The 57,059-nt window shown below is 39.8% G+C and overlaps 5 protein-coding genes across 5 annotated transcripts in view; 1 reads left to right on the top strand and 4 right to left on the bottom strand.

Moving 5' to 3' along the window:
- Nucleotides 1–13,078: 13,078 nt before the first annotated feature.
- On the bottom strand, nucleotides 13,079–16,661 carry drd5a (dopamine receptor D5a). Its single transcript, XM_050038215.1, has one exon. It carries the CDS (start codon nucleotides 16,470–16,472, stop codon nucleotides 15,024–15,026), a length of 1,449 nt encoding a protein of 482 aa, XP_049894172.1. The 5' UTR covers nucleotides 16,473–16,661; the 3' UTR covers nucleotides 13,079–15,023.
- A 1,685-nt stretch (nucleotides 16,662–18,346) lies between these two features.
- Nucleotides 18,347–27,938, bottom strand: otop1 (otopetrin 1). The gene is made up of 6 exons (XM_050038007.1): nucleotides 26,929–27,938; nucleotides 26,592–26,728; nucleotides 25,824–25,882; nucleotides 25,532–25,662; nucleotides 21,326–22,233; nucleotides 18,347–20,377 (listed from the first exon to the last, which is right to left on the bottom strand). The coding sequence occupies exons 1-6, from the start codon at nucleotides 27,311–27,313 to the stop codon at nucleotides 20,207–20,209; spliced, it is 1,791 nt and encodes a 596-aa protein (XP_049893964.1). The 5' UTR covers nucleotides 27,314–27,938; the 3' UTR covers nucleotides 18,347–20,206.
- Nucleotides 27,939–29,182: 1,244 nt separating this feature from the next.
- On the bottom strand, nucleotides 29,183–44,839 carry tmem128 (transmembrane protein 128). The gene is made up of 4 exons (XM_050038008.1): nucleotides 44,668–44,839; nucleotides 43,265–43,397; nucleotides 42,653–42,814; nucleotides 29,183–32,106 (listed from the first exon to the last, which is right to left on the bottom strand). Exons 1-4 carry the CDS (start codon nucleotides 44,765–44,767, stop codon nucleotides 32,007–32,009), a joined length of 495 nt encoding a protein of 164 aa, XP_049893965.1. The 5' UTR covers nucleotides 44,768–44,839; the 3' UTR covers nucleotides 29,183–32,006.
- Nucleotides 44,840–47,798: 2,959 nt separating this feature from the next.
- Nucleotides 47,799–51,641, bottom strand: lyar (Ly1 antibody reactive homolog (mouse)). Its single transcript, XM_050037927.1, has 8 exons — nucleotides 51,181–51,641; nucleotides 50,962–51,076; nucleotides 50,758–50,865; nucleotides 50,576–50,656; nucleotides 49,920–50,229; nucleotides 49,494–49,556; nucleotides 49,234–49,319; nucleotides 47,799–48,072 (listed from the first exon to the last, which is right to left on the bottom strand). The coding sequence occupies exons 1-8, from the start codon at nucleotides 51,300–51,302 to the stop codon at nucleotides 47,935–47,937; spliced, it is 1,023 nt and encodes a 340-aa protein (XP_049893884.1). The 5' UTR covers nucleotides 51,303–51,641; the 3' UTR covers nucleotides 47,799–47,934.
- A 156-nt stretch (nucleotides 51,642–51,797) lies between these two features.
- Nucleotides 51,798–57,059, top strand: part of zbtb49 (zinc finger and BTB domain containing 49) — a 7,629-nt gene continuing 2,367 nt past the window's right edge. Inside the window, exons 1-7 of the mRNA XM_050037884.1 lie at nucleotides 51,798–51,919; nucleotides 52,284–52,483; nucleotides 52,773–53,899; nucleotides 54,004–54,050; nucleotides 54,141–54,214; nucleotides 55,430–55,512; nucleotides 55,740–55,901. Coding sequence (XP_049893841.1) covers nucleotides 52,332–52,483; nucleotides 52,773–53,899; nucleotides 54,004–54,050; nucleotides 54,141–54,214; nucleotides 55,430–55,512; nucleotides 55,740–55,901 — 1,645 coding nt within the window. The 5' untranslated portion in view covers nucleotides 51,798–51,919; nucleotides 52,284–52,331. The remainder of the gene's footprint in view (nucleotides 51,920–52,283; nucleotides 52,484–52,772; nucleotides 53,900–54,003; nucleotides 54,051–54,140; nucleotides 54,215–55,429; nucleotides 55,513–55,739; nucleotides 55,902–57,059) is intronic.

Below are 57,059 nucleotides of genomic sequence, written 5' to 3'. Positions count from 1 at the left end.
TATGTAGCGTGTGAAATAGAGTATGGTGAATGTGCTAGGAAAGGTAGTATCAGCATTGCTTCTGTCTGGAGCTCGCATGTACGGAGCCTGGGCTTGGTTGAAGGTGGCAGTGCTGTTTGGGCTGAGAAAGCCATGTGTAAGTAAGATAAAGGAGGTTATTGGTTGGTGTGGAGAGCAGTGAGACCTGGCATTAGGGGAGTGTCTCTGGGACGCCAGAGATCACTGTCTAGCCTCCTGGAGGTGTCGTGGGACCAACTAGACGAAACACTGGAAACGAAACAAGGAGGTTCCCACACGATGACCCCAAAGACATGTTAGTTATCACTGCTCATTGGTTTGTATAGTTAAGCNGGGATGCCAGAGATCACTGTCTAGCCTCCTGGAGGTGTCGTGGGACCAACTAGACGAAACACTGGAAACGAAACAAGGAGGTTCCCACACGATGACCCCAAAGACATGTTAGTTATCACTGCTCATTGGTTTGTATAGTTAAGCCTTGCCATATTAGCTTATCAAGGTTTTTCACTGAGTGTTGATCCTTTTTGAGAGCACAAACTTCTTGTGTTTATTTGAATAAAGTTAGTTGATTATTAATTAAATGTAAAGCGACAGCAAGTTATTATATTAGAGCAGTTACAGAGGTTGAACACTTCATCACACTAACATGCAGAAATATCCTTCAGGTATATTATTTGAACTTCAATTATTGATCAGGCTAAATGTCCATTAAAATTAATTCAATTTGTACTCCTCAGAAGAAAGGACAGATGCTCTTTGCAGGCACTAACAGTATAACATTCAGAGGGATGGACTGTTGTGGTGGGAGGAAATATTGATGGTTAACTTTGTCAGAAGCAAGGGTCGACTTATTAGGAACACCAGTGGGATCAGACTTTCACTCTTCTGTCATTGAAAATACCTGCACACAGATTTAAAGAGGGGAGAGTTTCCCTTCCCAGCTGGCACCAGATGTCAGTGTGACATCAAAAGGACAGTCAGACAGTCATTAAATTTTGGTTGGGATGAAAATCCAGTTGACGATATTTTCTAATATCGTCTAATGACATTAGAATTTTATGTTGTATGGACATTCACATTATGTTGTTTTGCAGATGCTGGGTTTTGTTCTTCATATCTTGTGACTAAATGTTATGTTACACCAAAATGATGTTGGCATAAGACATTTGGAAAACACTGGATTTTGGTTACTTAACAACAAAGTATAAAAACAACAAAATATTAAAGTCATGTCTCACCAATATTCTACAACACATGACCTTGAATTTTGGTCACTCGCCAAATATCAACATATAATGGTGGTGGCCAGCTGGGTTATAGCAGCAGCAGAATTAATATTTACAGAGCATTTTCAGTTTTCTAAATCCATGAGGATCGCACACTGAAATGAGCAATGCCACAGCTAGAAACAGCATAATGTCAGTGGCAAAAAAGACTATACACATGATAAGGCGTCACTTAAAAAAAACATTAGATTGAACAAATTCATAGTAACATATGATTTGTTTGAATCGATTAAATCATAACTTATGCCGCTTAAACTAAACTACGCTGCTGATGTTGATGTTTTGTTCCTTCGAGGATCCTTGGCTGTTGCAGTTAACTGACAATCTAAAGTTTCTGTAAAGCAGTTAAGCTTTATATCGACAAAAATTTTTCCATCCAGTGTTGAATCCATAATGGTTACACACTGTGTAGAGTGGAACAGCATGAGTCATAAAACCCAGAGTTGAGTTAGCATTTTTGCACTTCTGGTTACCTTGTCAAGAAGTCATTGTTTTTTTAATGGGTTTTTGGTTAGACACCTGAAAAAAGGTCTGTGGTTAACACAAGCTTAAGAGACTTTCACATTTTGTTCTACGACATAAAATACATCAGTGAATACCCCATTCATGAATTTTGAAAAGGAGGTCGCTAAGAAGTGGCAAAATGAGACTACAGAACATTATCACTCCAAACACAGCTTTAAGCCTCAGTGTGGTGGTGAAGTTGAAGTCATGTGACTGTGATGTAGTTTGTTTATATCCTAACATTAGCTTTTTACTTCTAGAGATTGCATTTACATGTACTGACTCTCACCCTGGAGACTGGTGTTCGCTTCCTGTTTGAATATAAATCCAAACCCAGATCTTTTTTCCTAAACCCAACCACGTGCGTGTGTAACCATGTAAACATGTAACTATGTGCGTTTGTTGATGAAGGAAAAAAATCGTCTAATTGCGGTGTTGTACTGACAAAGTACATTTATTTTGAAAGAGACTGTATGCAAACTGTATATTTCCTGTGAAAACAGACGTGTACTTCGAAAACGGACAATGCATGTAACAGGCAAAATTTGACACGGCGTCCCTGAATGTCACCCAGGGTACCTTGCGCCTCACATGTCGACATAGAAAGTCCATGACCAAACATCAATATGTCACAAGGTCGGAGTGAGAATGTGTTGCCAGTGAATTAGCCTCAAGATTTTTAGCCATGATGCTAGTTGCATGATTCTAGGAATGGCTCTGTCTGTCTGTAGGTCAGTTCACCACTTTGGTCCACACTGAAATCGAGAACTATTGAATCAGTTGATACAGACATTCATGATTCCAAGAAGAAGATGATTACCCCATCAGCTATACTTTATGTTCAATGCAAATTATTAAATGTTAGCATGCTAACGTGTTAAACGACATTGGTGACTATAAGAGCAAGAGTAAGCATCTCTGCTCTGCAGACTCTTGTTCATCTGTAAATGTGGTCTACATTTAGATTATAATGCAGATTTAACAGAGACTAATCTGCTGTTGCATTTTGTGGAAACAGATTGTAGCACAGTACATGATCAAGTCTGATCACAGTTAATGTGAGTCCTTCTCCCCAGGTTCCTCCTTCACACATAGATTCCCCAAACACTAATAAAAGAACGCTAAAATATTCAGAAGCTGTCTGCCGCAGCCAGGATGGATGTTGCTTAAGAAAAACTGATTGACTGAGTGCATGTAGCGGAAGTTAAATCAGAAGTCACTTTGTGAACTACCATTAATATAAATGCCAAAATACTAATTTATTAACTTCAGCCAAGCATAAAATTATTCTGAAATATGTCATAATGTTTACAAAGTCATTTTCCTTCACACACTCAGCGGAGCAGCTCAGTTTGGTCTTTTCAAAGCAGCTGTAACAAAGTCTCAGTCCTCTGCTCATAAATCAACTCTGTCCATCATCTCAGGGTGAAATCACACCAGTGAGAGACAATGACTCATACAGGTCGGCTCCGAAATAATGGCTTTAATGAGTCATTGCAGTAATTGCTGTCACATTTGTCACTGTCTTATTTCCGGAGCGCACAGGAGCACTGTGTTTGTGTGCTCTTGGATGACCTGTCTGACAACAAGTCATTTCCTTAGACCTTACAGCAAGTTCTTTGTTGTTTGTTGTTGTTGTTCGATGTTTCTACTTTCCCAAAACACAACTGGAGAAGACAATGTACCAATGTGATAGATCAAAGATAAGACAAAATTAAATTATTGATGAATAGCATTTTCACATCACATCATGTTATGAGAGCATCGACTGTATTAAATAATGGATGTAGCCCCCGTGACGTTACCCATTGGTTTCTTTACTCACACTTCAAGTTTGGCATTTTGGCCATTGTCATCTTAGATTTTTTGGACCCAGGAGTGACCATATTTGGACAAGAGGATGGAGCTGTGGAGGAGTGAGTCTGACTCATACACCTCACAGACAGCCTGTCAGAGTGTCCCCGCCCTTAATCATGTTTAACTTTGAAGGTTTTGTATGCAACATTCAGAGCATAAATATACCAGCAAACTAGTGGAATAAGTGTGTGTGTGTGTGTGTGTGTGTGTGTGTGTGTGTGTGTGTGTGTGTGTGTGTGTGTGTTGTAATCTAAGCATTTCTGTGGTTTGTTGCACTGAGTCCAGCTGTGTGTGCATGTGTGTATCCCACTGGCTAGTTCATTGCCACCACTTTGCACTGCTCTTATATGAAGGATAACCACTGATATCAGGACAATGGCATCACAAAAGTGCGCGCCCACCATACAACTGTAGCTCTTATTAACTGCTTTTTATGGCGTTAGCCCCATTAGCTGCCAGCCGCTGGCTCAGCCACACCCATGTTGGGAACCATGAGCAGACAACTTATATGCTCTGAATTTTGCACAGAACCCCTTTAAACCTTAATAAGAATATAAACTGTAAATCTTTAAAATGGGGGTCTATGGGGAATGACTCACTTTTGGAGCCAGTCTCAAGTGGCCATCAGAGGAACTGCAGTTTTTGGCACTTCCCTGTTGGCTTACTTTTTCAGCCCCTGAGGCTACCGCTTGTATGAGTGACACAGTATTTAAATAAGTTCAAAACAAATTAAATCACATTAACTGAGTTACTAAGTACCAGTCAGTCTTGGCTGACCGACGGGCATCTTGCTGTTCAGCTCCTAAGTGCCACAAATGTGCACATAACCCCCCTTCATGATCTCTAAGTCCCTGCGGAGCAGCGATCAATTGTGACTGTCCAACAGATGACAGTGAGGAAATGCCAGTGGGTGCTGAGTCACTGAAGATCCCCAGATGATTGATTTACAACCACAGTAAGGGTTTAAGTTGGTAAAGTGCAGCTTTTTGTACCTACAAATATTCAGACCCTCTCTCTCTTTTCAAGCTTTCATTGGTCAGCGGGGAGTGTTTTATACCGCATACACTAAGTGTTTTCATCCTTCCCATAAAACGATATAACTCTTGCCTCATTGCCCTCGCTGTCACATTGAGTTAGTGCAGGTAATTTGCCCAGTGGTGCCTTTGATGAAGCAATCCACTGACAAGCTATCAAGGCCTGGGTACACAATTTCCAGCCTTGGCTTTGTTCACCATTACCTAGGTCATTACTTGATGTCTGATAGAATAGAACTGAATGCCACACAAAAGCACATTGCATCATCGGAAAAAAAAAACATGTCAGAGTCCCTTTCTTTAAATTGTGACTTTAGTACCGTGAATTGGTACCACACTATTTCCTGCCAGGCATCTCATAATTACATAAAAACTATCCCACAATTTGATACCATAATTATGTAAATGCTATCTTGTAATTATGAGTAGATTATCTGTCAGTGTTTATTACTATCTGAACAGTTAGTTTTGCTGCTGACAAAGGGAGGAGCATCTTAACGTAGATCAGAAGATACTTTTGACCTGAACAATCCCAGTGATTAAAGATCTCTGCACAACATGAATGTTAACCTTAACATCCCGTCCATAGGTTTTATCTGATGATTATGATATGTAAACAGCTACTGTATTTGCTGTGTTTAAGTGGTTTGCTCATATGACCTACTGTTTGAAAGCTACATTCATTGTGGTTTGCCTGATGCAGACCATTTCAAGATACAGCCATCACAGCAGGTTCAATAAATACTTCTGTCAGGCAAAAAAAACCAAACACTTATAAACTCACTTACAAGCGTTATTTTAATCCACAGATTGATTATTTTCCAACAAAAACAGCCCTCATACACTCCCAAAGGTCCAGACTACCTAAATCTATCAAAAATATTTAGTTCAAACACATGATTACATCCACAGATATCCACAAACTGCTGTTACATCATTTCAAATGTTCATATTTCTCGACATATTGTCCTAATAACTCCAGTTTGCATGTATGCCGATTCATCGCTATCAAAATGTGGGTTGACCTCTGATTCTGCAATTTACATTGTAGAATCTGTTGACAGCCCTGTGTGAAAGACGACTAGAGAGGGGTGGAGGGCGGGGCTTTGAGTTTGAACGATGCTGCGCTTTAGCCAGTCACAGTGGAGGGGGTGTGGCCAAGACGTGCAGGTGTCCCCAGGAAATGTGTACCTACAGAAACAGCAAGCTCCGCGTCCATAGCAACCGCTCCACCCAAAACGCCGTCTCGTCAATGTGAAAAAAAATATTTTTTCCAGCGGATGTCTAAGTTACAACATGATTGAGCTAACTGGAGTAGTTTCATGTCGTATCCAACAACGGGAAGCTTTTAACAGATGACGTCCTGATGTTAGCTTTGCTAACTGTCCCTGTCAGCTGCAGCCACTGATGCTTTCTAGACATTGTGATTTCCCATAACTGAATAAGTACCACACATAGCAACACAAAACTGTTTTGCTAGCTCAATCATGTTGTAACTAAGATATCCACTGGAAAAAAATATTTTATTCACAGACCGTTTATTGAGTTTTTACCTTATTTTTATACAGTCTATGGTTATTACAGACACCGCTAACGGCTAACGTTAACAGCTAATGGTTAGCCCAGCTAATCTACGATAACCATGTTATTAATTACAAAACGTGCACACAGAAATAGTAACGTTTGTTCAATCATTGTGTTTATAGACTTAACAAACATCAGATTAGTCTACACAGTGATAGAGTGACGTGAAAAATGTGATATATAGCTAAACTCTGCTGGTTTTCTACCCGAAGTGTTTGTAAACAACATGGCGATTCCCTGGAGGCACCGCCGGAAGTGAAGGGCGTGATCGATCACCGAGGCCCCTGCACTCCCGCTAGTCGAAAAACTCCGGACTGTGCCTCCAGAGGTAAAGGAAGAAAAAAAAAAAAGTGTTTTTTTTATTTTTGTTTTTTGTTTTTACCGATGGATTTCCAGATTGAGTTCAAATAAACACAAGAAGTTTGTGCTCTAGAAAAGGATCAGCACTCAGTGAATAACCTCCTAAGCCCTTTCATAAGCTTTTATGGCAAGGCTTAACTACGCTATACAGACCAGTAAGCAGTGATAACTAACATGTCTTTGGTGTCATCAGGTGGGAACCTCCTTTCACCAGTGTTTCGTCTAGTTGGTCCCACGACACCTCCAGGAGGTTAGACAGTGATATTCTGGCGTCCCAGAGACACTCCCCTAATGCCAGCTCTCACTGCTCCCCGCACCGACCCAACAACCTTTTTCACCTTACTTGCACATGGCTTTCTCAGCCCAAACAGCACTGCCACCTTCAGCAAACCCAGGCTCCGTTTATGCGAGCTCCAGGTAGTGACTGTGTTGATACTGCCTTTCCTAGCACATTCACCATACCCTATTTCACATGCTACATATCATAACTCCAGTATAAGCTAAAGTTAAAGGAGATAGAGAAGATAAACTCACAGGCTTTCTCAGCCCAAACAACACTGCCACCTTCAACAAACCCAGTAATAAACAAATTGTTCCTCTGTTGTTTTAAGGGAAAAAGCAATCTTTCTTATCAATTTAGGCTTTCTAGAGATGTTTGTATGTACAGTAAGCTCATAGATAGACATTTCTGTCTGTGTGTACCTGTTTTTCACACATAATTACACATTCAGTACATTGTTTTACCCTCTTTTTCCAGCCCAGTTCTAGTCATGTACAGTACCAAATATTCAGGCAAAGACAAAAAACAAAACAAAACTTTTATTTCAGTGTGTTGAAACTGATAGAACTCAATGCCAGAGGCACTCCCAGTGAATCTGACTGTCAGAGAAAGAACTTCATAGTGTTACCTTTCAATTGAGATCATGCATGTACCTGTACTAAAAATGAAACAGCAATGAGTTTCCTTTCGGTATGCCTTAGATAGGTGTTTCAGGTGAAGTGAAGGTGAATTTACAGGAATGGTATGAGGTTTTTAAATGATTAATAAATAATCCCCAAGCATGTTATTTTTCTCCAAACTTTAGCTTAGATTCTTACATGTTTAGTCATGAATATATAGGAAAAAAGTGCTGAAATAAAGGGACATAAAGTCAGAAAATGAAATTGTATCAGTTATTTTCATTATCACATTTTTTTTCTCTTAATTTGCATAATATATTTTAATTTCAAATGGTTTTGATATGGCTTTTAGAATTATAAGATACAAAAATATGAGAGAACCTCTGATATCTTTTTAGTTCTTTGCTTAAAGGAATATGCTTCCCTAATTACAGTATATAAGTCGATACATTTCATTTTGCTTTACAGTTTACATGTGCATTTTGGGCTTTCAAATAATTCCAGTCAAAATTGCAATAATATTGCATTATCACCCTTAAAACTGTATGCTCATGCCTTGTACAAAAATATATTTAAGTATATACATGCATTATGAAATAGCCCATGGGGAAAAGAAACAGAGAAGATATCAGAAAGGAGATGTATCAGAGCAACAGATCCTCCAAACATTGTCTTTGTATATTTGGGCATCCTGTATCAGCAGGGCGAGCAGAAGGTTTACTTCTGCCATGGGGCTAACATACGGAGTGGACGGGTTGCCTGTGGGGAAGGAGACACCAGTCTTTCTCTCCGTTCAAGCTCAATGAAAGTAACTCAACACTGCAGACTGCGTCAGAGATAGGAAGCGGATGGGATGGCAGTGAGAGGTGAAAGAAGGAGTTTCAAAGCAAAATGTCTGATCTTCAAAGCAGACCTGTTCTTATCCAGTTATGCAACAATGGCATGGTGATCAAAATGAAGTCTATCATTTAACGATGCAGGTCCAAAGACAAAGCCTCAGTGAGACAGTTCCTTTTATCATGAGAGGCAAACATGCAATCATTAAAATTAAGACAAAGTTTGAAAAGGAACTTCGGAGTGTGGGTGTATGAGGAGGAGGTGGGACACTAATATTGCCAAAGTTATTCCCAGATAAGTTATGAGCTATCTGATGTAACAGGTCAAACTAAATTAAAAGTGATTAAGTGGTACCTTTACTAAGCACTCGTGCAGCCACAATAAGCTCAAAGTGGCGTCTCTCACAGTGTTCACCCTGCTCTTCTGAGAGGTGACGGAGACGGGGAGCTAAACTGCCTCGCTGCTTTCCCTTAGATGATTGAAATCATTTGAAGATACGGAAGGAAGGAGGCATGCTGAGAACAGAGAGGTGAACAAAGACAAAAAATGTGTGTGTGTGTGTGTGAGAGAGATAGAGAGAGAGAGAGAGAGAGAAAATCTCCTCTAACAGTAGTGCATATCCATGTGTTTTGAATGTGTGTGTTGTATGTGCATGTGTGTGGACATGTATGTGTGCAGGAAGGGAAGAGAGTGATTTTGATGAATGTGTCCTGACGGATGGTGTAACCCCCCTAAGCCTGCCTCCACTTCCTCTCCAGCTCTCCTGTCACAGCTGCATATCGAGGTCAAACCACCTTTCATATCTGTTCCACACTGCAAGGACAAAACACAGAGCACGAGTAAACACCTCATCCCCCGGTAATGCTGCTGCTGTCTTATTTTGCACTCATTTAGTCAGTGAATGCTCAAAAAATACCTCGGCGCATGATGGTATGTTTGAATGAAATAGTACTTAGTATCATCACTCCGGTTTCAGCTGCAGAAGTTGAAATTTAACCCCTTTTCAATTAAACACTTTTTAAAATGCAGTGTCAAAGTGCATCACTCTTCCAGATTTGATCAAAACTGCACCAGCACCTTCTGTGACCTTGAGTTTAATCACAGCTCAACGAGGTATTGCCGAGATATCACTTACGTTTCAGGTGTGACTGACACAGCCCGATCCACAGATCCTCTCATCCTCTCCCATCTTTCATCATGCAGGAGAGAAAAACTGATCAGCAACAGGATGGAGGTGGGAGGTGAACAACACTGAGGCACTGCCTCGGGGTTTCAGTTAACGGGCTTTTGTCTCAATGTCATTTAATCTAATTCCCCTGGCAGCTGTGTGAATTTTGCCTCTGATGAGGGGGAAAAAACAGATTGTCTTAATTTCTTGAAAATGTGCTGAGAGAGAAACTCCACAGGAGAACAGAGGTGTCATTTAGAGTTATGGCTCATTTGCATGTCTACGTCTAGATTACATTTCCCTCACTCAGTTGCAGATGCAGTTGTATCACACCTATATCATACGGTTTTCTACACATTATCAGAATAGAGTCAAATACTTGTACTGTATTTTACATTCAGAAAAAATGACAGGACTTGAATATGATGATTAACTTTGCTAGGAGACACACTGAGGCATTATTTCCTGGGTGATTTGTCCCCATGTTCAGGGCTGAAAACTAATGAAGTACATATTCAAGAGTTGTAGCCTGCAATTCTTGAGGTATTTTACTTGACTATTACCATGTCACGTGAATTTATACTTCTGCTCCCCTACATTTTAGAGGGAAATATTGTACTTTTTTATTCCACCACATTGAACAGGCATCAAATTAGTGGTTACTTTGCTATTTTTACATATAAAACGTATAATTAACCCATAACCCAGATGCAATACTATAAATTATAGAGCCTGACAGTATATAAAGTGGTTCAATTTTATAACACTTCAGTCAGCTTCAAGATTAAAAGGCTGGAAAAAATGCTTCAGTCGATGATCATAATCCAACAATATAAAACATACATAGCCTACAATTTAGAGGTATTTCAATCAGGAGAGACACGTTTTTATGTTAAAAGAATATTTATTAACATGTGAACGAATGAATAAGAATGTGGAAAGATTAGACCCCGTAGAGATGGTCTGATTTAAGGAGAGTGATGAATCCATAGTGGAATAGGGAACCCCCCGGGGTCTAGAGCTGGTGGTGGTGGAGATGAGAGGAAGATGGAGAAGTGCCAATGATCTGGATGAGTAGAGGAATGAGCCTTTGAGAGCCTTGTCCTGGACTCTGGATACAATGGCTGGAGGTGAACAGGGTGGAGGAGGGAGGTGCGAAGATGATGGCTGACAGCGGCAGAAGAGAGAGCAGATTTAGAATTTTGCAGTGGCATCCTGATTGGCTGAGAGATTGTGGCAGGATAACTAGAGGAGTGAACACCCATAGTCAGCTGATTAGAGGGAGTAGTGGAGAGTGGTATGGAGAAAATGTGAAAGGGTGAGCATGAGAAAGGTCTTCCTGATTGAACTTTCGCTGAGCTTCATTTGTACCTTACTTGAATATTTCCATTTTATGCTACATTATACTTTAGTTCATTGTGTCACAGAGGAAAATACTGCTTTTTTACTTTACTGCATTCATTTATTATTTATTTACACATATTTTAGAGAGATTTAAACATATTAATTTATCAAATCCAAAGCGCTATTGTAGATTAAATGTCCTAACAGTATATGATGTCACAAACTGGCTCAAAAATGTGACAATGAAGGAGTCCACGCAAGAGATTCACTTCAAATAAATGTCATTTATTCAAACTAAGTGTAAACACAAATAGACAAAGACAGATAGTGTTGGAATGTATGGATGTGTGCTGTGGAAGTGCTGACGTTGCAAACTAATAGAAGACACTGTAGATGGGTGTCAGCTTTAGGAAGAGGGGCTTCACAATAAAGTGACTTGCTTCAACCAGCTACATAAACTGCTGCTTACAGTACCCATGGATGCTTCGTTATTAACTAATGTAATATGTGATATCGCTGGCAGGAGGCAATTTCTGCAGAATAGGTTATTTTACTTTGCTTGTAATACTTCTATTTTTTTATTTTGAATGCAGGACTTTTACTTGTAATGGAGTATTTTTCTACCTTTACATACAGTCAAGGAATGCTCCACCTATTTAGCATCAGACTCCTACAACAATGTATAAGGATGGCAGTTAAATTCGATGCTGCAGAACTGTAGATATTGCTTTTTCTTATTTCACACATTCTGCCTCCTTGTTAAAACTTGGCCCCTACTTTACCCACAATGCAACTCAGTCACCAACAGTTCCATCATCAGTTTGGGTGTATTATGCTTGTATTGACTAATGTAGCCCCCAGGCGATAGGCTCAAGCTTAGCTGAGGAGCGGCCTGCAGAAGTCTGGTAAAGTAAATTCTTTCCACACCACACACCCACTTCTTTTTTTCATTTTGAAACTTCTTGTACCCAAGTGACAAAAGACTTTATACAAAGTTCCCCTATAACTCAAGGCTCTCAATTCTTCTTTCACCACTGCCTGTGTATGTCCTGTGAATGACAGTGAATGCAGCACAAGTAATGCATGGGCTAACATGAAAACTTGGGTTCAGAGAAAGTACACATAACATTTTAAAAATGCAAATTGAGTTATATTGTTTAGGATCATTTTTTGTCTTTCATGCTGCACATTAACATACTGCAGCAGATGGCTTCCTTATACAGACGTAATGTAGACCAGAGTGAGATAAATAGTTTGCACAGACTATTTTTCTTTATTTTTTACAGATGCAGTTAGCATCTTTTGGCCCTCAGAAAAAGAAGTGAATTGTTAATCCTGCTATCAGTTTGCCTTGTCACCCATTTGTAACTTTAAGAAAAGCTTTGAGCCTGATGTCAAAGAAGCCAGTGTTCACAATAAAAGGCCGTGTAACATCTGATAATGTATTAATTTTCTGAAAATGTAGCCTAATAACATTTGCACTTAACTTGATTGAAAATATAATAAAACCTAATGATGTAATAAAGTCCTGTGTATTTGCAATAACATTTTTGCCAGTAATGTGATACTGTTTCAGGTGGGTCTCTTTTTTGTGTGTTTGTTTTATTTTTTGTAACAATTTTGATGAAAAATGTACCCGGCTATTTTGCCTTAATTGCTCGCTTGTGTAATGTTAGCCATCCTCTGCAGCTTTTGTCAGCTTCTAATGATGCCTAATCAAAGATCCTCTCTGTTCTAAAGGACGATCCTTGCAGAACAACCAATCAGCAGGGGTATGATCAGATTAATTGCCCATTGATAGGGACTTACATCTGTTGTAAATTTGAGTTGAGTTAACACATGAAATCAGTGTCAAATGTTAGCGTCTACAGAAAGGCTAACATAACACTAGCCATATTGTAAACTTGGTATATTTGCACACTTTAAATTTCTGAAAAAACATATATATATTTTTTTTACATTATTACAAAATCCGTCAAACTTATTACATTATTAGTTTGGGAGAAAAAAAGACCATCTGGGAAGGTATTACATTACAGGTAAATATGTTGTTACAATATCTACTGGGACATTCTATTACATTAATGAGTTATCTCACTTTTCAATCAGGATAAGTGCAAATTTTATTACATTTTTTTTCAGGAAATTATGACATTATTAGGTGCTGCAGTCCATTTTAGGAACACATTTATTCACATATAAAAAGCTGCATATTTTGTCTGTTAACCCATGTGTGCCAAGACCTACATAAGATGGACAGTGAAGGGATTTGTACACAGTGGGTTTAGGTTTTTGCAGACAGATGCTGCTGGCAGTTCAACAAAGAGTAGTTTCTGATGTATTGTTCTCCTCATCTTTCTAGATAAAAGTATTGATATTGGTTCAAAGAAAATGAAGCTGTGAGTACTGGCCAAGACACCACCATGAGGTGCAGAGCTGCTTCTGTGCTCTTTTTATCACTTACATACACAACTGTCTCTTATCAGCAGGACTGAAGCCTATCTGCCCCTGCCAGAAGACGTACATCAGTTGTCTGAACCTGCAGAGGACAGGTCACTCCAAGGAAGTGTCCCGGACGACCACATAAACATAATGTCACCAGTCTGAGTCTGTTAGGGACCTCTGTTGCATATCATCCCTCTCTGTTACTCTGCCAACATTTCCTCTCTCTGCTGTCAAACTGTCAAAAGAAGGCAAACTGCCAAAAAAAAAAAAGTTAAAAGAGAATAAAGGTTAAAGATGGATGTGCATGAGAGTAAAGTCACCGCTGAGTATGGGTAACAATGAAAGTCAAACTAAAGGTGAAAATCCTCCAACCTTGCAAAGCCTGTCCATTTGTGAAACCCCACAAACTCTAATGTCACCTTCAGGAAGATACCAGAGCACTGTTCCTCTCAGCATGACAGCATTTTATTAGACAAATGATGACACACGTCACTGTTTAAAGGACAGTAGAATACATTCAGATCAGGTCATCTATACAGTACAAAGATAGAGAGAGGTGTTGGAGAGGTGATGTATGACATCCAGGTGTGTTGGCCCAGTGGCCTCTTGTGTTTTTGTGCAACAATTCCTCTAGCTGACAAAACACTGTGGCCTTATTGTGTCGGAGTTATTGATCTACTCCTTGAAATCTTTGGTCATTCAGGACAGCCTTGATTCCTTCTTTTCTTTTCTTTTGTTAGCTCAGTAGGAGCTGACTGTGGCTGATAAAGACGAACCATTCAGTAGTTTTGGCCTCAATGAGAAGTGAAAGGTCACACAAAAAAGTCACAGTTGAAATGACTGCTGGTTCTAGTCAAAATTATTCAATTTGGATTAGTGATTCTAGTGTAAACAGGCTTCTACACGATTATTGGTTTTGTGCCTTTTACATCATGTTTTTGCTCCATCAAAGCCTCGGCCATCTGAGCCTCCATCAAACTGCATAATAGTCCATATGGTGCAGAGAAAGGTGTGCTGAGGGAGTCACTGGGGTGGGTGCAGCGGGTAAACACTTTAATACTGCATTTTGGCATCATGTAACTTCATACAAACACATTCCTGTCATGTCTCTAAACACTTCCTTAAATAAGATAAGGCGCTGAAATGACTGCATTTGAGTAGAACTATCTTGGATGCACCGTCTGTAAGGCTTCCCTCAGTTTTCATATTCAGTGGAAAGGCGGGCACTGGATACACGAGGTTTTTTTTAAGCAGCATAAGGTTTTTCCATCATCTTCAAGGGAGTTTTTACAAACATTTTTTCTCTCTCTCCAAGTGGATGGACGTGAGACACAGACGCTCCGAGTAAAGCCTTCAAGTAAACAACATCTTCAACTACACTGAACCAAATGAACACAGACTTCACTTGTCATGTAAATAAACACCTATACATCACTTTTTTTTAAAACAGGACGACAACATCACATCTCGTATATGACGCAAAGCGACGGCAGGGTGGCCTGGTTGCTACAGAGACATGCGCCCTGCTGAAGTGTCCATGAGCAAGTCTCCGGCGCTGTTCAGTAGTAGATCCTGACCTGTGGGCTCCCCGTGGAGAGGAGCTTCTGGGACAACGGAGCTGAATGAACGATGACATTATTATCAATACATCCAAATACGCACGGGGGGAGGGGGGACACAGAGGAGTCAGTGTAATCCATTGGGTGTGAACGGTGACATCCTGTCAAGACTGATATCTGCCTGGCAGTCCTCTAAGTCACAAACCGAGTCGGTGGCGTTGTCATTATTGTGAGAAAACTGTGAAATCCTGTCAAAAGTCTCTTCATGCTCAATACATTCAACCACGTTGGGGATCATGTTGACATACGCGTTGGCGATTTCTTTGTGAATGAGGGTGTCTTGATTATATGAGACCAGCTCGTTGCTGATGTTGACAGTCTCCACCGGGGTGCTGGAGCAGAAGTTGCGACAGCCCAACAGGCTGGCGAAGGCCTTCCTGAACTCGGCGTTGAAGGCGTAAATGATGGGGTTCAGGGAGGAGTTGGTCCAGCCGAACCACACGAAGACGTCAAAAGTCGTCTCGCTGACGCACGGCAGACCCGCGTCCCGGTCTGTTGCCGGTCTGTCGCAGAACGGAACCATACAGTTGAGGACGAAGAAAGGTAACCAGCAACACACGAAGACACCCATGATCACCGAAAGAGTTTTGAACACTTTGGTTTCCCGTTTAATCGACGTTTTCAAGGTGTTGTGGTGTTGGCACTCTATTCTATTTGTCCTGCAACTTTGCGCGTGCTCTGCCGCTCTCTCCAGGGAGGCTATTCTTCTAATTTGTATTTGTGCAATCCGGTATATTCTGGTGTAAGTCACAATCATAATCGCCACGGGGATATAGAAACTTATCAAAGAGGAGGAAATGGCATACTCTCTGCTCAGACTGGAGTCGCAGTTTTCCTCTATCTGTCGACTTGTGGAATAGTTGTGCGTCCCAGCCATGTCGTCACCGCTGGCTTTGTGCCAGTTGAGCTGGACCGGTATGAATGAAATGAGCACAGACAACGTCCAAGTGATGCTAATCATAACAAAGGCAACACGCTGGGTCATCTTCCTCTCGTAGCGGAAGGGACTCGAGATGGCCCAGTATCTATCCACGCTGATGATGCAGAGGTTGAGGATGGAGGCGGTGGAGCACATAATGTCAAACGCCACCCAGACGTTACAGAAAGTGCCAAACGGCCAGTACCCCGCCACCTCTGCCACAGCTTTCCAGGGCATCACCAGAACGGCCACAAATAAATCCGATAGAGCCAGGGAGACGATGAAAATGTTGGTGACTTTGGTCCGCAGGTGGCGAAAGCGCAGCACCGCGGAGCACACCAGGATGTTCCCAAGCAGGGTCCATAGGATGAGTAGGGACAGCAGACAGCCCGTCACAGTGCGCACCACCATGTCCTTCCTCCGGTCCTTAGTCGACTCCGTTTCGGTGCTGTTCCACATAATCTCTCCGAGGGGAGCCGGCACAGAGTCAATCCCCTGCACCGACGAGAGATACTTGGCTGGGTTCTCCATGTGGCTCTTTAAGTAAAACTGCAGTCCATTGCTCCGTGCGCGGGGACGGGCGCAGTTATCAGCCATTCACCGTATTGTCCCCACTGACCTGCTCGGCTGCCAGCATGATGTGGAGTGCAAAACAGAGGGAAAGAGAGAAGTGAGCGCGCTAAAACTGAGCCGTGCGACGTGCCAGGTGCGCTGAGGGTCTGAAACGCAGCACGCAGTGGCGAGCGCATGTTGCAGCCTTGCCGGTCGTCTGACCTGGCTACTTCTGTGAATCACTCAGTCCAAGGTATCCTGCGCGCGGTGTGGGCGAGGAGGGAGTCCTTACAGCCTGACGCGCACTAACCCAACCTGGGCTGGGCGCATAGAGCATCACGCCTCCTTTGCGCGTGGTGTTACGCCCAGCATGCGTTAAAACAGGGGTGTGAAGAAGCCCTAAACATTTTGAAGGACTCTAAAGTGCGTTATTACAAACCCTACATAAGTGGAGAGTTGTGCTCCAAGTACGGATTGTTTATCCTCTCCATGCGCATTGTCTGTGTGTGGCATCACACAATACTGCAGTGACAGGAGTAACAATAGGGAGTGTTTCTGTGCAGGATCAAACTGTATGCGAAGTACATAAATAAAACTATTAATAAAAAGCTTCTGGGTGCATTTAAATATATTTTATGTGCTGTAAAGACTGCAGACACAGCCAACTAACACTGACGGAGCTGTCCGTGGTGCTGAAAAAGCAAACGCATTGAAAGTCTCCTCAGCAAGCAGTGATCCCACACGCCTATCTATCTATCTATCTATGCTCCTACATGATCTTAATGCTGCCTTGCCTTTTGTTTTTTACCGGCACCATAATCTGCTTTAGCCTCCCCTGTAGCTCAAAGTAGGACTCCAGTGCAAAGTAAAGCCACCACAGCCAATTTTAACACATGTTCAGTCTGATATGAAGAGCTCTCACTTTAGTCTTAATAACATTTTTATTTGACCTCAATAAAAAAAGGTCTTTTTAAATATGGACAAATCAATCTTTATGTGACTATTACTAAATACTGGTGGTCGTTTGCCCTCTGATGACCTCCGTCTGGATGGAGGTCATACCACCCCCACTTTTCAGCGTTACCCCGACCAGGTGAGTCACATTCACACTCTGAGCAGACATGTGGAGCCACGAGCTCCGAGCGCGCTCCGTTCCGTCCGTGTGTCTGCAGCAGCAGCAGCAGCAGCAGCGCCGTTTCCGGCTTTGAAACGTCACGGGTATTTTTAGACGTGTCTGCGTGCCTGTCAAATCGTTGTGACACTACGTCAAAAATAATCCCCCCGACGCCCAATGCCAAATTCTCTGGAGTAACCTATAATCTCGGGATGTCAGGAGGCAACTTGTGCCCGGCGCAACGTTTAATTCTTCACATACAAACAAGATGTTACCACAGCTATGGAAGTGTTATGGTGGAGAAGTGAGATGCACATGGACATGTTGTCTGACCATGGCCTCAGAGAATAATGTCTGTCTAATACCGTTTATGTGGGATATTATTGCTGTATTTAAGAAAAATTACAGACTAATATGAATCATTGTGTGTCAATATTTATATTCTTGAAAGTTGCAGGAACATTAGAAATGCATTTTAAGTCAGAAGTATGTCCGTGGGTGTTTCTGTTAGTTATTATCCTGTATACTTGTGTTTTTTCAACTAAATTTATCTGTGTCTTCATATATTTGATTAAGAGTTTCATGGGAAGCAGGCCCCTTAATGAAGAAGTGATGGCGCAATAATCTGCGCTGCTATAATGCAGGAGCTTCTGTCCCATCAAACTCCTGGAAAATATAAATACGTGGCGCCACCCTGTGGTGCAAATGTGCACTACAGCTGCTGCTTATTCAGAAATACAGTGAAAACTTAAAAACATTGAGCAGAGATCCTCAGTGTGAAGAAGAACAGATCAGAAATGTGCTGTATATGAAAAAAGAAAACTATTCTTTATTTCAGAAGATATACATTCATCATTATTGTACACATAATTTCATATGAGCACCATGTCATTAGAATTTCACAAAATCGTATCACAGTGTCTGAATGATGATTTTGATCAGCACGACAGTTTTTTTTTTTTTTTACAAAGATTATATAATATTGCAGTTTGCACCTAAAAACAAACAAGGCTTTTACCACAAGTTGGCACATAGTGAGAAGACATGCAGCGGATAGCACCAGGTTGAGAACTTGCTGGACGTCTGACTGAAATGACACATTGATTTCATATTATATTGTACAGTACAAGTATACAGTCTGTTTACATGATAAAGAAACAAGTAATGTCACAGACTGGGCTGTTTTTTTATTGCTGATTTTTTCAGGTATAAACATGCAATCTCTAGTCTGGTGTCGCAGCTGTCATCACGGCAACATCTCTTTTATATTGGTGTATCTATGGGTGGATTATAGGACAGTGGGCCCCACCACCTCTCCTACATGGGGGCAGGACACAAACTTTGTGGTGGCTTTACCTCTTTTTAGTTGTTTTGTCTCTTTGTAATACTTTTGTTGATAGTCATTTTGTGTCTCTTTGAGGTCATCCTGTGTTACTTTTGTCATCTTTTTGTAATGATTTTGTTTCTTTTTTTGGTCATTATGTGTCCCTTTGTGGTTGGGTTCCCCCTTTTGTATTTACTTTGCATCTCTTTGTGGTCATTTTGAGTCTCTTCCTGGCTGGTATATGTTATTTGAGTGACATTTTGTAGGTGAAGAGTAGCGGGGCCCTTACACATCAGGCCCTAGGGCCTGTGCCTAGTAGGCCTGTTCAGTAATCCATCTATGGGGGTAATAATCCTGGAGATACTGTGATAGAAGATTCACCACTCTTAAATTTTAGATACACCTAATGTGAACTGTGTTAAACCTTTTCATTACATGAATTCATTCTTATCAGGGTAAAGAAGAAAAACAAATTTTCAAATCTCACCTAGCACTTCTCAATATAGTGTGGATACAGATCACAGGACTCCAGTATAATCAAAACAATGCTACCTAGTAACATAATTTTAAACATACCATTCAACTTGAGAGAACAGAGAATCATTATACAAACAGACATTGATGAACCTTAATAAATGACTGAGAGAGGCAGAGAACTATAGTCCAACTCATAATGATTATTCAAAAATATAGTGCTAAGATTGTCACTATCATTTAATTCAAGTGTTGCATACTGTTCATTTAACTTGAACTACTAACAGACGTGTATGAGAACCATATCCATATCCAGTATGAACATTTCACATGCAGATAAAATACGGGTCAAGTGGTACAGCAATGCACTTGTGGCTCTGTTGAATACAGTACTAATACCTTATTAGATGTTTGAGACAAACAGCTGTTTCAGTGGCTTACTGTAGTATTTTGTGAGAAATCTATCATTTACTTTCAGCTACTAATAACATATGAGTGTCAGATCCAGCATATACATTTTAAATGATGAACCAGTAAAGTAAACCTACTGAAATCTGACTACAGAACAAAAAGTACAAAGGGTCCTTTTTAAATGCGTGAAACCAAAGGTCCTTTTCATAAACATTTTTAATCAGCCTTGTATTATACAAGGTAATTCTTCAAGGAACGTTGGTTCATCTTCCTCTGTAATCCCCACAGTGAGGGATCTACGGTTTGTTTGTCTCCACGGCTTGTTTCAAGTCTGCTGGAGTGTGACCCAGACTGCCTCCTGAACGGCTGACCTGCACTGTGAGACACTCTCGGGAGCCGGTGGTGACAAGTGTTCTTGTGCATGTTATCTGGCGTCGTCAGTCATCTGCTCCTCTGTCAGACCCGGCGGAACACCTCGAAGAGGGAGGCGACTGAGTGCATGCGGTAGAAAAGGTTCAAAGGAATGGCGAAATTGAGAACTGTGGTCCATATGCTAAAGCCAAATGTCTCCTGTTCCAACCCGTTGTCATACTGTGGCCGGCAGCCAAAGGCAGGAAGGATCCACAGCTGAAAGAACAAATTATATTAATTTAGTTAAACCTGCAGTCATTTACCTTTTTGGCCACTAGAGGGCTGCGCAACAGCCTTACCTCACAACATTGACATATTATCACCTACTGAATGTCTTAACAGAAAGTTGCCTGTTAACACATCTAGCAGAAGCAGTATTTCTAGGAACTTTCACTCTTTCTTAACTCTGCTTTGGCTTCCACCAGTTTTAAAGGGACAGTTCACCCTCCAAATCAAAAATACATATTTTTTTTACATTATTTTTTCCTCTTATCTGTAATTATAAATCTAGATTGTTGTGGCATGAGTTGCAGAGTGTATCAGAAATATTGGCCGTAAAGATGTCTGCCTTGTCTCAAATATAATGGAATTAGATGGCACTCAGCTTGCAGTGCTCCAAAGCGCCAAAAAAAACCTTTGAAAATCTCAACAGCAATGTCTCTTTCCAGAAATCATGACCCAGTTACTCAAGATAATCCACAGACCTTGTTGTGAGCAGTTTCATGTATGAACTATTTTTACTCTCTACCGAACTATACCTGGCAACTGCATTACCGTGCAGAAGAACGTGTGCGTCTACTGCTAGCTCTCCTGGCACCATTGAGCTAGCCAACATTACAGCTCAGCCGAGCATTACTGTTTACATCTTGCACTGTCACAAGCACGAGCCTCTTGTCCATGAGCAGATGCACGCTTCTGGGCAGTGATACGCTTTGAAGGTGTAGTTTGGTAGAAAGAAAATAGTTCCTACATTAAACTGCTCAGTCTTTGTCTTCCTGCTGGGCAGTTAACATACAATTCTTTTTTTAATGTTTTTTTCTATTTTCTAAAAACAGCTGCCAGCCATGTTAAAGTGGTGAAAGTGAAAACAAAAACAATGAGCTATGACAATGGAACAAACAATGAACAGCTCTATGTTCAATTATCAGGTTGCCAAATGCTTACCGAAATGTTGCACATTATCTGGAAGACAGCGATGTTCTTCAGGATTTGCCTTTTTCTATTTGGGGGCTCCTTTACATTGTTTCCCACAGGCAGCGGCACCTCAGAAGGTTTCCTTGGACATCTGTACACCCGCCCGCTCTCCTCCTGCTCGTTCTCCATGGTGGCACAGTTTCTGTCTGGAGTCTCGTAGGCTCGGTTGATGATGCCGTTGAACGGTGGGGCCAAAGAGGATGTCACTGAGAAGATTTCTGGGGCAGCTGGTAACTCGGGGTCCTCCCTCTCTCCATCCTCTTGCTGGCGATACAGGGATTCTACAATGAAGAGGTTTTGGATGTACTTCTCCAGCACAAGAAGCAGAGAGAAGATGAGGTTGGTCCAGCGGTAAGGAGGATTGCTTGTGGCACCTAATGCAGCCACTACGCTGCACCAGGACATGAGCCAGGAGCCAATAGAGGACCCAAACAGCAGTTCTGTGTCCAGTTGTCTCGACGGGTTCTTGGAGGTGTCCAGCGGCACGTGGTCCGCTCGGTATATGAGCAGACCTGAACCACCAGCAGAGCACATGAACACTAGCATGACAATGCCATAAATGTAGAACATGGAAATGGCTGACTGACGCATTCGGAGGGATTCCTCAACATGGGTAACGTAGACCACCAGGATCCCAATAGTGCTGGCCAGTGCAAGTAGACCCAAAATGGGGCCCACAGTCAGGCCCTCGGTTTTGGTAGCTAGCCTCTTCCGGTTTGAGGAAAGGTCAATGGTCCGTCCGATGTTCTTCCACATGACGAAGAGCATGGCAGAGACAAAGATGTGGTACTCGACATTAAAGGGGTAGAGATAGAAGAGGCTGCTGGAGAACATGGAGCAAGTGCTGGTGGTGCAGTTACAGTGAGGCTCTGAGTGCACTGCAAAACAAATAAAAACAGATGCAAATTAATGAGAAATACAGATATTTTTGTGCTGCCTTTAATTAACACAGTTTGTCTGATATTTTAAAACAACATTAACAAAACCACACCCATCACATAATAGTGCCAGAAAACCAAAAACATCAATATTAGAATAAGCGTAAGTACAAAACAGAATAAATTAATAATGAATATTTAGTAGACTAACAATGATGCTTTAGTTCTCTTTTTGCCATCTTTTTCACTGGGGATAAAAAATAACTAAATCTTGGCTCAAACCACTACCACTTATTTTTGGAGACTCCTCTTTGTGTTGCCATTATGTCAAGTTTTTGTTTGTTTAACAAACTATGAATAATTCTTTCTTTTCTATCTCCTGCCAAAGAAGCTTTGCATAATTCAAATGTGAATAAACATTTTGTTCAAAAAAAGTTGCTTCTATACTGTAGCATCTGTTCAGTGTTGTGACAGCTTGTTCACTGAGTGATGGCTGCTAACACAAAACTGTTTTTATTGTACTTTGCTCAACATCCTGGGACCGTAAAGCTCCATTGAGAAGGAAGAGGCTGTGACATTCACTGTGCAAAGGGTCTGAGTCATCATTTAAAATCAAGCCTGTTATTCACTGTAGCTGTCTGGTGCACAGGGAGACTGGGTCAAGCTGTGACTCACCAATCGGCCGACTTTAACAATTTGACTCAGAGAGTTTCTGTTCTTTAAAGAGAGGCTTCCAAACCATGACACCAAAGAAAATGATAAGATTGCTTAAATTATCAATGAGGAAATAGAACAGTTTCCTTGCACAAAACAAACGTTGAGGCCCCTTTTTGCACACGTCCTCACAATTTGCTTCAAAGTTCAGTTCGGAGTCAGTTGTCCCCAGACATCTGTAAGACTGCACACACTCCATTGTCTGACTCTTAGTGAATGTGACTTCCTGTGAGACGGAATCTCTTCAAAAATCAATTATCATATCTTTGGTTTTAGATATGATTAACTGAAGATAGGACTCCAGCCACCACCTGTTGTCAATGACTGGGTCGCGGCTGGTCTTATTGGTCTGGAGCCTGCTAACATTAACAGAGTCCTCTGCATACATTAGGATGTCAAAGGTTTGTTGACATCCTTCTGGTTCAGTACAATCTTTTTTTTCACAGTTATGTTCTGTCTGCTCTGGGATCTGCCTTAGAGAGAGCATCAGAAGCTTACACATCTATACACTGTGTAGTGTATAGTTTCCCTGCCTTTCTGGCTTTTAACAAAGCACTGTATACTTGTCAGTGAATACTGTATATTTTACAAGTTGTGGCCAGTTCAACCACAAAGTGACTGTTTTCCCTAGTAGTGTCTGCATCATTTTCAGAGGCAAGTTTAAATTATCAGCAATTCACAAGAGAAAAAGAGAAAAAATTATATTAGGTCTGAACATTTTGGAAAAGTATCTAACTGTGACTATTTTCTCTGATATTGAAATTGGGAGATGATTTACAATATTAGAGGTGATGATCATTTTACATTATTCTCATTTCAGTGAAAAACATATTAAAATGATTATGGTGTGGTTTTTGCAGGGATCGTGCCAAACATCTATTTTTTTTGGTCTGTAAGACATTTCGGCAGCATGACAATATTCAATTTAAAACGGTATTTTGACACACATTTTCCATTTTAAATATATTGTGCCTGCTGCAATTTGAAAATGGCAGAAGGTCATATTGCGATTCTGATAAAATTATGATTATTTGTTCAACCCTGGATAAAATGATGGTCTGACAAAAAATAAACACAACCTTGCATATCGCACCAATAGCCTTCTATCCCCTCAGACCCATTGTGGGTCACTGCTGTGGTGGCAATGCTGTGGTGCTCTACACAAATACCACCCTAATAACTTGGATCACTACAACAATGAAGCCACAGAGCACTGTATGTATCTCTAAGCTCACGCTAAATTCAAAGCAAAATAAGGTCTTTTAAAGGTCTAGTGTGAAGGATTTAGTGACATCTAGTGGTGAGGCTGCAAAACTGAAACTTCTCCTGTGTGCCAAGCATGTTGGAGAACTAAAATGGGCAGTATGGTAACACAAATGGCCCTATCTTGAGTCAGTGTTTAGTTTGTTTGTTTTAGGCTACTGTAGAAACATGGCGGACTCCATGGTAGCAGACCCGCTCAATATGTAGATATAAACGGCTCATTGTAAGGTAACAAAAACACAGCCATTGTTATTTCAGGTGATTGTAAACTAATGAAAACATAGTTATGAATATTATATACCACTTCTGCCAGCAGATGCCCCTAATCCTACACACTGGTCCCTTAAATTGCTTCTTTTAAGATTATTAATGGTATTTATCGTTTGCAGGCTGGCCCTTTGTAGCCACTTCTTGACTGAATTTTTTTGTTGCATTTAGATTTGTGATGAAACTTAAACTTGAAATAACTGTAAAAGACAGTATTTTAGTTTTTACTGTACTGTGACTTTAAGTACTTTTGATGGTAGTGGCCTATAAAATCAGAGTTTCAATCATGTTTGTTTTTTAAAACAAGTATGGACTATCTTTTAAAAAGCTCCATTTAAAATCCTACCGTACCTCTTGATGGTCAATATTCATTAACCATGTTCTGCTGATGTTACTTGGAAATTTCAGTCACCAGCTGAATGTCTGAGCATCTCAGATGGTGATGACAATCCACTTTTTATACTAACTCACTCCTTGTCAAGCCAGCCGCAGCACCCTATGGTAATACTAAAGCTCTCTAGAGATCATATAAACAAAACCCTGCCATGTGCCCCCTCATCCCCTCATCTCATCCTACCACAAACCCCCCCAAAAGGCCACCACTACGGTACTGCAGCCTTTAATTAAAAAAGGAACAACAGTCAGGGTGCAGCCAGCCTCATAGTCAGCCGGATATGAGGAGGAGCAGTCGAACCCCCCAACCCTAGGCTTAGATGTATCAGTTACTGTAATTGCAGCACCCTTGGGAGTAAGCAGCCTGAGGACAAAGCCGTCTGAGGTCAAGCGGGGGGTTGCCAAGGAGGGTGGTGGTGGCTGAAGTGTGGGGAAAGGGCATGGGAGGGGGCCTCAGCACTAGCAACGCTATGTGTCTCCTGAAACCTAATAGAGAGACGTTCGACACAAACAAGACCCACTGGGCTGCCGAGCTAACCTCCCTTCCCCTCACAAACCCTCCTCTCCTTCCTTTTTCTTTCATCCATTGAAGTGAGCTCTCAAGTGGACTATTGTACTTGTCTTCTAGGTACAAGCCAGCAATCAACCCCTTGGCCCTTACCTATGGTGAGGTTTCCGTAGCCCAGGGCAGTGAGTCTTCTCTTATGGTTGTTCAAGAAGTGCTCGGCCTCTGACATCACGCCGTTGCACCACAGGAGGAGGTTGGTAAAGACTGCATGCATTACACCAAATCTGAAGAAACAAACAGTTGAAAATGAGCAGTCAATCTAACAGCATGTGGCGGTGTTATGATGCAGGCTGTCATCATCCATATGTAGTCCCTGGTGAGATGTTTCATGATTGTGACAGCGACTAAAGTCTTGTTAAATTATAATATGAGATATTTGACATACCTCTCAAATGTTTCAAAGCTCTTGATGACATCCTTAATGTGAAACCAGAGAAAATGTACCTAAACAAAACACCAAGACACAAATAATAATAATGGTTAAAATAAATCCTTAATTCATGCAGTTGTATATGAAAACATTCTGGTTCTATAACACCCTAAAATTAATGTTTATATAAATGGAGTCTGGTGGGTTTGGTGATGGTGAATGCAGGGCTGTTTCTAGGTAAACAAAAGGGATATTACTCTTTAAAAAAAGGTCTGTCTCTGTAGGGATCCTTTCCATGATGTTGTCAAACACTTATAACAACAATCTGAGCCTGTCAGTAGCAAAAATTAGAACTTTTAATGGCCGGATATTGATGGTGCACAATTTCCAAATTTTACATTGCAGTCTGTTTCAATACTGGATCAATTTCAAAAACTGTTGCTCCAATTAGTCACTTAGACACAAAGACATGGGAAAATACTGTCCAGGTTAAAAAAAAAAAAATACATGTTACCCTTTAAACATATTTTATAGACAGCAAAATGACTTCAGAATTATATAAGTCCATTTACCAGAAGGATTTCCCTTGTCAGTTACACTCCAATAACATGGACAATGACAGGATTATATTGTTGCAGCAACTCTGTACTGGCCTCAACACAACAAAGAGCACATTATTCAAAGACCAACCCGGTTAAGTGGTGCGCAGAAAAAAAGACACAGTGTCTAACACTGCTGAAAGATTATCACTTTATTGAAATGAAAGTGGGGTTGTAAACTTACCTGTGCTATGGTGTGAGTTGCATGGATGACAGGATATACCCCGAGCACAGCCGACACACAAGACTGATAGCCAACATAATACCCAATTCGGAAAGCGTCCATGATCAGTGAAAGGAGTGCAAGGAGAGTCAAACCACCTACCGAGAATAAGAAAAAAAGGTTATTAGTGGCACACTTTGATTGTATGGCAAAACTATTCATTTTTCAGGTTTGCTTTAAGCTGTCAAACACAATCCACATAGCCTATGTAATCTTCAAATACATGGAAAAAGGAAACATCAGTTTGCTATTTTACGCATTTACTGCTGTGATCCTGTGCGTAATCTTACGAACTCACCTCTTATCCAGCATGTGGTGGCGTGGACATCTTTCTCGGTGAGCGTGTTCTTCTGTCTGTCCCGCACCAGGATGTACCACATCATCCAGATCAGCTGGAGGATCATGAGGCAGCTGACAAAGGACAGCAGGTGCTCTTCCTTGACAGAGGGGCCGTGGTGCGCGATAGCCAGCATCAGCGCCATCCCGATCAGCAGCAGATTGGTCCCGTACTGCCCGCTGAGGAACTCTGCATTCTTCCTCGGGTACTCCCCTGACAGACGGAGTTTTAGTTTGGTGAACATCTTCTTGTCCTGCTCGGAGCTGGACGACGAGGAAGAACTGTGACAGTACTTATTCAGACACATGATATCCAGGCCGCTGTGCTCCATCATGGTGAGAGACATGTAGAAATATCAGAAAGAAGAAGGGTAAAGTCAAAGCCGCGCGCTATAAGAGCATCTGAGGGAGGCCAGGTGCCTAACCTGTTGCTACAAGGTGGGGATTCAGACGAATAGGTACCGTGCCAAACATGCTCATTCAATCTTCAAGGTCCGGCTCAGTGGTCACGCATAGTTTAAAAGTCCAGCCTCGCCGAGGATGGACTTGATAGATGCATTGTCATCTTGTAACCCTGAAACTTGAAAGATCTGGACGTGCAACAGGCGCGCTGAGTCACTGAAAATGGTAGATTACGTTTCAGTCCTTGGTGATCCCAGACCCCCGTCCTCTTGAGACTCCCATATGTTTCAGAGAAATCACTGGGCTTGCCGTGCCAACCATTCACTGCCCAAAGAAGCAAAAAAACACTAAGCACGGAATTATCCACAATAACAGGGGAAAAAACGAGCTTCGCCCAAATCCACCTCTTCCGAGCAGCTGCCAGGCAGTCTCTCCAAGTCTGCTGAAATCCTCTCAGGGTGGCTATCGGGTGTTAAGCATATGAGATGAAAAGGAAGATGGCATTTCACAAACCTGCGAGTTTTACAGGCTGGAGGCACGTGATGTGTCCTGACAGCGCTTCAGCGCAACAATGCAGGTTTGCATACAGAGCGTTAACCTATCGCAAAGAGTACGGAACAGTGGCGTCACGGAGATCGCAGAGATGATCACACTTTGTTCCAACAGGACATCAGAGGCCGGGTATCGACTTTTTAATCACTGAGTATCAGCCCGACACAGAAAAAGAGTTGCCCAAGATCTGTTCATTAACAGGGCGTTTAATGGGCCATTGACTCAGTCTAGACGTTTTGATTTAATCTGTAAGTGTTTGCATTAGCGCATTTTATTTATGTCATGGTATCATTACCATTTTAGGTAAATATATGAATATTTCAACCACTACTGGCCATAAGTACACTGGTGAATGTTGAAAATCTTTTACCAACACCATGGAGAAATTAGAACTTTGTGACAAAAAGGGCTTTAATGTCAGTAAATAGGGTTCCCAAAGTTCAGATAATATTATTAGGGTTGCAACAGTATACCGGTTAAAAGGTATACAGTGATATTAAAATTGGTAACGGTTATCCGTGTACATTTGGTCACTAGTTCAAGTCCCCATCCAGACCTAATATGGAGTGTGGACTGGCAGCTGGAGAGGTGCTCTTAAGCAAGGTACCAAGCCCCCAACTGCTCAGGGCGCCTGTCCATGGGCAGCCCCCTCGACATCTCTCCATTTAATGCCAATATAGGTCCTGTTTGTGCATGTGTGTGTATTTCAGGCTTGTGTGTGTGTATATGACAACAGAACGAAAAAAATGAATTTACCCTTGGGGATTACTTAAGTAGATCTTCTTTTTCTTCTTCTTTTTCTTTATTTTAGTTATTTTCAAAGGGAGACTTTTTACACATCCTTTCATTACATAAAATGTTTCAAGCTTTAATTACATTGATAAAACGTTTAACCAAAAATAACCTTTTTGTTTTAATGCCTTTAAGGGTAATACTGATACCGTGAAACCGCAATAATTTCTGAGATGGTTATTGTACCATTAAAATCTCCTACCATTGCAAAAATTTTTATATAACTCACCCATTCACATTTTATTACTGTTATGTATAATTAAGTGCGGGCGCTTTGAGTGACAGGCTGACAGTGTCCTCAGGCAGCCTCTCACCCAAATATGGTCACTTACATGATGGCGAAATGCCAAACTCCAGACTTCAAAATGGGAGTCCACAAACCGACGGGTGACATCACGGTAGCCATGCCCATTTATTTTATAGTCTATGGATTTGTCAAGGAATAACAACAATTTGCGTGAGCACTGAAATAAGTTATAAAAGTTTATTAAAGAAAAAAACATTTTACAGAATGTAAGTCTTCACATTCTTCACCACAAACTGAGAAAAATCAAAATAATTTTAAAAAATTGTTGGCTTTATCATCAGTTAGAAATGGTGACACACTTGTTCCTCCATTGCTTACAGGCATTTTTCTACATAAAAAATATGGACATTTTAACACGTGACTGTAGGAAAAGCACAGGTGAAATTAAAAAGAAAAAACAATGGCTGAATGGCATTTAGCTGCTTCAATTTCAGGGTCCTGGTAATGTAAATTGTGGCTCACAGTCTTAGTTTACTGAAACATACTTAAACACAAGAGAACCATCATTAATACAATTAACACCTGTTATAAATGAACATCTTTTTCTACTGCAACAAGCCAAAATGTCTGCTGTGAGAAAAGATATATTCTCAAAACATTCATCACACTCATAAGTGCTGTTTACCACATAGTCAAAGCAACAAATTACATTTTGATACAGTTGCCATGGTTTCTTAAGCAAAACAAATCATAAACTGAGATGGTTAAAGACAGCAGCTGTGTTGGTTCAGTAGAAACATCCACAGATGGGACAAAACAAAGGAAAAACCTGATTCAAGATGGAAACATGCCAAATGCAGATGCTTCTGTGCACGAGGGTTCACTAAATGGTTTGCTGAAATATGAAAATGGCGTGACTAAAATGCTACGGCCTTCGCAGTCACCAGATTTTAACCCAGTTGAACACCTATGGAAGATTTTGGACCCACATGTAAGACAATGCTCTTCGCCATCATCTCCATTAGACCAAACAATATAAAGTTTATCTTCAAATCTATTTAGTGATGTCTGTGATTTTCTGAAGCTATATGTCCTTTTTTTATGTTCAACTATGTTTATTTTTCTTTGTATTTGCTGTGCTCAGGTCCCTCTTGCCAGACAGATGAGATTCCCTGACTAAATAAAGGTTGTGTATATAAATAAGGGAATACCGTCTGGAAGAATGGAATGGAGGAATGATCAGCAAGGAACACTGAGGCTGACTCCACACTAAGACACTTCATGCTTTTCCTTTAATTTGTCACCCATCTGTAGAACAATCTGCTGCAGGTGTAGGTCTACAGTGTCAGTGTGTGTTAGGTGTGAGAGACAGAGAGTGTAGAGAAAGGCAGGGGCAGAGGAGCATAAGCAATGTGGCAGATGGGAAGGGAAAACACTTTCACCATAATGATGTAACATTGTGTAATAACGCAACATGTCCAGTCACAGTTTACAAAAATCTCACATCGGCACAAAAGTAAGTCCAAGTAACTGTGATACTGGTCAGTTTTATGTGTGTTGCATAAATGACATTTATAGGTTTAATGTATTGTGATAGTGTATGTTTTCTGTGAGTCTTTACTATATGCAGTGAACACTTGACTTTGAGGTAGATGAAGAACAGCTTGAGTTAATCTATGTGGATGAGCCAGGCTTCTGAGGAGGTGACGGGAAGGAGGAGTTTTAAAGAGACGGTTCACCACCAAATCAAAATGACCTATTTTTCCTCTTACCTGTAGTGCCATTTATCAATTTAAATTGTTTTGGTGTGAGTTGCAGAGTGTTGGCGATATCAGTCATAGAGATATCTGCCTTATCTCCAATATAATGAGACTGGATGGCACTGGGATTGTGATGCGCAAAGCACAAAAAAAAAGTGAAAAAATCAACAGCAATGTCTCTTTCAGAAATCAAGACTTGGTTATTCAAGATAATCCAGAGACTTTGTCGTCAGCATTCTCATGTAAGAGCTATTTTCTTTCCTCTGAACTACATCCGCCAACTGCATCAGAAGGAAGCGCACATCTACTCATAGACGAGAGGTTTGTGCTTGTGACAGTGTGAGCGCAATGGTGTCCTCCATAGATAAGCTGTTAACATTAGCTAGCTAAGTGGGGCTAGGTGAGCTAGCAGTGGATGCATGCTTCTTTCTACTTGGTGATACAGTTGCTGGGTGTAGTTTAGCAAAGGAAAATACATCCTACATTAAACTGCTCACAACAAGGTCTGTGGATTATCTTGAGTAACTGGATCATGATTTCTAGAAAGAGAGAGATTGTTGTTGAGTTTTTCAAACGTATTTTTGTGTTGCGTTGAGGGTGCAATCTAGTTCCATTATATTTAAGAGAAGGCAGACATCTCTGAAAAAAATATGTATTTTTGATTTGGGGGTGAACTGTCCCTTTAAAGGAATCATCTGGCTCACGAGTTGAGTGCTCCGCAATGTTCATGTTCAAGCTAAAAAAAAAAAAGCAGCTGACAGCCATGTTAATGAGAGCAGTGGGAGTGTTGGGGGCTGTTTCTGTGAATGTGTTGCTAGATATATTTGAAAATGGAGAGCGGTGTGAGTGGACAAATGGTTATAATGTCATAATGCCAATGCCATAATGGTTAGTGTGTATGTTTGATTTTGGTGTTGGAGTGTCTAAGGTTTTTGGAAGGTATGTTTTCTATATTGATACCAGGGCATTTAAGTTTGATGATGCAGTTGTAAATATTAACCTTTTTTAAAAAAAAAAATATGTGCAAATAATGGAGGAAAATTATTAAGAGAGAACTCCAAACTGTGGTTAACAAGATGATGTAAAATCCAAATTATTTAAGTATGAAGCACTGTATTAATACATTTCTAATGACAAGTTTTAATGACACAAGGTTTCACTCCATAAAATTTTTTTAACAATTTAAGGCCAAATAAAATGTTATTTATTCCATAAAAAAGGACATTTTGTGAAAATCTAAAATACAGAGCTTAAAAAAAACAAAAAAAACATCCTCAGCCATCACATTTATCCAAGCAAAGAGATGAGCATGACCACACCCATGAACTGTGTGAAGAGGATGAGTGGAGTGAAAAAGGACCACACAGGCCACAGAGCCATGTTGAAGCTGCAAAGAAAGTACAATGACACTTACAAATATGCATAACAGATTGATCAGTATTGATCAATAAACCAATACAATATTTATTGTATACAGGCGTCTCATACACTGTCACGTTGTCACAATCTCTGCAGAGGAAGAATATGGGACGCTGTAAAATCTGGATCTGTAGCTGAAGCTGAACATTTCAGTTCTCTTTCTCTCTCTGCCACTGTTCTGCCTACTGTGTTCAATGGGGCTAGAGTTGTTCCAATACTGATACCAGTGTCAGTATAAAAAAAACAATCTCGGATTGGGTATCAGCAAGTATGCAATCTATGCACCATTCTGATACCATGTAATTCATTAAAAAACTTAACAGTAGTGTCAAATCCAGATAAAACAGCAGTTTTCCTGTAAATCAATTCTTCTCTGCCACTCAGCAGCCTACACAGGAAGTTGCACAGTGCAGACACTGGAACCTACTGTTTTAGAGTGGTAAAGAATTGATTTCCAATAAAAGAGGAAGTTAGCAAACTGTTTTAAAAAAGGTTTAATGTGTGAAATGTCATACAACGATGACAGTAATCATTTCACATCCATACAGGGTTAGCAGCTGTATACAGCAGTTAACTTTTCTTCGTTTTTAAAGCAAAGGTATTGGATTGTTACACGGTACCCACCAAAACGCAAGTTTCTGGTATTGGAACTGGTATCAGTAGGGGAAAAATTCATAATGGAACATCTCTACTTGGCGCAAAGGCAACATTTATACTTTGCCACATTGATAGCTGCAATCAGATACAAGAATTGTACTCTCTAACTTTATGGGTGTATTTGCTCTGTAATATCATTAGTGCAATATGTTTTGTGAATCTGACCTTCAGAGAGGGCAGATAGCTGTTGCAAGTGATGCACAATTCATGGTGCTCTCAGTTCAAGCTCATCATAGGCAGCATCCAAATTTACTAGTTTTGCATTTCAAAGCTTCCCACGTTCTTCTAATCAGTAGCTCCCATCAGCCGTATAAGTGACACACATTCATATTAAAATTGATTCACGATTTTAAACATGGTGGATTAGCTAATCACATGATGAGGAAAGCTAAGTGGCCAATCAATTAAAGAAACTGTTGAGAGACTCTCTGAGATGTCCCAGATCAATTAACTAGCATTAACTAGGTGTAAAGCATTAATGTACAAACTAACAGGGCAATTACAATTCACTTATAATCACTTAATCTATTGGATTATTGCCCTACTGAAGCCCTCAACGTCTACACCCAGTGCCATAGGGATAAAATGAATAGGTGTTGCTAAAAATATGCAGTGTAAAGGTGCCACTTCACTATGAGAGGCCCTTTGAGACATAATTCATACTTGGTTTCACATGTAACATCATACTCTCATACATACACCACTATACTCTTACACAAACACTACTATACCCTCTTACATGCACAATCATACTCTCATACATACACCGCTATACTCTCACACAAACACTACTATACCCTCTTACATGCACAATCATACTCTTATACATACACCACTATACTCTTACACAAACACTACTATACTCTCTTTTATTTATCATCATGTTTTCTTTTATTTACTGTATTACTCTTAGTGTAACAGAGGATAATATTATATGTATGTAAGTATGATAGTATGAACATGAAAATAACAGTATATGTAAAACAAAGTTCTAATATATGTATGAGAGAATAATATTATATTTGAAACAGAATCATAGCATATGTAAGAGAAATTAGTTGTACATGTGAAGGCAAATAATCATGTGTAAGGAACAAAATGACAGTGAATGTAAGACAGAATGATAGGGTATGTGAATGAGAATAGTTGTTTGTGTGAGAGAGTTTGATTGAAACGGAAGGGAGTTCGATTGAAAAGGAAATAGTGTTTAATTCTCAGTTCCTGATTGGTTATTTTTGATGAAGCGAGAAGAAGGCCCGCCTTCCCAATCATAATATGAGAAGATGGCGGACCGGGAATGACAGTGAAGCTAGAGAACCATACATCTTCTCGTAAGGACTATACATTTTTGTACAATTAACTGTTGCGAAATTGCAAAGAGTCACAAAGAAAAAATACAAATAAAACAAAAACAAGACTGGGGTTTTTAAATGGTGCAAGTAAAAAAAAAAAAACAGTAGCACATCATTTTATAGGTCACCAGGCATACAATTAAAGTAACAAAGACCCTAGGTAGGAGCAGAGTCTTAGGCATAAATCAAATAAGCAAGAAACTAGATATATCTCCACAGATCTTTCTGGCTATTTTGCTGGAGTACAATTTCTTAAGAGATAGGAAAAATAATTTGAAATCATGTATAAACCAGTCAAAGGAGGGTTTGCTATGTCTCCACTTACTGCAATGAATATGATATTTACCCATTAGAATAATCATATTTATCATATCAGAGATATTAGATTTCAAATTATCTATGTAAAAGAATATATGAGAAATATCAAAACCTGGAATGTCATTTATTTTAAGTAATAACCAATTTCTTATTTCTGACCAAAATTTCCTGGACACAGGGCATGAGAAAAACATATGTTCCAGTGTTTCATCTGCTGCTTTATAGAGTATCTTAAAATGAGTTTCTTTAATCTTTGGGGAAATAGGCCATTTAATATATTTAGAGTGTGCTTTTTCCATCATAGATACAGTTACCTTATCAGTCACTTGTTCTTTAAATCCTCTGTTGTAATCATAAAATACTATCAATTTCAAAGCAGCGCTAATCAATTTGTTGTTACATTTGTTATCATTTAAGTTACAATCATTAATCATCACTTTTGGTAGTACGAATTTAACATTCGAATATAATAGGGTATTCTGGATTAATTGAATCAGTGGTAAGGGGATTGCTTTACAAATCCTATTATACTCTCTCTGAGAACAATGTATTTCATATGTTTCTAATCAAGTCCTGTAGTCCAAAAAACCTCCATCAGAATCCATTACATCCTTTACTAACAAAATGCCTTTCTCATACCAATCTCTTCTGAAAATCGATTTCCTGTTTACTGTGAACACTCTGTTATTCCATAAAATAGATTCATGAGGGGAGAAATTATGAGTAAATATCATTTTCCAGTATTGAAGAATCTGCTTGTGGAAATTAGATAGCTTAACAGGAACCTTATGCACCTCAAAATCACATTTTAAAAGGAATTCAAGCCCTCCCCTCAAAATCACATTTTAAAAGGAATTCAAGCCCTCCTGTTTTTTTAAACAAGGATCTCGGAATATGAAACCACATGGACTCTGGCTGTGACAAATATGTTTTCAGCCATTTAGTCTTGAGAGTTCCAAGCACTGAATCAAATTCTAAAGCTTTAATACCCCCATTCTCATATTCTTTAACTAACTGTGATCTTTTAATATAATGGGTTTTATTTTTCCATAAAAACTGAAAAATAATAGAATTGGCTTTCTTAATATTATTTGAAGAGACATACAGGGAGTGACATGGATAAATTAATTTTGAGATACCTTCTGCTTTTGATAAAATTACTCTACCAAAGATTGTAAGATCTCTGGTAAGCCAGCGACTTAGAGATCTCTTCATATCTGTTAAGCGATTAGCTATATTCTGATAACATTTTTAGATATCATTATTCCAAGATATTTTACTTCAGATGCAACTTTAATTGAAGCAATACTGGGATCTGTACATGTATGAATGGGAAGTAATTCACATTTCTTGATATTTAAGGATAGCCCTGAAGCTTTGGAGAATATAGAAATATTATTAAGAGCTTTCTCAACCACATATTTATTTTTTAAAAAGATGGCTGTGTCATCCGCAAACTGACTTATTTTAAATTCCTTATCGAATACTGTAATACCTTCTATTTCCGGATTGTTCTTAATGAGCATTGTTAACAGATGAGTGGTCAAAATAAACAATTTCGGGGAGATTGGGCAGCCTTGACAAATACCACGTAGCACCTTGAACCTCGGGGTCATTCCAGGGTTCAATGAAACAGAACTATAAATGTTGGTATAAAACATCTTAATAATATTACAAAAATTTTTACCAAAACCTATGAAGTGCAATGCTTCTAATAAAAAACAATGTTCCACGGTGTCAAAAGCCTTATAAAAATCAAGAAATAACACTAAACTATCAGTATCAATAAGGTCTTTATAATCAAGCATATCTAATATCAACCTGGTATGATTGTGTATACTTTTACCTTTCATAAAGGCTGACTGACATTCATCTATTATTTGCTTTAAACCCTCATTTAATCGGTGTGCATAAACATGTGCCAATAATTTGTAATCGTTACACAATAAGGTTATCGGTCTCCAATTATCCAATAAAAGTACATCTTTGTTTGGATTTGGGATTAGAGAGATAAGACCCTGTTTCATTGTGGGAGAAAGATTGTTGGATTGAAATACATTCTATGTAGGCCTTATAGAGCAACTCTCTAATATCTTTCCAAAAAAATTTAAAGAACTCGACAGTTAGACCATCTAGTCCTGGTGACTTCCCATTAGCCATCTGCATAACTGCTCTGTCTAGCTCTTCAATTTCAAGCTCATCCTCCATATATTTTTTGAAATCATCATCCATATTCTTATTTTGTTCTCTAATTTTATTTAAAAACTGAAGACAGTTTTCCTTAGAAAAAGTGGATTTATACAAATTGCTATAAAAAAAACTTTAATTTCCTCATTTACTTGGTCCTGATCTTCATTAATAACATCATTAATAAGCAACCTATGAATTTTCTTTTTTGTCTGTCTCTGTTTTTCCAAATTAAAAAAATAGGATGAATTTTTTTCCCCTTCCTCGATCCAAAGAGCTCTTGAACGAATAAATGCTCCCTTCGCCTTATCCAGATACATATTATCTAGTTGAGATTGAAGACTGTTCAATTTAACATGTTCCTCCATTGTTAAATCTGTTCTACAACATAATTTGTTAATTTATTTTGTAATATTTTGCTGTTTCTGTTTTTTAATTTTAGAGGACACTTTACTTATCTTAACTGCAGCCTGTCTAATTTTACATTTAAACCATTCCCACTTACTCGAGGCTGACATTTCCAGTGCAACAATTTCTTCAATGAGCTGTTTGACCTCTTTGCAAAAATCTGTATTTTCCAAAAGAATATTATTGAATTTCCAGATAGAATTGTGAATAGACACATTTTTCGATAAAGAGAGACACAGCAGGGTGAAGGTGATGCTAAGATTTCACATTTGGAGACATCATTAACTAAATTAACTGAGATTAACCAATAATCTATTCTTGAGCATTGGCCATTATTTGATGCATGAAACCAAGTATATTGTGTAGTAATAGGATTTTTCATTCTCCAGTAATCAGTCAAGTTGGTTTTTGTAACAGAATCAATTATAGTATCATTATAATTATGAAACTGACCCTTTGACGGAAGACGATCCAACCAGAGATCTGGTGCCAAATTAAAATCTCCAACTATTATTTTATCAGTTGTATATGACACTTTCCATTCTTCTATCAGTTTGCTCAGAGCCAAAAATAATTTTTTGTTCTGCACAATTTGGTTATACCCATATACACATACCAAAACATAATTTATGCCATTTATCTCTAAAGCCACCATTAGCCAGTGCCCCTTTAAATCACTTCTGTGGTCTATTACCTTTCCAGAGAATCTGTTGAAGAAAATCATAACTCCAGCAGAGTGTGATGTTCCATATCTACAGAAAATAGAGTCTCCCCATTGCAGTTTCCAAAATTTCGTGTCTGCCTCAACTGAATGGGTTTCTTGCAAAAAAATACAATTAGCCTTTTGCTCCTTACAGAAAAGAAAAATAGCCTTACGTTTCATATTTTCTCTCAACCCCCTAGCATTTAAAGATAGAAAAGAAAACATACAAGACTAGTAAATAACCTCTGAAAAAATGCGCAATATCCTAGTGATGCGCAGGAATGAGTAAACAAAAAACCTTAACCTTCACATAAAGTGCAATAACCCTTTAAAGCTTATACAAAAAAAAAAAGTAAAACTAAAACCACTTCAAGATACCTGCTTGGAGCACAGAAGCCTTGACAACATGTTTACTCAGGGTCCACTCTTTTGTTGTCAATTAACGCGTATCCTTCCTTCAGGAAAGCTCTCTTTCCCCGTCTTCTGGCATCCTGTACCAGCGGCCACAGTTTGTTGTGAGCCTCCCAGTCCTCTTTGGAAAAATCTTCACGGAAGCGTATGTGCATTTCGCTGCAGACCCTCGCATCTCTCGACCTTTTCCAGACTTCATCCCGAACAGTTCTCATCCCAAATTTGATTATGATTGCCCGATGAGTACCGTTGGAGGCAGCAGGATTGTCGTTTCTTCCTAGGCGATGGACAGTATCCACGGACTGCCGCAGCCACTCCACCGACAGCGGTACAACTCTCGTAAGTATCCCAATAACCATCTCTCTGGTATCTTCTCCCTCCTTTTCTGGAAGACCAGTCAACCTCAAGTTCCATCTTCGTTTGTAGCGGGCTTGCTCCGCACATGCATTTTTCAGCTGGTTGTTTTCTTTCTGGAGATCACTTACTTTTTTTTGAAGCACAACGATCTCCTCTTTGTTTTCCCTTGTTGCCGTTGTATTGGCTTCGATGCGCCTGTCAAAACTTTTTTAAAAGTTCAGTCTGTTCATCCATCTTTTGGTGCTTTCTTCCTCCCTTTCTTTATGCGGTTTCATCTTCTTGGGGTTCAGGCCTTTTATTGGCGTGTGGGTCAAATTTATTCTCTGTTCCTTGGGAGTCGCTTGATCCACTTCAATTTCTTCGATGTCACTGTCATCACACGCCTCACGGAGAGCCCTCAGGTCGTAATCGTGGTCAGTCATTTTGCCAGCAGGTCGTCTCAAATGTACCAAGATTTAACTGTTTTTTTGTTGTTTTTTATCGATGTACTTAGGTACTATGTGTTCTGCCTTTGAATTTGTCGGGTTATTGCAAACTTAGTTCACAATTCAAGGACGTAAACAAAACTTTTTACCAGAGCCTGCATGGTGCTGCCACTCACTCCGCCATCTTGGATCCTCCCAACAGTGTTGGCCTCATGGTTGGCCTCCACACAGGCCGCTGAGCAGAGCGGAGCGCCCGCGGAGGCTCGCGCACTGCAGCGCTTCACGGCCTGGACACACCGGACGCAGAACCAAAGCGCAGCGCCCAGTAGTGGAGGCAGTTATCAATCGGCGCCCTTGACTGTCCACACACTGAATGAATAGGGCATATTGTTCTGACCATTTTATTTATGTAGTTATGTCTGTAGGCTCGTTGACACAAAATTAAAATTGTAATGAAGTGATTAGGGTATTAAAAAATATGTTCGGTTATGCATTATTGTGTTATTTTAAATTATAAACACGGTATTTTCTCCTCACGTTCCACAGTGCGTGCTTTTGTTTTTTTATTTTGAAAACTGGCCAGATTCTCTCGTCTTTTCTGTGTCCGACTTCCTGTTTGGTACGATCCGCTCTATCCAGCTTGACAGAAGCGCTCGCGGCTTGCGTGAAAAATAGACCAGACGGCGAACTGAAGCGCTGCAGTGCGTGAGCCTCTGCGGGCGCTCCGCTCTGCTCAGTGGCCTGTGTGGACAGTCAGAGGCCAACAGCTTCACTGAGTCACTCCCGGCATAGACATATATACATATATACATATATACGTACATATGTCTATGGCTCCCGGTCCGCCATCTTCTCATATTATGATTGGGAAGGCGGGCCTTCTTCTCGCTTCATCAAAAATAACCAATCAGGAACTGAGAATTCAGTACTATTTCCGTTTCAATCAAACTCTCTCACACAAACAACTATTCTCATTCACATACCCTATCATTCTGTCTTACATTCACTGTCATTTTGTTCCTTACACATGATTATTTGCATTCACATGTACGACTAATTTCTAGGGTTGGGAACGATTAACCGATACGACCGGATATCCGGTTTGACAAGCGAGAGATACGGCTACGTCGGTAGCAGCCTCCTCAATCGATACGAATCAGCCATGAATCCTTAGATGAATCGATTGTAGAGACATGGATTCGGGTATCGCGAGACTAGCAATCGGTTGACTGGCTTTAACAGTTTGCATCTTGGGGCGTCAGTGGCTTAGTGGTAGAGCAGGCGCCCCATATAGAGAAGAAAACATGATGATAAATATAAGAGAGTATAGTAGTGTTTGTGTAAGAGTATAGCGGTGTATTTATGAGAGTATGATTGTGCATGTAAGAGGGTATAGTAGTGTTTGTGTGAGAGTATAGCGGTGTATGTACGAGAGTATGATTGTGCATGTAAGAGGGTATAGTAGTGTTTGTGTGAGAGTATAGCGGTGTATGTACGAGAGTATGATTGTGCATATAAGAGAGTATAGTAGTGTTTGTGTGAGAGTATAGTGGTGTATGTATGAGAGTATGATTGTGCATGTAAGAGGGTATAGTAGTGTTTGTGTGAGAGTATAGTGCTGTATGTATGAGAGTATGACGTTACATGTGAAAAAAGTATGAAATATGTCTCAGGGGGCCTCTCATACTTCACACTGCATTAAGATGGAGACCTACAGAGATCACTCTTAACCTCATCAGTCTTTCCTGATCTTCACCGACATACAGAGGGTGGATAAATTTGCACAAGTATGAGTAGAGTGCTTTGTTGGTTGTAGATATCAGACCAGCAAATATTCCAAATACTGTACACTGTCAATGACTTGTCAAGCAAGTGCATCTTTTTAATGCCTCAGATCATCAAAATACAAGTATTTTGGCAGTTTTTTTTTTACAACCCATTGTACCAAGAACATGGGTAATATTACTGAGCATTTCTTAAGTGATTCAACGTGTTAAAGGCCATAAACACCCACACAGGTGTGTTCAATATTTTGGCTTGTAAACAGGAAAGTGACACAAATTTCAATCGAGCACAGTCTGTATATGACCAAAGTCCCAAAAGGAGGTCTGATCAGGGAAACTGAGTGAAACACCTGTGAGGGTATACAATGGTTACAGACTATAAAGCTGTTTATAATATCTACAATTAAAGCTACAGTTGGTAATTTTTTTGTAAAAAACCCTTTTGCCATATTTGCTGAAACGGTCACTGCATCCTAACAGTCGTACACAAGACAGGTTATGTCATGTTCCTCTGCCTCCTCCTTGTGCTTCTAATATCATTGGCCAGATCCACAGCGGCCGAAGGAAAACAACCTATCAGAGGTGTGGAGCCTCTAAGGCAGCTGTTAATCATGTCAATCACTGCTCTTGAACTGCAGTCAAACTGTCTGTCAAACTACCCATGCTGGACACAGTTGTGCAAAAATGAAGCACAGCCCAACAGCCGGACCAACTTTCTCATTTTACAGCTAAACAGTACACTAAAATATGTTTGTGAAAACATCTGAGGTGAGAAATAGGCAATGCAGTGACAGAATTTTGATTTATATTTGATCGACGCCGCCTAGTTTGACAGTTTGGCTTGACAGCTTTGTTAGAGACTCCTCTGCTCTGATTGGTTGTTTCCATTCAGCTGCAGTGGATTCTTGCAAATGCCATTAGGAGCACTAGAAGGGGGAAAATGATTTTTTTTTTTTTTTAAGATATGGTGACAGTTTGATCAAATATGACAAAAAGTTATTTTTATAAAAGTTACCAACACCAGATTTAATGGTTACCTAACTGGTTTCTAGTATCGCCAACTGAGAATCAAAATCAGCAGATTTCAGCAAAGAGCTACTTGTCCAGCACAAAGGAGCAGAGATCACTGCTACTATAGTACATTTGTTAATAACCCAGAAATACCCTACACCCCTGCCGACATACTTTTGCTCTCACCCTGTTTTTCACAGTTTAAGAAAGGCTCCTTAGGTCATTTTTATTAGTGTTACTGCAAAAACCGATATATTAGATAACAGTGTGCTTCCAATTTTGTAGCAACAGTTTTATGATGGCCCTTTTGTGTTTCAACATGATAGCTTTTTATTTTTGAGACTGATACCAAAATCCATATTTGAGATTTTATAATTTTATACACACATATATATATATATACATATATACATACATATATATNATATATACCTAAAACAATTTTTGAAAATGTGAAAATTCCTTATATTCGTTTTTAAAATAATTGTGACCAAGATATGTTCTGAGAGGGACAGTGGAAAAAACCATGAATTGGCATCACTGTTTATAAACTTCCTTGATCATACCTTGATTGTAATTTATGTGCTTAAATTTTTTGTCCAAATTTGGACAAATCACATATATGTTCAATGAGCTTATATCGTTTCACCTCTCATCCTGTGCCCAAAGAACTTGAAATTGTTCATTTGAGCACATTTAAATAGGAGAGGTACAGTGTGTCGGGTGTTCTAATAAACTTCTAAAGTTTTTACATATTTAATCCAATGCTGTTCTACTTTCTTTGTTATCTAAATGAATGCCCTGTAGTTTATCTGTTCTTGTGTAATTGGAGGATTACAGCACATTTAAGCAGTTTGAAGTTTATTAATATTTAATTAATTCATTTGTTTTGCTGTTTTACCTGCAAGATGCTGCAATAAATGCTGCAGTGGTGATGGGAGGAATGGCAGGATATTCTTGGTCGTAGTGCCGGATGCCTTTGAACCACTCCAGGTACACAATGCAAAACATGGCCAGAGACAGGCAGATCCCAAGGAGTATCAGACCCACATTGAACCACCAACTGGAAAAACACGGGTTGAAAAGACAAAAATTAATGAAGGCTTACTGTGTGTATAGATAACTTAAAGAAAATATACAAAAAAAAAATATGGCGGCGCTATTCTCCTGACACGACGCGGTGTATGCATTTCAGTTATTTGTTTTAAATGTGTCTTAAATATGAATCATGTGTATTGTTGAGCCTTGTCAAAGGAAAATTTCTGTCACTGTTGGGACAAACAATAAAGTTTATCTATCTATCCATCTATCTATCTATCTATCTATCTATCTAATACTGGTCTCTCATTACTGGATACTAAAAAAACATCACAGTGGAATAATGATCTCATACTTTTGTAACATTCTACCTGCTTTACCATACACAACACAACCTGCCGTATAATATAGGGAATAGAGATAAGTGAACGAGATCTGCACATGAGTTTTGGGGTCTTTGTCATAACTCAGTCACCTTTTGATATCGTCATTCTCCATGATGTTACGGAGGAAATCAACATAGTAGGTCACACCTATAGATGCCATGATCCAGAAAACGGAGTGTCTGTTAATGCGAGGAAGAGGTTTAGCATCTTTTTCCTCCTGACCTGAAAGGTAATAAACAAAAAAAAAGAGTTTTGATTCATGGTCTACTTTAAGAACTTGCTTCATTCCAGATATATATATATAAAAAAAAAAAACTAGAGGTCTAAGTGCAGATTATATCACAAATGTATAGCACATTAAACTTGATAATTACTCACAAAAGTTTGGCTACAGTCAAAACCATCAGTTAGATGTGGTAACATTCAACACTAACACTGCATGATTTAAAGAAAAACTAAATACTAAGATACACTGAAAGAGTTACAGTATGGTATGGAATTCACTACCAAATATGAGATTTGTCTTGCCTCAACAGAGAATGTGCTAAATCCCCACCTCCCAGGGTTAAGGAGCTTTTGAGGTGAAACCGATAGCTTTCTTTGAGATAATCTTACTTCTCCGAGAGGTATTAATCTCTATAATTTACTGGTTGATTAAACGTATCAGAGCCTGTAGTTGGCTGCTGAAGTGCTTCAGCATGTTGGTGCAGAGTTCACAATGAACTCAATGCCCTAGACAAGCTGGCCTACATCTTTAATCAAAGTTATGCCTGGTGGTCCGCTTCGGATACAACATAATACAATACCAAGTCAGCTTGCCAGAGGGACCACTGACAGTATGTAAACTGGAATAAAAGCAGCCATGAGTAAAAAGGGATAACCACTTGACAAATGTTTTGTCTGTTACTTATATTACAGTTATTAGTTTACACCATAGACTACAGTCATTTCTTACAGTGGCAGTGAGCTGACCCTTACATTGAAGACGGTGTACGAGTAGGGTATCTCTGTATTAAGTTACTGAGCTGACACTTGCTCAGTCAAAACAATCAAGAATTGCTGAATGTCTGCCAGTCTGGGCCTCGAAGCTGGACAATTGTCCACCATACAACATCCCCTTTGACTAAATATGTCGCAGTCAGAAAAAGCACATAGCTTTCTGCTACATACCTGCTTTAGTTTGTGAAATAAAATGCTTTAAAGTTGTTTAAAGACTAGCTGTCAAGTGGACTACAAACTGGCCATTCAACAGATTTAATCATACAGGTAGCTACTTTTCTAAGTATATTAACCATATATTAACCATATTGACAATATGCCAGTAGCACGTACAGAGAGGATGTCAGCACCCAAAAAACAGAGCTATAACATCACAATGTACCATTGAGTTCATAACGTTAACGTTTCCTCCGGGTGTTAACAGTTAGCTCTGACAGAAAACTGGTTAAAGTTAGCTAACAACGTTAGCCAACACAAAGTGTCTGACTCTTACTCTTTTCGTCTTCGTCGCCATTTGTTGTTGTTTGCATGAGAAACTCCGCATCTCTCTTAAATCTGTTCCGCAACGTAACAAGTTCATTGTCGTTAAGCATCGTGTTGACGCTATCTTTAACTTACACTAGCTCTAGATGCTAACTAGTAATTAGATGAGAGGCCACTTCCTGTTTGGCAGAGTCGCCTCTTTATGACGCACTTAAAGCGACAGCTGTAGTTTTTTGTATTAGTAACAGCCAAGTTTCACAAATGTCAATGCAATGCCACAGAAAATCACTAAATAATAAACGAACAATTACTTAGAATTATTAGCAAATAAAAAGAAGTAAAAAATTCAATAACCGGAGTACTTCATAAAACGTATAGTCGTAGCAGTGTGTATTTAAAGACACTGCAATTATTTTTAATCCTTTGTTATTTTTTTACCTGTGCAAATAAATACTCACCTAAACTGTCATAGTCCACAAGGTGCTTTCCAAGTATAGGAAACATGTTTGAGAGGCACATTATTCAATAGAAAACTTAATGTGACCAACAATAGATAACTTGTAAAGCATACATGTAATCATAACATTTACAGTATATGCACAGTGAATGCTGCTACATCAAGCTTTTGCCAAAAGGGAAATACTGTTGTTCATTTGGTTTGGTTTATCTGCACCCTCCTACAGAACACCATGTCCGATGCATTCACTTGAGATCAATTACATTGTGTTTTTTGTACACTATGCACCATCTTGACACAATCAGCATCAAACTAACTGGCCCACCAGACTGAAAAATACACCACCACAAGGGTAACTGAGGATATGTGAACAGAACAGTCTGACAGGGAACATCCTTTCTGTCCCTCATAAACTCTGCAGAATGCATAGTAGCTGGCTGTACTCCAGCGTTTATCTTGAATGTATACTTTTACATGGCGCGGGCAGGAGTCTGACACTGCTGATACCTTTGTCCCATTTCGCTCTCACTTTCCATCTGGCACAGACGGGGCACGTGTAGTGAAGACAAGTGAATAATACTCCAATGTTGGCTGCTACTACTTATTCTGTGGCAGACAGTCTCAATCCACATTCTGACATTAGGTGCATCCAACACTAATGAAGTTAAATCCCACAGCCCTGCAATAAAACTGGAATCATGAAGATATAAAGTTAAAACTGTGTTTGGAGCCTGTAATGGGTAATACTGTTGGACAGCATTGTTATTCTTCTTTTTAACTGACCTTGTTTATTTTAATAGAGTAGGTCCTGTTCAGCATGTCGTGACTTTTAGGAAAGACATTTGACTTTTGCTCATTAACAGGTAAAGGCAACAGGGTCATCAGTCACTTTGCATCCATGAGCATTTGTTGTTCTGTGTAGTTGCACCAGATAAGAGTGTTACCTCATACTCTGAGATGTCACCCTTAGAAGTCTGGTTCTTACGCTGGGCAGTAAAGCTCAGAGGTGGGACCAAGTCATTGTTTTGCAAGTCACAAGTACGTCTAAAAAGTATTTTGTACCCAAGTCAAGATTGACAAATCCTAAATCAAGTCCTAAGCTTTGTGTTTCGAGTCCTAAAGGAGTCATAATGTGCTCTCCACCAAATGCAAAGCCATTTAAACAACAGAGTAAAAATATATTACATTTACAAAAATCATGAATGCTTTTTAAAATGTGTTAAAACAAGTTTGTTACAACTGCGACTGAACTTAATCATAAAAATAGTGCTTACATTGCACTTTCAAAGCATATAGCACTATTAACCGGTAAAACAACAGAATAAATTTTGTGTTTCTGTCCTGTCTTGTTAAATTTATCTTATCTCATATTTAGAAACTTTCTCTTCCTAAATTTCTAAGATATTTTCTGTGAGGCTGTTCTTCCTTTAAAGTGATATTTCATGTTGTTGCATGTTTTATGTCTAAATGAAATAAAAAGATAAATATTAGTTTGTTCAGGAAATGAAGGGAAATAAAATGATTAGTGGCACTTTTTTTAAATAACATTTTTTTATCTTTGGGTTTGGGGGAAAGTATCAAGTACTTTCAAGTCACAAGACTCAAGTAAAGGAAAAGTCACACGTCATCTTCTTTGTCTTCTTTGATTTTGAGTCTAACAAATAAAAATAAAAATAAAAATAAAAATTGTGACTCAAGTCTGACTTGAGTCCAAGTCATGTGACTCAAGCCCACACTTTTGGCAAAATCCCTGAGTCTACTGAAATAAGCAAAAATGCTTTTTATCACTTAGGAGTGCAACTTTTCATGTGTAAGAGAACAGAGGTTTTTCGTCCTTTTAGAAATGGCAAATTCTTCTGCCATTAAGACCACAGTTCAGGGATGAAACTGCCCCATACAAAACCATATGGCCACACACTTAATCCTGCCATATCAAATAGCAGAAACAAAATTTTGTCCTCAGATTTGTTTTGCAACAGTAAAAACAGGTTTAGTTTCAGTTCTCCTGGAGTATCCTGTGGGGTCTGGATTAAAACACAAGCATTAAGCAATATCAAGTCCCACTGCGAACAAGAAAACACTATTTTAATACTAGCAAACTTGAGTAACAGCTTGACTAACCCAAAGTATGCAATATACAATTACAGGTAAGCAGTGTGATGAATGAGCATCAGTGTTAAACCTGCTGGGATTAGCAGAGCTTCATAAAGCTGGGCAGATTTCCTCCTGTAGCTCCTCCTGTGAGTGTGTGAGTGTGTGTGTACAGGGTAAAGGGGCTGCTCATTCTAGCAGTGGAAAAATCAGACAGCATTAAAACTTCACCTGAGGCTGACACCAAGCGTCTTGCTTCTATGGAGCTTCTGTGTCCCTGGCCAAGTGAACCCCGTTCGGGGTGCCGAGGAATGTGCATTAGCTTCGTCCCGTGTGAGAGTCAAATTCACCTCAGGTGCACCTCTCCCGTTTCCCTTCCCCCACTCCAACATCCAATCCCACAGATAAGGTGCCATTTCCCAGCCTTACCGTGGGCTTGGAATGTGGAACAGAGCAGCCGTCCGTCACAATTGTCATTTCATACATTAAACAACGCTGACACGTTCTAAGGCAATTTGTACAAAGTCTTCCTCGTGCTGCCGACTAGGTCACTGCAATCAGTGAAACTACAGACTGGAAACAGGACACATAACTCAGTTATAAAATTATTTAATCTTTGAGATTAGGTCAGCTGTACAAAAACATCCAAGTGAGGACGGCAGACAAACGTAAATTTTAAAAGTCTATGAGCAATATACATTTCATGCCAGACAGGGGAGATAAACAGGTCTACTTTACAAGTCTAACTCTGTCTTTCAAGACTCTAAATTTGGGATTGTTGTTGATCTTCTTGTTGAAAAGCGCAAGCACCTCCTCCTCCTTTCTAAAATTTCCATCACCATAGAAAGAGTAGTACGCCGCCAAAACCTGTAAAGAGGAACAAGCTCTTAACAGCATATTCAAAGGTAACTTCAGTATTTTTCAATCTGGACCCTGTTTTCCCAAGTTTTTAATGTCTGACTGATGGAAACAACAAATTCTGAATTTTCTGCAGCCAGCAGCTGTCATACAGGCTGCAATGTGACCATTCTGGGGCATTTGTGCACTGTCAAATTCTTGTTTTTGCCACTGATAGGCTCAGACTTGTATTTGAAGTGTTTGACAGAATCATGGAAAGGATCCCTACAGAGACAGACCTTTTGTAAAAGAGTGAGTGTGTAGGGTCCTCTCTCTAACACTGTCAGACACTTATAACAATCTGAGCCCGTCAGAGGCAAAACAGTCACTTTCAGTGGGTGTAAACTGACGAGGCACAAATGTCCTGAGTGTTTACCTTGGAGCTTGTTTCACCGCTGCTAGCTGCAGCCCTCTCATTTATTTCTCAACCAGTTACAAAAATCGTTGTTCCTATTGGTCATGTAGGAGCTATGATTTAATTTAGAAAGGAATGGGTTTTGTAAGATTAGTGGGATGAACTAGTTTTGGTATGCTTTATATTTTTGTATTGTTCAAAGTTTTTTGTGGGTGTTTTGGGATTTTCTTATTTGTTATTTTTTGTGATTGTGGTTATTGGGAGAGTCAGTCACATGGATATGGTCAGTGACACTCTTCATATAATAATAATAAGATAATCTTCATGAACATCTCATGTTCACGTGTGGTTTTTTTTGTTGGAGACAAAGGGTGAGTGGGTCGTTGTATTTTTTTTTGTTGAACTGCACTTTTCTTGGTTCGCTGTGATCATCTTAGTTATAAGTTTGTGCACGTTATCATAAGTTGATTCCCTTTCACTGATAAGTTTATTTAACATATTTTTGGATCTCAGCAAATCTTTTGTTGGCCTGTCAGACAAGTTAACCACGCCCAGCCTCAGCCTCTCAACTCTCAGTCGCTACATGTCACTTAGACACAAAAACACAGGAAAATAATTTCCAGGTTGAAAAATACTGAGGTTACCTTTAAGCAAAAGACAACTCTAATTATCACATAATATTTACAAGAACAACTTGCTGGGTGAAGTCACATGTTGTACAAACAAAGAACTATAGACTCATGTCCACAGAGTAATAAACACAGTCCATGCCTCACCTTCTTCCTGAGTTTCTTTACTGACAGTTCCTGGTCATCTGCTTCTCTCAGTACCGCCTTGATGTTTCCCTTCCAGTTGAATTTGCCTGCAAGTTAATCAGAAACATAAATTAGCTCTCAGTACAGGGTGAATATTCACTGAGGTTCAGTTCCTCACTGTCAACAAAACAAGCAACACTGACCCCTGGTGGCTTTACTCTTTTACACCACCATTTATTTTCTAAAAGATGAGCAAAGTCATGCCTGGAACCACATAATACCTTTGGGAACCTCTTGATCCTGAGTCTCCTCTGATGTGTCAGCAGCCTCTGCTTCTTGTTCAGCTAAAAGAAAGAAGATATAACAGTTATATAGTTAACTTAATACTAACATAATTAACAAAACTATATAATACAATAAAAAGATTGTCGATTATAAAGAGTATACTTTCAAACACAAGGACATAATAGAACACTGCAAAAAAATGGATGTTCTCAGTGTATTTGAGCACTTGCACTAATCTTTCTAATATCAATTATTTACATTTCTTTCAAGATTTGGTGGCCAAACAAACTTTGCAAGTTACCGATTCAAACATTTAGCCATTTCACATTGTCATATCAGTGTTCATTAAAAGACACAAAGTTGCAGCACTACTAAGAGCAATACATGGAAATAAAACAGCACCTCTTTAGAAAATGCCTTACCTGTCTTTGTTTTCTTGCTGGATGTCTTTTTTTCAGCACTGTCCTGCTCTTCATCTTCGTCCTCCTCAGAGGCGCGTTTTCTCTTCCTGTCCTTCTTTTTCTTTTTGCCCTCTTCTGGCTCCTGAGCAGCTGTCTTTTCAGTGCCTTTCAGAGCCTTCCCATTCTTCTGTTGACGGGCCTCTTTGCGCTCCCGTTTGTTCAGTTTCTTTTTCTCAACATCTGGATGGCCGTTCTGCTTTTCATTTTCAGTAGCATCCGCTTCAGCCACAGCCTGTTTAGGTTCACTGGTCTGCTGGGGGGCCTCAGGAACCTGTCAGATTGTGGGTGGGTAATGAGAGTCAGTTGGGATATGAAAGACGTGGGAAACGTATTTTTGTCTTTCCTTAAGATGACAGAATTTATTAAAACCAGACAGCAAAAGCAAAACCACATAAAGGATAACCTAGATATAATATTAACTGGGTAAAATAAACCTCTGTAATGTGTTTCAAGTGTACTTCAGTATCACTGGAAGCTGCTAACTGTTGAATTTCATTACTTTGGATTTAAACTGTACAAACTAAATCTCATTTTCCACCTTAATCTATGCTGACAATGACTTAGATGCACAGGGAACAGTCAAACAATAACAGTAACTATTAGGCTAAGTGACTTACTTTGTCAGCTGCAGACAGGACCTCCCACACTTCATCATGAAGACTTGTATTGGCTATTTTAAGACTGTTTCTCATCCAATTCTGAGGAAAATACCAAAATTTGATATTGATTACCTCATGCACACACACACACTGTTCATCACATACATTAAATGGTTGGTACAGACTTAAGTAACACCGACCTGAAACTTGGCCTTCTTTCTCGGTACATTGTCATAGGAGCTGACTTGTTGGAGCACATCTTTTAGTTTTGCACTGACTCCAGGTTTATCCATGGCGTCATGGACTCTCTTCAGGAAAGGAATCAATAAGTTGAAAACCAAAAACTCTTTCTTTAAACACACACAGAACATTAACAGTGATGGACATCATTCTCAGGGTTTTACCTGGATCCACTGCTGCTGTTTCACATCTCCTTTGTTTGCCTTGGCCTCGTAACCTTTGCCTCCATACTTCTGATCTTCACTGATGCATTTGATGTGGTCCTTGTAGTCATCGCCCCTGTTCAACATGCACAGAGAGGCACAATTGCACACACACAGAGTGGTTAAATATCAAGCAAACATTAGCTAGAGTAAACAGATGTTGAGACACTCGGTAATTACCAGAAGTCTTTTCCACAGTCGATGCAGGACAGGACCTGGCAGCCCCGGCATATGTTCACGTGTTTATCAACCTGAGCTTTCTTCAGGGATTCACCACAGCCGTTGCAGGTGAAAAACACCATTTTGCTTTCACTAAGCCGTAATGATAACTTTGATTCAACCGGATCTACTAAAAGAGATACCGTTACTACCACCACTGATACCAACGTAACAGTTTTACGTTAGAACGAAATGAAGCGGGAGCAAATGCTAGCTAAAATAAGCTAACGTTCGCTAATGACATCCAAAGCTAGCAAGTGTTTAAATAAAACAATGACTGAAGTAACAGAGGGTTTATTAAAGCATATAAATGTCGTACGCTGCAATTTACACGCAACGTGCCCCCTGCTTGGTTCCAGTCGCTTAAACTTTTCAAAACACACGTGACCACACTAACACACGGTTGCTACATTAAAAGTCCTCCGAGTAAAAACGCACTCAGAAAGAAGTTCCGGTCAGGGTGGAAACGGGTGTTGAACAAAGTTTTTAGTGCTATTCACAACCTAAATGGCAACTAAAAAAAACCACTGTGACACGTCGAAATATATTACACTGTCACCGTTTTTGAAGTGTCGAAATAGTCACGTTATTTGTTTCATGTTTAAAGCAGCGCGAAATACAGGTCGTACCAGGAAATGACGTCACGTTGTTACATTCGGAAAGTGACCCATCATCCAAATAAAAGGTGGACTCCTCAGATGTAGGTTTGGACTTATCTTTACTGAACTAACAATATTTGGCACTTGTCCTGGTTGTAAATTGAATAATTGAGTGATTTTGTGAAACATCGATTCACACCACCCACCGCTGTGGTCGGTTAGCATAGCTTAGGAGTTAGCATGTTAGCGGGTTTCGTCCCAATTTTTGCTTGGGTGGTCTCGTTGCACAGACACACCGGATTCTGCGCGGTTGTTGAATTGTCTGTGTGAATATACCATTTGTTACCAGCACTGGCTTACACCGCCTTTAAGCCGTTTGCATTTCAACGACTAGCTAACCATAGGAATAATTAATATCTCCTTACTGAGAGATTTGTTGTTTTTGACATGTGTCCCCTTGGCCAGCTTTTAGATGGAGTAGTTGGAGCAGACTGGTCCATCAGCTGAGTGAACATGGACACCCTGTCCAGCCACAGCTCCTACCTCCTGCAGCAGCTGCAGGAGCAGAGGATTCAGGGTCTGCTCTGTGACTGCATGCTGGTGGTCAAAGGTGTCTGCTTCAAAGCCCACAAAAATGTCCTGGCAGCTTTCAGCTCCTATTTCAGGTGCCTTTGTGTCTTTATATATGTGACATCACTATTAAATGGGCATGAGGAACCCATTTATGAGGCTTATCCTGGTTGTGATCATATTCAGGATATGGTTTTTACATGAGCACAGAGAAAATGGGTTATTCATATTCCCAGAGTTTCTCATAAACAGAATATGTTGTTTACATGCTCTAAAAACATAATCATAAATGGGTTATTCATGTCCATGTAAACACACTCAATGAGTTAGTGGCATATTTCTATCCTTATCGCTTAGCTAAATAATCATACGCTGCTGTTTCAGGTCTTTATTCCAAAACTCCCCCAGTCAGAAGAACGAGGTGTTCAACTTGGTCATCCAGGATGTCGGAGGCATCGGTCAAATATTGGACTACATGTACACCTCCCATCTTGATATCAACCAAGATAATGTTCAAGCACTCCTGGACATTGCTCAGTGTTTGCAGGTTCCAAATGTTCAGAGCATGTGCAATGCTTTCCTCAAGCCTTGTCCTCCCCCAGTGGAAATCCCAACATTTTCTCTTCCGGGCATGCTGAGCTCTGAGCATGACTGCCTCTTGGGGAGCAGTCTTCCTCATGATGTTGACCTCCACTGTCCCTCTGAGACCCAGAGGCCTGGCTTCAGCAGCGACATGGACCACACCAAAAGGATGCCTGTTTCGGTGCCTAATAGCGGCTCAAACTGCGACACAGCTAGCAGCACTCAGGCGCCAACAGAAAAACAGCTTGTCCACGGCTACAAGCTCCGTAACTTCTACAGTAAGCAGTACTTCAAACAAAGTGCACTCCAGACTAATAGTGCAGCCTTAAATCAAGGCCCAGGCCCTTTGGTTCAGGTGGGAGAGCAGCAGTGTCCGCTTGGGGTCAGCCAAGGAGGCAGCCACACTCCTGTATGCTCGGGAAACACAGTTCAGCCCAATCCTCCCTGTACGTCTGTAGCAGTTGAAAAGAACCCTGTCTCCTCTTTAACACCCTCAGATAATTTAAACACCCCCAACTCCAACTCAGCAGACTCCATGCTCAACAAGCCAGTGCGCCCAAAGAAGGCTGTGTACTTGAAGAAATACAACTACCTCCGGTCTCAGAAGGCTTTGGAGGAGATGTTTGCTGAGTCAGTCACCGACCCTGTCCTCAGCTGTCCCAAAGAGAGTCATCAAGAAGAGTCTGTGGTCCAGACTGAAGCTCCAGAGGCTCCTGTTGAGGACCTTAACGCAGACAGGGAGCAGGTTACAGAGACGGCAACAGATACACAACTTCCCAGTCCTCCACCTGTGAACCAAGAAGAGCAAAATCTGAAAACCGCACCAGAGCCACAGCAGCAGACAGGAAGCAAGCAGTATTGTTGTGATGTGTGTGGGAAGGTCTTCAAACACCCCAGCAACCTGGAGATGCACAAACGCTCACATACCGGTACTGTTCGTTATTTCCTTATAATCACACATCATATACAATAACATGTTCCTGTAATACAGTAATAATATTTCAGACTCAAACCTACATTTTTGTTGTTGCAGGTGAGAAGCCCTTTCAGTGTAACGTTTGTGGGAGAAACTTCTCACAGGTATCGTCTCTCGTACTGTTCGGATTACAAGCCACAGTTTCTCCTGATGAAAAACATAAATTGAGATATCTAACTGATGATGTTTTACAGGCTGGAAATTTACAGACACATTTGCGGAGACATTCTGGAGAGAAACCATACATCTGTGAATTATGTGGTAAAAGGTGAGGGAACCTTTCATGTGTTATATTTCATGTGTATTTCATGTATAGATATATTTTGTCAGTTAGTGGGTCTGCCTTTACCAATTACTAACTAGCCTTTCCTAGTTACTACTAATTACTACAAATTAATTACCAAAAACTTGGTAATATACCATGATTTTAGATGTGCCAATATAATGTCTCTTTTATATAATACTGCCTTTAGACATAAAAGAACTTGGAACGATAGTATATAACTCATTCTTGAGAATAGGGACAAAACCTTACTTTTTTGTTGTTGTTGTTGTTGTTGTTGTTTTTTTACTCTTCAGTTAGGCTGGGAAAAGATGTTCTATAAGATCAAAGTCTCAACTACCTAACAAACCTTGTAATGGGCCAACCTCCCAGTGATTTATTTTTTTCTTGACGAACATACGCGATGGATGTCAGTGGTAAGATCTGATGGAGTTGATGTCTTACAGATTTGACAAAAAGTTGTATCATAGCAGTCATTTTATTTTTCAAAGTTGCCAAGACTTTGCTTAATGCCAATCAAAATACTAATTTTTAAAGCACAGTTATTTTGATTTAGAAGGGCAACAGCTGACATGCTATGATTGAGACACACCTGATAGCAATATTATTTAATGAATTTATAAAATAAATAAATAAATAGAAGAGAGAGCTTACTGGAACTTGAGCAGCATTCCTGCATTTTTTGAAAACCAGGAAGTGAGACAGGAATCGTTGTGATATAAGTGACTCCTTTATACGCCAGATTAAATGTTGTTCTTACATTTTCATAAAAAAATCTATTTTCAAACAAAGACGAATATAGCAATACTTTAACTACATTTTACACACTGTTAGTTTTAGATTTTGAAGGCTTTGAACACATTTTGTAATAGTTTGAACTTGTTAATTCTTGTCTGGGACGAGGCTGTTTTCTGCCACAGGGCAAGTTTAGAAGTTAAAAAAATGAAAGCAGATCAAAGTACTTCATAAATCATATTATTTCATATACACAAATCCTTTAAAAATAATGCTTTACCCCAGACATGTAATTAGTGTGTTGATAAATTATGATTTTATCATTTTTTGGCAGGATATGACTTGTCCCAATTCTCAAGAATGGATAATACCTGAGTTTAGGCTTTGTGATATTTTTCTCATATGACACAGCCCTAACAGTCCCTACAGTTGTCTATAAATTGAATATTCATCTGTGTTTTCCAGCTTCACTGCATCAGGGGATGTCCATCGTCACAAAGTGGTCCACACAGGAGAGAAGCCACACCTGTGTGACATATGTGGTCGAGGTGAATGACTGCTCTTAATTACTAACTTAATCCTTCATTCTTAGCTAATAGTCTCATTCTTGAGTGAAGCCGTTACAAATAATTAACAGTATTGTTAGCTGCTTAGTGCACAGAGCCAGCTGGAAAATTGTAATGCACTTTGTGTTTAAAAGACCCGTGCTAAATTGTAATGCACTTTGTGTTTAAAAGACCCGTGCTTCATTCACTGTACTCGTCTTGTCGTTCAGGATTTAACAACTTGAGTAATCTCAAGGAGCACAAGAGGGCTCACGCCACAGACAAGACACTGACATGTGACCAGTGTGGAAAATCCTTCAACACGCACAGAAAGCTTGTGAAGCACAAGGCCCGCCATGCTGGGGAAAAACCACACAGCTGTGCCACCTGCGGTAAGATACAATCTCTGTTGTGTTGGAAATATTATTAGTTGTAGTTGTATAAAATACAATTATTATTATTATTTTTTATTTTTTTTTAAGATATTTTTTTGGGCATTTTGCCTTTAATGGACAGGACAGGTAAGCGTGAAAGGGGGAGAGAGAGAAGGGGGGATGACATGCAGCAAAGGGCCACAGGCTGGATTCGAACCCGGGCCGCTGCGGCAACAGCCTTGTACATGGGGCGCCTGCTCTAACACTAAGCCACCGACGCCCCATAAAACACTATTTTAGGACTGAAAAAATTAGGCAATAGAAAATTAATTGGCAACACTTTTGATAAGTTACTTTTTGAAACCAAAAATGTTTAACATTTGATGATTCCAGCTTCTCAGTTGTGAGGAATCCAGTTTCTGTAGCTTTAAATACACATGATGGGCCTGTCTGTAGCATGATTAAACTTCTTTAGGTATCACACTATATCAGCAAGTTTGACTGCTAATTAGGGTCTGGGCAGCTAAGCTGCCAGGTAGGGCTGCCACGATTATTCAGACTCAGATTCAGAATACTTTATTAATCCCCGGGGGGAAATTGTTTTTGTCAGTCGACTAATCGATGACTAATCAACTACTAAAATAATCGGTGACTATTTTAGTAGTCGACTAATCAGTTTGAGTCATTTTTCATAGAAAAACTATAGAAGTACCCCAAAATACTCTTATTGCAGCTTCTTACGCTCAAATATTGGCAGCTTTGCACACTCTCCCATGACGGTGAACTAAAACCCTTTGGCGTACAAAACAAGACATTAGATGACATAATTTTGGGGTTTGGGAGAGACAGGCTGACATTTTTCGACATTTTAACACATTTTTCAATAAAATGGTTAGTCGACTAATCGAAGAAATAATCGACAGATTAGTCGACAATGAAAATAATGGTTAGTTGCAGCGACAGATTAGTCGACAATGAAAATAATGGTTAGTTGCAGCCCTACTGCCAGGACACTATTGTAATCCTAGGTATTCTTCTTCTTTCTTCTTTCTTCTTCCGAGGAAATCATACTTCCCATGGGTGAAAACTCACCAAACTTTGCACAAAGGTCCAGTCTCATGCCAGATATCCTCAGCTGTAAACTCAAGCAAATAGTCCTGATGGTGGCGTTACAGC

The sequence above is a fragment of the Epinephelus moara genome, chromosome 24 (genome assembly GCF_006386435.1).
Source record: "Epinephelus moara isolate mb chromosome 24, YSFRI_EMoa_1.0, whole genome shotgun sequence".
Taxonomy (NCBI): Eukaryota; Metazoa; Chordata; class Actinopteri; order Perciformes; family Serranidae; genus Epinephelus; species Epinephelus moara.
This window is presented reverse-complemented; position numbering and strand designations above follow the sequence as displayed.

What these genes read in the sequence shown, in the direction of transcription:
- drd5a (XM_050038215.1), bottom strand. Translation starts at nt 16,472, where the DNA reads ATGGCTGATAACTGCGCCCGTCCCCGCGCACGGAGCAATGGACTGCAG.
- otop1 (XM_050038007.1), bottom strand. Translation starts at nt 27,313, where the DNA reads ATGTCTCTCACCATGATGGAGCACAGCGGCCTGGATATCATGTGTCTG. An exon ending in AGCTTTGAAACATTTGAGAG is followed by an intron (nt 25,663 to 25,823) that starts GTATGTCAAATA and finishes TTGTTTCTTCAG; the next exon opens with ATTTGGTGTAATGCATGCAG. An exon ending in AGATAATGTGCAACATTTCG is followed by an intron (nt 20,378 to 21,325) that starts GTAAGCATTTGG and finishes TTGTTCTTTCAG; the next exon opens with CTGTGGATCCTTCCTGCCTT.
- tmem128 (XM_050038008.1), bottom strand. Translation starts at nt 44,767, where the DNA reads ATGCTTAACGACAATGAACTTGTTACGTTGCGGAACAGATTTAAGAGA. An exon ending in TGGCGACGAAGACGAAAAGA is followed by an intron (nt 43,398 to 44,667) that starts GTAAGAGTCAGA and finishes ATTACCTTTCAG; the next exon opens with GTCAGGAGGAAAAAGATGCT. An exon ending in TTTATTGCAGCATCTTGCAG is followed by an intron (nt 32,107 to 42,652) that starts GTAAAACAGCAA and finishes CTTTCTTTGCAG; the next exon opens with CTTCAACATGGCTCTGTGGC.
- lyar (XM_050037927.1), bottom strand. Translation starts at nt 51,302, where the DNA reads ATGGTGTTTTTCACCTGCAACGGCTGTGGTGAATCCCTGAAGAAAGCT. An exon ending in CAGCAAGAAAACAAAGACAG is followed by an intron (nt 49,557 to 49,919) that starts GTAAGGCATTTT and finishes TCTTTCTTTTAG; the next exon opens with CTGAACAAGAAGCAGAGGCT. An exon ending in TAAAGAAACTCAGGAAGAAG is followed by an intron (nt 48,073 to 49,233) that starts GTGAGGCATGGA and finishes TCCTCTTTACAG; the next exon opens with GTTTTGGCGGCGTACTACTC.